This window comes from Cannabis sativa, chromosome 1 (assembly GCF_029168945.1).
Source record: "Cannabis sativa cultivar Pink pepper isolate KNU-18-1 chromosome 1, ASM2916894v1, whole genome shotgun sequence".
Taxonomy (NCBI): Eukaryota; Viridiplantae; Streptophyta; class Magnoliopsida; order Rosales; family Cannabaceae; genus Cannabis; species Cannabis sativa.
In genome coordinates this window covers 30428232-30500320 of record NC_083601.1, presented here as the reverse complement: position 1 = coordinate 30500320, position 72089 = coordinate 30428232, and the positions used below count along the sequence as shown (strand labels likewise).

At 31.2% G+C, this 72089-nt stretch overlaps 6 protein-coding genes across 6 annotated transcripts; 2 read left to right on the top strand and 4 right to left on the bottom strand.

The window, feature by feature from the left end:
• Positions 1–2680: 2680 nt before the first annotated feature.
• LOC115704867 (uncharacterized) lies at positions 2681–5994 on the bottom strand. Its single transcript, XM_030632075.2, has 4 exons — positions 5624–5994; positions 4542–5229; positions 3068–3817; positions 2681–2962 (listed from the first exon to the last, which is right to left on the bottom strand). Exons 1-4 carry the CDS (start codon positions 5815–5817, stop codon positions 2849–2851), a joined length of 1746 nt encoding a protein of 581 aa, XP_030487935.2. The 5' UTR covers positions 5818–5994; the 3' UTR covers positions 2681–2848.
• Positions 5995–32303: 26309 nt separating this feature from the next.
• Positions 32304–34405, top strand: LOC115704444 (stemmadenine O-acetyltransferase). Its single transcript, XM_030631652.2, has one exon. It carries the CDS (start codon positions 32809–32811, stop codon positions 34198–34200), a length of 1392 nt encoding a protein of 463 aa, XP_030487512.2. The 5' UTR covers positions 32304–32808; the 3' UTR covers positions 34201–34405.
• Positions 34406–50426: 16021 nt separating this feature from the next.
• Positions 50427–52897, bottom strand: LOC115705085 (GDSL esterase/lipase At5g03610). The gene is made up of 5 exons (XM_061107730.1): positions 52610–52897; positions 52318–52488; positions 51899–52191; positions 51080–51419; positions 50427–51006 (listed from the first exon to the last, which is right to left on the bottom strand). The coding sequence occupies exons 1-5, from the start codon at positions 52692–52694 to the stop codon at positions 50783–50785; spliced, it is 1113 nt and encodes a 370-aa protein (XP_060963713.1). The 5' UTR covers positions 52695–52897; the 3' UTR covers positions 50427–50782.
• A 2031-nt stretch (positions 52898–54928) lies between these two features.
• Positions 54929–59184, top strand: LOC115706151 (protein SUPPRESSOR OF K(+) TRANSPORT GROWTH DEFECT 1). Its single transcript, XM_030633688.2, has 9 exons — positions 54929–55312; positions 55645–56110; positions 56353–56458; positions 57338–57536; positions 58017–58085; positions 58176–58250; positions 58359–58457; positions 58545–58700; positions 58840–59184. The coding sequence occupies exons 2-9, from the start codon at positions 55645–55647 to the stop codon at positions 58963–58965; spliced, it is 1296 nt and encodes a 431-aa protein (XP_030489548.2). The 5' UTR covers positions 54929–55312; the 3' UTR covers positions 58966–59184.
• Positions 59185–59646: 462 nt separating this feature from the next.
• LOC115704423 (organelle RRM domain-containing protein 1, chloroplastic) lies at positions 59647–62989 on the bottom strand. Its single transcript, XM_030631628.2, has 9 exons — positions 62391–62989; positions 62186–62283; positions 61814–62054; positions 61617–61714; positions 61460–61525; positions 60712–60795; positions 60469–60537; positions 60267–60373; positions 59647–60118 (listed from the first exon to the last, which is right to left on the bottom strand). Exons 1-9 carry the CDS (start codon positions 62765–62767, stop codon positions 60008–60010), a joined length of 1251 nt encoding a protein of 416 aa, XP_030487488.2. The 5' UTR covers positions 62768–62989; the 3' UTR covers positions 59647–60007.
• A 1002-nt stretch (positions 62990–63991) lies between these two features.
• LOC115707307 (uncharacterized) lies at positions 63992–69465 on the bottom strand. The gene is made up of 14 exons (XM_030635221.2): positions 68619–69465; positions 67555–67666; positions 67244–67356; positions 67039–67161; positions 66771–66943; positions 66603–66678; positions 66086–66172; positions 65651–65731; positions 65538–65570; positions 64839–64892; positions 64703–64744; positions 64517–64595; positions 64341–64411; positions 63992–64235 (listed from the first exon to the last, which is right to left on the bottom strand). The coding sequence occupies exons 1-14, from the start codon at positions 68799–68801 to the stop codon at positions 64143–64145; spliced, it is 1320 nt and encodes a 439-aa protein (XP_030491081.2). The 5' UTR covers positions 68802–69465; the 3' UTR covers positions 63992–64142.
• Positions 69466–72089: the final 2624 nt, after the last annotated feature.

The window sequence follows — 72089 nt, the reverse complement described above, 5'->3', positions numbered from 1 at the left end:
CAATGGAATTATTTGGATGAATTGGGACCATCTTTCTCGACCAAAAGATGAAGGTGGCTTAGGCTTTCGCCTTCTCCATGACTTTAACTTGGCTATGCTAGCTAAACAAGGCTGGAGGTTGCTGTGCTATCTGGACTCTCTTGTATCCAGGCTCTATAAAGCTCGTTATTTTCCCCATGATGACTATCTCTCTGCGGGGTTGGGTCGAAATCCTAGTTTTGTTTGGCGAAGTATCTGGAGTTCTATGGATCTTCTTCGCCAAGGGGTTAAAAGAACAATCGGTACTGGCTCTTCTACTAGTATCCTGCATCATCCTTGGCTCCCTGACCCTGGTAATCCTTACATCACTTCTTCTCATATTGGTCTTATTGGTCACAATGTTAGCTCACTGTTTTCTATTGATGAAAGAAGTTGGGACACCGATTTGGTTCGAGATATGTTCAATGACAGGGATGCTAATCTAATTTTAAGTATCCCTCTTAGCTTCTCAGCTTCTTCTGACTTCTGGTCCTGGTCTAATGAAAGCTCTGGTCAATTCTCTGTCAAAAGTGCTTATCGTATCCTCCAAGCTTCAAAAGACCCCAGAACTGGTAGTAACAATTCAGGTTTTTGGCAAAACCTATGGCAATTAAAAATCCCACCGAAGGTTCGTAATTTCCTTTGGCGTGCTGCATCTGGGAGTTTGCCGACTTGTGTAAATCTTAGAATTAAGCATGTTGATGTTCCACCTGTCTGCCCTGCCTGCCGAGCTGCTCCTGAAACAACCTCACATATCCTGCTTTCTTGCACTTTTGCTTCTTCTTGTTGGCACCATATGGGTCTACCAGCTGGGGTCTCTCTTGATCTCTCCTTTGCTAGCTGGTTGGATAGCCTCTTTCAGTCTCTTGCTTCTGATCGTGTCTGTTCATTGGTTATGGTTGCGTGGTCCTTATGGAAAGCAAGAAACTCAATTGTGTGGAAAGATAAGGTTCTTACTGTTGCAAATGTTCTATCTTCAGCCTGCATTGCTCTTGATCACTGGCGTAAAGCTTAGGATAACACCTCTCTATCTCATATCTATTATGGTAGTTCTGATGATGGAGCTGAGCTATGGACTAAACCAGAAACAAATACAATCAAGGTTAATGTTGATGCTGCGATCTTTGCTAGTGAAAACCAATATGGTTATGGAATGGTTGCCAGAAACGACTCAGGTTCTCTTATTGATGCTACAACTCACTGTTCTAATGGTGCCTTCACTCCAGAGGTTGTTGAGATCATGGGTATCAAAGAGGCTCTAAGTTGGATCAAACGAAACGGTTGGCAACATGTTGTTCTGGAATCTGACAGTCTAGTCTCTATCCAAGCTATTCGTAGCTGCTTGCCTCTTTGTTCCATTTTTGGAAATCTAGCTCAAGACTGTCGTTCTCTCATGCTTTCTATGCCTTCAATAAAAGTCTGTTTTGTTAAACGATCAACAAATCGTCTAGCACATGTTGTTGCTAGGATGTCACGGTACTTATCTGGTTGTAATATTTCTGTGTCTAATGCTCCAGTTGCTATTCTGGATGTTTTGTACTCAGAATGTTAATTTAATGAAGTTGATATTTCATCAAAAAAAAAAAGGTTAGCTTAGTGATAAGGGAGGGATGGGAAAAAGTGAGAGGTTAGCTTAGTGGACTTTAAGCTATTAACTGCATTAAAAAAAAAAAAGCTTTTATATATAGCTTCTTAAAAAAAAAATTCTTTTTCAAAAATCCAAAACTCAAAGTTAAACTGTTTCAGGAAAGAAAAATCAAGGTTAAAGTTAAAGTTTAGCCAATCAAATTCTATGTCAAGCGACAACCACAGAATTTGGTTGGATTATGATGTTTATGCTCTGTTCTGATCGAAGGTTGGTCACTTTGTATGGTATTAGAAATATAGTGGCCCTACAAAATAGTATTTAAACTTATTTGTTGTTTAATGATACACACATGAAGCTGCTAGCAAAATAAAAGAGGAATGATATTACCGAATGAAAATTTTTTGAGTTGAATCGCGGATTAAGTTGCTCTCTTTAAGACGTTCGCGGTATTGTCCAAGAGTGTGTAAGCAGTCGAAATTTGCCGGTCGTCCTCAGGATAAAACAGCCCAGTCGTCGCACTGTATCGGAACCCCACTGCACTGTAGAGCACCGTCGAATACACTAAAATAATTTTGATGCCGCAGATGGAGTTTTAGTATTTATGAAAACTATTTTTTTTCTGATAAGAAAAGATGTTTTCTTCCCATCAGTTATAATATAGCATTATATAAGCGAATGGATTGAATAATCGTTAAGTCTCGTTAACTGATACGACTAAGTAATTAAATACGTTTTTTAATTAAATTAATAAATAAAAATAATATAGTGCCACACCACACCAACCAACCCAATGGGCGTGTGGTGGGTCAAGTGTGTGTCCTTACCCATTCGCACAAAACTAGATACCCCTTGGGACTCAAATCCAAATGCCAAAATTACACTCTTTATACCTTTGTAAAATGAGAGTTCATATCCCCATGGGAGACTCTTTCCACCCCACACACACTAGGACACTTACATATTTTTCTTAAAATATTCATAAACTTTCCAACACATAAATGGAAAAATTAATAGTATTGGCTATTGAAGATTAAAGTCAAGTATACATGGATGCGAAGCACTGTTATATATTGATTTTCAAATAAAAGATCATTATGAAGTTAGATTGATTTTCAAATAAAAGATGATGAAGTTAAAGATATATGCTGGAAATGCTCGATCACTTGTCAAGAAATTTTGAAAATTATTCTTTGTTACATTATTCATTACTCATATTTCTAACAGTCCAGATAATCACATTCCCTAATAATCATTTAAATACAAATTATTAAGCTTGTTCTTGTTCATCACCATTGAGCTAAAAACTTGACTCAGAACATTTCGAGTTGTCATAGCTGCTTTGAAAATAGCTAGAGCCTGCACAAAATATGAGAGGGTTAAATTCTAGCCTATTGGTGGTCAAAATGTGACTTTGAATTATGTAATTAATAACAAAGAATTATTATAGTGAACTATCTATACCTCTGCTTTTCCAACTGCTATTGGCATCTCCTCCAAATCAGTAAAGGGAATCTCAAGTCTGCCCAAGCCAGATGCTGGTGAAAGGAGTTCCACTACAAGATTATCAGTGATCAAAAAACACCCTTGTGATCTTACAAAACCACCACCCTTTTCAGTCATGCCTGGACATTTGGGGTTCATTAGTTTAAGTCTCTGATATTGAATGTGACAACAACAGCATGTAGTTTTGTTTTGCAAACAACAAGCATAGCATTTGTTGTAAGCAAACTCTGTTTGAGTCACCTCTTCATTCACTTCAAGCAACAATAGGCTTTCACAACCAAACATTCTTTCAACCTTAGGACTAAGAAGCATCTCCTTACATTTAGGGGATATATCACTACTTTCTTGTACACTTTTGTACAGGTTATCTATGCTTCCTAGCAATGAATTCTTTTCTTTTAATAGCTTGAGGACAGAGCCTAAAGGAATGGTGAGAAAGGAGAAGAGAAAATCTACAAAATCTTCTTCTGCTTCAATGCATATTACTCTCTTTGTTGACTTGCTAAACCATAGTTTTACATTCATCATCATCCCCTGATGATGAGAGCTGGAATATTGGTAAGGCTGCCAAGGCGAGTGTAAAGATGAGTAGTACTCCTTCGGCAAGAGAATGATATCCATATTCTGATCAGTAGCACCCAGCTTTGGTATAAAAGCATCTGTTAAGGGTGTCTTGGAGAGTAGTGAGTGATGGAGTAGCTGCAAAATCTGCACAAACAAAAATAGTTAGAGAATTATATATAGCTAGCCAACTGTTGTCTATAACTTAATTTAATAGTCATGTACAGATTGTGCGAAATTTTATGGTTTTGTTATATTTCTGAAATAATCAATTTTTAGGGTTGGGCCTGGGCTGCACGTAGAACCCACACAGCCAGTGATTAAAAGAACATTTCTTTCTAAAATATACATATTTTTAGTGATTTTTGAAAATAACCACATACTTTTTTAGTAAAAGTTTCATTATTTTTTTTCTTAAGGCGTACCCAGTCGGCCATGTTAGTTGTTATGTTAGAGAATTGCTAAAATAGGTGCTTAGCACTATTCACTCTTTTCCGTTTTCCTCCGTATTATATAGTTATTAGTGTAATAAGTATTAGATTTTATATAACATAATAAAATAATTTTTAAGAAGATAAATGCTAAAAGACATCGATAGTGCTTAAGACTCTTTTATGTGTCAATATCACTATTGGTCTAATTAAGTATCGGTTCCTATATGATTTAATATAATAACTTTTAAGAATATTACTAGCTAATCGCAAAGTGACATAACTAGAGGTGTTAAGGATTACTGGTGCTCAATAATAATACTCTTTTAAAAAATATGGCTAATTAATTGTAGGGGCACCTATAAAAAATGCTTTATTTTATATATTCTTCGCGTAATTTGACATTATTAATATATGTGTTAAGATTAACACTCTCTTACCTCTTGGAGACCAACATGAATATTCCGATGTTCAACACTGCTATTATCAACGAGTCCTTGTGTTAGAAGCAGAGCATTGGATATTGATGCTGGAAGAACTCGCAAATCATCACTTACAATAAACCTCTTCCTACTACTAATGAAACTCCAATAACCATTATTACATTTACTACCACCATTTCCATACCTCATTCTCAGTTTGTTGTCCATTGTTTTCCCACAAGCACATACTGAGTTCTTTAAAAAACTAACAAAACCCAATGACTCGTAGTTCAAGCAAGGAGTTTTTGAGCAAGTGTAGAACTTTGCATAATCTATTCCATCATTAATCTTTACAGCTAAATTACTCAACTCTAATCCGTAAGCGCTTCTTGGTTCCAGCAACATGTTCTTGCAAGCTTTGGTCCAAAAACACTTTGGATTCATAGCCTCTACACTCTTATACAATTCGTCCATACATCCAATTCCAGATTTCTTATTATCACTAATCCTTATGATTGTTCCCATTGGTAATGTCAGAAAGCTAAGCAACACATCCACAAATTCATTATCACACTCAACAAACAGAACTTGGTTTCTCTTCTTATCTATAACAAGCTTCACTATTATTTCTGTTGGAGCAGTTTTGTTTTGAGAAGCCCTGTTTTCAGGTTGGGATTTTGAGCCCAAGTCAATAGAGTCCCACACCCTGACAATGATCAAGTTAATTAAATATTATTATTATTATTGTTATTAAGCTCTAATGAACAAATTAGTTAATTGAATATTTCAATTTTGCATAATGAAATTATGAAAGTAGGTTGGCAATTTTCCTCAAACACGGCAACAACTTGAATTATTATTAATTAATTTTCATATAAATAAAATCAAGAATATGAATTTAATGAGCTAAGGTAATAATTTTTAAAACAAATAAATTTCTACATAAATATGGAAAAAAAGTAGTTAGGTGGGGGGAAGGAGTACTACTAGCTCAGGCAATGAAAGTAAGAACATCTAAAATAACAGAGCATATAAAAATAAAGATATGTTTACTTGTAAATTAAGTTGTGTTTCAAGACTTCAACGTTACATGTTCGTACCTTCGAAGTTGGTTGAGAAGTAAGATTAAGGGTAACAAAAAGCTTATAAGGATTGCTACTACCACAACACTGATTTTGTTCCACATAATCAATAAGGTGCAGAAAAAAAGGAAGCAATAAACCACACTGCCTTTATATTCCAAACCCAAATAACCCCAACCACAACTTCCTCCTGGTTCCCTTTTTATAGGCATTAATATTATATATATATATATAGAGAGAGAGAGAGAGAGAGGTTTTATAACTGTATGTACGAGGATATATATATAACAAACAAGTTGCGCCCAACAATTGCAGAATTTGGCGTCGTATTTCACCAAGGGATATATATGATTGTTGATGCAAATAGTATGTGTTAAGACTTTAGAGTTTTAAATAAGACTCGAATTGATTATAGCCAACGTATACAGACAAAACACGTAGAGCTAGCTACTAGATAAAATATTGTCTAAGTTTAATTATTAATTGTACCGTAAGAGCATAGACTAATCTTTCAACATACGTTTTCATATAAAAATACGTAGTTTGACCATACGCGTTAATAGACGAGTGACCCCAGGAAATTCCCTCGATTTTTCCAGGTTGACCAAAGTGAAAGAGAGACTATCTAATTTACTACAGCATGACATATTTCTGTGAACCACTTCAGGCTAGCTCAAGTGGCCACAGGGGTGTGTGTATTGGAGGTTCTGGGTTCGAGTTCCAAATTATGCTGATGTAATATATAAACGCTTAAATAAAAAAAAAAAAAAAAAAAAAAAACATATTTCTGTGGGTAAGTATTTTTTCCAACTAAATTTTTGAATTTTGAAATTTGGTAAGATCAATCCTTTAAATTGAAATAATTAGGGTTCAACTCTATAATTTACACTATCGTTTTGTTCTATACTCATTCCGTCTACTTTAGTCTATTAAATGTCGAAATAGACTGCCACTATATACACACATGTGTATATACTAGCAAAAACTACGTGCGAGGCACGTATACTAAATTTTATGCTAGTTTTTTTCTATGTTATTTGAAAGTGATACAACAAAAAATTTAAGAAAAAACATTATTAGTTATTAGGTGAGATTATTTGAATAAAGAACAATAAATAATCACGTAAAAATCAAAAATAATTATTTGAATAAAGAATTCAATATACACATTTATATATATGAATCTCATTAATCAAAAAGAATTATTAAATATATGAACAATAAGTTGTCACGCTATATGTTTCCCAATAAAGAAATCCACCTCCTCATAGTCAAAAATAAACAATACATGTAATACAGATCTTTGTAATGAAGTACCTAAAAGAAACAAAACTTCAGTTAGCATAATCGGAAAAGGTTTAAGTGAACTAAATAATAACTAAGAAGATCTAAATTACAAAATGAAAATAACATGTCTATATGAGTATGATTCTATTGCTATATGAGCATAATTGATCTAAGAGAAAATAGATAAACTTATAAACATATAAATATACTTAATATTAATTTTGACAAAGAAACAATTCAATTATAAACAATTCTAAATATTAGTTTGACAATTTCAACACACTAATTACTCATTAAATAACCATAATGTATACATCATGATAATTTTATTTTATTTGATATCAAATGATAGAGATTATTGAGGTTTTCAGCCATGGAAAACACACTATGATCAAAAAGTAATGCTCATTAATTGTATATTTCAAAGATTCCCTAATTTCCATGAATGTCCCTAATAATATATAAACAATAAAGTTGTAAATTAAAAAAAAAGTAGCAAAATTTCATTTAATATAAGAAATAGAACAAATTGAAGATTTATACAATACTGGAATTTGAACTCTTAGAAGCCATTAGCGAAGGGGCGAAACTCGTTAGATCTCCTAGTTGAACACTACCTTAAAAAAAATTAAATGATGTGGAGGTTTTTTTATGTGTTTCTGTTTCGATATGTTCTTTTAAAACACCATAAATTGTAAAACAATCCTAATAGTTGCTTAATGTTTCCTTAGCTTTAACGTGACACCCACTTCTTAGATTGGCTTTTTTATCTTGTATATTTATGTATCTTTGAGATTTAACGGAAAAGGCTCTATTGCCTTGAGATTTAAACCACGTTTGATTTTCTTATTATTTACAGGGCCGACATGCTTTGGTCTATGATATAAATACAGTAAATGAGACTTGGGAGTGGGTTGACCTTAAGGAGGTAACAATTGTGTTTTAAAATCTTGGTTCCTGAAGAATGTTTCAAGATACAAGTATGATGGGTTTTTTATATTATAGACGATTTGTTCCAAAACATAATAGAACTAACCAATTTAGGTTAATGATCTGGCTTCTAATACGTCCATATTAAAGATGATTGGGGGTGTGCGGTTCTGTAAATGCTATGAAATAATTTGGTAAGATCAATCCTTTAAATTGAAATAATTAGGGTTCAACTCTATAATTTACACTATCGTTTTGTTCTATACTCATTCCGTCTACTTTAGTCTATTAAATGTCGAAATAGACTGCCACTATATACACACATGTGTATATATATTAAAATTTTATTAATCCACCTAATATTAATAATTAAAAAATAATTTAAAATTTTAAAAAATTTCAAAATAAAAAATGTTTTTATTTTTTATTATTTTTTTCTTTTTCCTTTTTTTTTATTATTTTTTTTCTTTTTCCTTTTTTTTTTATTATACGTGTAATTAGTTGCTTTAACTATCATAAGAATTAGGTATTTGAAGTAACAAAAAGACATACATTATTCAGAAGTCATGACTGATGTAAAATATCAACTTTCATACACGAACTTATTGCCCAACAAACCCCAAACTTAAGAAAGCTCGTGCGATTCAAAGACACTCTTTCACACAAAACTTGAGCTATTTCTAAGGGATGCTAAAAGAAAATTACCCCTGGAAAAATGACGAGCCTTATATAATAAATCTACTCACCAAAGAGTTTGTTTTTGTCAGTAAACACCCCCTTGTTTTCCCAACATTGCCAAAATTAAAATCGCGAAGTTAATTACGAAAGCCCATTTCACTATAGTTATCTTTTTCCAAACTCATCTAATGAATACCACCACCATGAAGAATTTGAATGCCACTAAAACTTACTCATAATTCTCTCCAAATCTTTAGACACATCAATTGGGAACAAGAAAACACTCATAGCATGCGTAGGCAATGATTGGGCAATCGTTTAATTAGATCCTCTTTCTAAGCATGAGAAAGAAGCTTCCCATTCCAATCTTGAACTCTTTTCGAATTCTATCCTTCAAGAAACTCAGAATCATGGACTTAGACTGACTCAAGGTATTAGGTAACCAAAATAAGTACTCTGTTTAGAAGCTTCTGTCATTTGTAACACATTGTAAAGCTCCAACATGACACTACAAAAAACTGTTACTTTTAGTGATGACTTTTTAGTCACAACATAATTTTTTTGTGACTAAATGTGACTTTTAGTCACAACAAAATGTTACTTGTGACTAAAATATAGTCTTTAGTTACAAGTTGTCAATAATTTAATTTTAGTCACAACAAGTATTGTGACTAAAAATACATTTAGTCACAACAAATTATAATTTTTGTGACTAATTCCTTTAGTCACGGACTTTTTAGTCACAATATAAGAATAATAATTTATAATTAGTCATAATTTTTTTTACTTCTAGTCACAATTTTTATTGTGACTAAAAGTAAAACTTTTTGTAATATGACTTGATCATGTCACATTGGCACTAGAAAAGATATTGAATTTTGCCAAATTAACTTACTGGCATGATGCCTCCTCAAACTTATGAAGCAACTCTAAAACTCTCATAACATTCAAAAACTTTTTAAAAAATATAGTTATCATCAGCAAAAAAATATATGAGAGATAACAAGAGCTTTGCTTAGAAACTTTGATCCTCTAATTCATTTTCAAGATTCATAAACTCAAATCAATATAAAAAGAACCTCAATCAACACATATCTTTATATATTAAAAGTGCCTATCTAATGACAATTCTTGGTTTAACAGAATATACTTTACAAATAAAAGAATATTCTGTTAAATTTAACCCAAAAAAAATTATTATTATTTTTTTAAAACATTTTCTTTTAACACCGTTAACTTATTATTCTTATAAAAAAAATTAAAAAATTCTTTCTAAAAACCTACAATATATACTTAACCCTAAAATTAAATCTTCTTCTCCAAACACTACAGCCGCCTCCTTCCTCTTAAAAAAAATAAAAAACCAAAACAAAGCAGCTGCCTCCTTTCTAGGTTTTTTCATTTCATTAATTTTTCAAAGTATTGGGTGTTTCTCCCTTGTCCTCTCTAATATTGGCTGACGGCAGAAGCACTTCTCAGCCCCGGTGAACCTTGGCACGACTTCCCAACCAAGATTGCTAAACGTCTCTGATGCGTCACTAGACGATTTTTTGTTTTTGGGTCAAAGGTGGATCTCGCCATTTTTGGGTCGCACGGTGTCTCCGCGTTGCCCTAAGACACCACTGGCTGAAGATTCAAGTCTCAACCCCCAAACCTAAGGTCGATCTCTTTTCTCATTCATTTCTCAGTTTCTCTCTCTCTCTCTCCCTCTCTCTCATTTGTGCAGGATCTCGATGTTCATCGTTTGAGTTCGTGGTTGATGGAGTTTGATACTCGTTGTGGACCGCAAATTTTATGGTGTTTTGGTTCGTGGTTGATGACGTTTTGAGTTGAAAATCATGGCCGATGACGTTCTTGGTGCAAGAATTCATGTGTATCGGCATTCTTGTGTATCTGAATTTTTTAAAATATTTTTTGTTACTAGGTCTATATTATATTTATGTTCTTGATGTGTGTTATTCTTGTTATTAATTTGGGTTAAAATTTGAGTTCATGATACTCACTGTTATGACTAATTTTAATTTTTTTATTTCAAATGTTGTATTATATCCATGTATGAATATAGCATTTAAGCTATAAAACAAAGTATTATTTCAGATTTTGTTTTTTTGAATCAATAATATAGGTTTTTAGATATAGCTTAGAAAAAGTGTGTGATTAAAATATGATATTTGTAATAAATGGTATATTATTTTTGGTTTAGAATAATTAAAAGAATATAAGAATATTATATTGCTTTCCTAATTAAAAAAATTATTAATTTTTTTTCAAAATAAAATTATAAATATTATTTTGAGAAAATCAATATTATATTTTTAGAAAAATATTTACTATAGTGGCACTTTTTGTGTGTCACTATATCTTTAAAAATAATAATAAAGAATAAAATAAAAGAAAAAAAAGATATAGTGACACTTTCTGTGTGTTGCTATTATTTTTTCAGTCTGACAAAACCTAACTCTAAATGCCTATAGTGACGCGTAGTGATTGACTGTAAAAGGGTTAAGTGGCACGCGTGAAGTGTCACTAAAAACTATCTTTCCAGTCACCCTCATTAGTGACGCGCGGTGAAGTGTCACTAAACAGTTTTAGAGTTACTCAATGTGGGTCACTAAATAGCTGAGCTTATTCAAATATTCAGCAAAAAAAAAAAAAAATCTTATTCGCATTCAGGAAAAAAAACTCTGATTCAAATTTAATTTGTAATTGCGATTTTCTCTCTCAAACCCAAACATCTATTGCAATTGACATTGTATTCAAATTCTTTGAAAAAAAAAATGGTTTTCGATCAGGGGCGGAGGTACTCTTTGGGTTGGGGTGACCATGGCCCCCCCTCAATTTTTCAACAAATATTTATGTATTTTGATGATATTATTAATTTATTAAAAAAAATTTAAAGATACTCTTATTGTGATTCTTTTTTGGAGATATATGATTGAAAATTGTAATTTAGTAAATAGAAAACAGGTCACTAAAATTACATGTAATACTTTTGTATTCCATATCCAATAAATTTTTTTTCTTTTATGGAAATTATTATTTTGTAATCTCTATTATGGCTACACAAAATAATCTTTTTGATCTCTCCTTACCGAAATGAAAACAAAAAAAATAAAATCTTTTTATCTAGAAAAAGAAAATTAAATATAATATACCTCTAACACTTTGCATGAATATTTTTGGAAGGAAAAAGAGTTTTGACTAATTAATTACTAATGTACAATATATTAAAAAATATTTATAAAATTTATTATAATTACTAAAAAAAATTTTGTGTTAAATACTTTTTTTTTGAGAGATTATGCGTTAAATATTAATTATTATATAATATAATTTTTTATATATATAATTACTAATTATTTTACTAAACAATACAATAAAAATTGATATGTAATTATATTTTTACATATAAATATACAGTTTATTTTAAAATATAATATAATTATTAGACCGTTTATTTATGAAATTAATATCATAGTAATTATACAATTATATCCAAACATGTCCTTATTAATAATTTTTGTGATGTGCAATTCTATAAAAATATTTTCTTCAAAATATAAATTTTAAATAATTGGCCCCCCTAAGTATTTCGTTCTGGCTCCGCCCCTGTTTTCGATCATTGTTACAGAGGATATGAAAATGACTCTGTTGTTCTGTAAATAAGCCAGCTTACAACTTCTTTTTTTTTTTCCAATAATTTGAATTTTATTTTATTTAGTTTTTCAAATGTAACTTGCATTGTGTAACTTTAATTTGTATATATTTAAGTAGTCAGAAAATATTCGATTTTTTTTGTGTGATTGAAGATTGTTGATAATAAATAATATTGGTCATTAATGTTATATATATATATGATATTCATCTTGATCGATTCTCAAAATATATATACCAAATTAAAAGTCTCGAAATCTAATGAATATATGATTCTGTTCAACCACAGTCGCATCAACTCTATTCCGATTTCGGTGTACTGACATTGATTCTTCCAGTTGACGACCACAGAGCCCAAATCAGTCGATGAAAGCTATGGAATGTGCAGAAACAATTTTTTCAGCACCGAGTACGTGTCATCGAGTCGAGTCGCACCTTTCCAACCTTCTTGGTAGTCTCCCACTATTATCTTTGGTAGTCTTTGATTCCTTATTGCATCGCCATTAATTCTTATCAGATAAGTCTTTTGCTTTTTTTTTTTTTAACAAATATTTTTGTGATTTTTTTTATTTAAGTTTAGTAATATTTTTCTCTGTATGACTTGTTTATTATAGTTTTTATTAACATTTCTGGTATTCTTTTTTTTTTTTTTTTTCAATTGGTGTTCATTGACAGAAATTGATACCCAAGGCCTTTTGATCGCAAATTAGTAAGTCTTATTTCATAGTTTGTTTATGTCTAGAATATTAATTTAAAGCCAGTAGATATGAATCTTAATTTTTTAATTTTATATGATACCAAATTACCAATATTATAATGTTAAAAGATTTTTTAATTAGTTTTATTTTTTGGTGTCGAAAACCAGTTTTAGAGTACATTTTGTCAGAAATTTGATTAAGAAAGTTGTCGGAGTAGCACCATATGATAAGAGAATTATCCTGCTTCTAAAAATTAGATAGGATAAGAGTGCACTTAAAGTAGCAAAGAGGAAGCTCGGAACCCACAAGAGGGAGAAGAAGCGGAGTACTCTAATATTCTATGCAAGATGAGGTAATGTCAAAGGACCTTGATTAATAGAATAATGCTAAGATCTTCCCAACTTGTATTTTTTAAATTGAGTAGGTTTATGCTATTTTTTTTTTTTTTGGCTTTTTGAAATTAAATTTGTAATAGGGTTCAATTATGCATTATGTGTAAATATTGATTTATTCTGGTTCCAATTCAGAGTTTTAATTTTCCTTTGCAGATTTGGTGGAGCTACTAAGAAGAAATAATAATAATTCTTTTTCAATTTGTATTTGGGTTGCATTATAGTGCAAGTTTTTTTTGTTTGTTAAAGTGACATTAACTTTGGAAATTATGAAATGTGGCCTATAGTTTTGGTCTTATGATAGAGGATACACATTATTTTCTTCTCTTAAACAAGACTTTCCTGTCTTTTCTGTCTTTCCTTAATTTTAAAAACTTTAGAGCATATTTCCTTTTAAATTTTAGAATTGGAAACAATTTTTTTTTTTAAAAAAGAATCAAAATGTAATTGCTTTTTAACTCATTTTGTAAATATTTTGCATCTAATTTACTATTCTTAAAACTTTATATAATTTAATTAACTTTTCTAAACTAAGTATATAATTACGTATACGTGCACTTCTGCCTAGTTATAATTAAATACGGAGAGAACGGATTTTCTTGTTGGATGGCACGAATTGGCACATTGACATTAATTATACACTTAATCAAAACCTATATGTATGTCGATTAAAAAATACAACATTCCAATGCTAATTTATTTATATATTTATGTATATAATAATATTTTAATGAAAAAAAAAGGTTCGTTTTCACTTTTTGAAATAACTAGATATATAATAAACTTATTACATATATATATATATGGACTTAGATGATTTCCCTTACGTTATATTTTATTCACTTTCCTTCCTCCATGCTATAATGCTATTATATATTAGGCAAAGAATAATAGTGAGTTTGCAATAGTTTGAGCACTACATGAGGGTTAAAGAAGAAGAGTATATATGAATATATAATTATTTTAGAAGAAATATGTACAGCATATATAATTATAATCATGATCTGAGAGCATATTTTGAAAAGTCATGGAATAACCATTATACTACATAAAAAAAATTAATAATAAATGAGCAAGTTTCCACTAGTAGTTAACAGAATAATAATAAATCCACCAAAAGGGTATATATATATCTCCAATTTTGGCTCCTCCATATTGTGGAGACCCGCGCAAATGGTTAATTAATTACTTAATTTATATATGGAATTGTTTTGAAAAAAAGAATAAAAGTATATATTATTATTTTCCTAATTAAGTTACAGTACCTCACAATTACGAATGAAGTCGATTAATTGGAGAATCACACTAATGATCTACAACATAAAATCTTTTAAGTAGTAAAATGACGTACCCATTTCTCACATTATATAAAATTAATTAGGTGCAGAGAATTAATATATATATGTATATAATATAAAACATGCTGTTATAAATATTAATAATTATGTGGATGTCCAAATCTTTTATTTATTACCATGAATTGTAATCAACATTAATTCCTCTTTTCTTTAGTTTCCCTTTTTCTTAGTTTCTTAATATCTCACTCTTGTATTTGTATAAATAGGAGTTCACTCCATTGGAATAAACAACTCAGAAATTCTCATTCACTTTCTCTTTCTCTCTTCATCTTCTTCTTCTTTCTTCTCATCTACTTTATATTATTTTATATTATTTTATAACACGTTATCAGCACGAGTCTCTGCCCAAGCTTCAAGCATGAGTCTCTGCCTAAGACCCAATGTAAGTATTTTGTTAAAGTTCTTGAATTGTTTCAAAATCACGATACACTAAATATATATTTATATATATATACTCATCTGACTGAAACAATTTCAAGAATCATTTGGTTTCCTTTTTCTTTTAATCTATATATCTATATATTATATATGTATGTATATGTTTTTATATATTTATTATTAATTTCATATAAATATATTATGTTCTTATCATTCATAATATTTACAATATATGTGTGTCTATGATATGATAGAGAAAATCTATATAAATTATACATATATCCAGAAGATTATGTATCATCGATAAAATATTGCATATATCCTAAAGATTATGCATCATCGATAAAATATTGCATATATCCTGAAGATTATGCATCATCGATAAAAAAAAATTGCATATATCCTGAAGATTATGCATCCTCGATAAAATATTACATATATCCTGATGATTATGCGTCCTCAATAAAATCTTGCATATATCCTGAAGATTATGCAAACGTAATATTCATTATATAGTTGATGGATATATAATGAAAGAGATGAATACATATATATATATATGTTCTTGTATTCTTTGAGGACAATGAAAAATAATCTAATATCGATATAGATTTTGACAAACATTTTCTGAAGTAAATGTTTTATATTTATCGAAGGAAAAAAAATGATTGTATTTATGTGAATACAACTAAAGAATCATTAAAAATGATTATTATTGATGCAATTTTATAGTGGGTTTTGAATACCCAAAAAGAATGTTAAAAAAAATTGCATTGAAACATTAAAGTATAAGAATAACAATGAGCATGACTAATGTTATTTAAATACATGAGGCAGTATTTATTGTTCATCATTCCCTGCAGAGAATGATACGAATTGAAGTCAATCACTTTTAAAGATTCCTCGTATTAGTCATGTTATTATACATTGTTATTACTTGCAATGTTGGAAATTATTGAATCTGACATATGTTAAAGATTAAATTTTGCATACATCTTGGAGACTATGCAAAAATTGCATTCATATATTCTTTGAAATATCGTAAAAGAAATTGTTGAATAAATTCTTATATTTTTATGGATGAACAAGTAATAAATTTTTAAGAAATTTATAATAATGTTCTACTTGTTCAACGTCATTCCCCGAAGTGAATGTAATGATTTTAAATAATCAATGACATTATTTACTACTCAAATATTTCCAGAAGAAAGTGGAAACAACCAAAAGATGAGATACCACACACAATTAAAGTGTATAAAATCTATATATCATGTGTGGAATTGAATAATAGTAGTCGCGTACCTGTAGTACGGACACACTTATAATCAAGATAAAAGTATATTTGATTATTGAATAGAATGTGAATTGTACAAACTTATTGTACATTTGAAATATTTAAATATCATTCCCTAAAGAGAATGAATAGACATGAAATTCTATTTCAAAGAATATAGATTTCACATATATTGGCAATGCCAAAAGTAAATTAATATATACATATTTTATTATTTCTTGAAATCAATAGTTTCAAACTATTGTTGGTACATGATATGTATATATAGTTACTATATAATTCAGTTTGCATATTCCCAGAAGTGAATATATAACTTACTAATATTTGTTAGTAATCCAATATAATCAAAGTGATAAAGAATCACAAAATAATTATTTGAAAAGCTTCCTAAAGAAGTCTTACATACAATTGCTACTTAGAGTAGTAAAATATATTTGTATGTACCTAGATGTATAACTTTTATCTAGTTATGAAAGTATAATAAGAAATAACTTATTATATGTATTGGTTGTACATTTAAATATATAATATATCAAGTCATGATAATTAGACTGATGAATAGTCTATTAATAAATTAGACGACTTGTTAAAAAGATACCAGGAAACATGAATGATATATTATGGTTATATCTATTTGACCATTATAACAACATGATGAAGTTGTCATGTACATTTTATATTATACACATCATTGAATTGATGATAGTGATTCCTGAAGAAATATAAAGTTTGATAAACATAATAGTGACTCCTGAAGAGTGTATATGTTTTGGAGAATAATATAATTATATTATTCGTGTATATAAAATGAAACTTGTAATGATTATGTTGTAATGAATTTACATTACCTTTTAAAAGTTTCATTGAAATACAAATTATAGTGAACCTGAAGTTCATGAATTGAATTTTTTGACATGATCAATCATATGCAATAAATTGTCAAAGAATTTGACTAAATTTTGTTGAAGAACCAGAAGATTCTTCTCATTGTTAATTTATAAGGCTCAAAAGAAGAATGTGCATATATTTGCACATAGAAAATATTTAAATTATATTTCTTTAACAGTCTTGAGCCATTATTAGATTTTTATTGCATAGTTTCTTATCGATGTGATAAGATTATATAATCATGCATTTACAAAATGTGTAAATTTATGTATTTCTAATTATACACGTATGACTCATTCTTAGAAATGAATTAAGTTCATAAGTATTGAACTTGAAACTGAAGTTATTGAACCTGAAGTTCAATGTCATATAATATATATGAGTTTAAATAGATATTGATTCATTGTGATATATTGAAATCCCTACAGGTATATTAATATTATTAGATATCACAATTTTTAAAAATTCTCTCGATCAGGGGGAGAGAAGCAGTTGGGATCGATGATAATTTTTGAAAAATGATCCTTGCACAAAGTTATAAGAACGATATAGTTCAAAATGATATATACCAACTGCAAATCAATATTATTCAAAGTTGAGTTAGAATGAGTTGAAAACGCCTGAAGCGTAAATGAACAATATAGAAATTATTAGTAAATGTTCATTTGATTTGCCCTGAAATTGTTAAATCTAGAGGTACTCATGGAGATACCTTAATGTTATAAAGTATTAAAATGATAACCGTGATGAAAACGGTACTCGAAAAGACTCGCAAGAGAAGTTAGACATAACACATTTGATCATAATTGAATCCCTGAAGTGATTCTATATCGGTACCTATAAATGATAAACATATTTGAAAAATATGTAATTTAAAGAGATCTCTAAAAGTTATGTCAATATGGGAGGAAATTATCATTTATTGAAATTTTTGTCGACAATAAATATTGAATGTGTGCATATGCAATAAACTAACATGAGATAGCAAGGATCATTGTATTAGATTTGTCGAGAATCATCGACATACATTTTGTTTTTGGCCAAAATATTATGACGCAGTTCAGGCAAGTTTACTCACATAAAGTGAAGTAAGACCTGTAGGGTGTGCAAATAAATATTTCTAATGAGAAATTTGCATATATGTATTTGTACATAATGAATTGTTGTACGAAGTTTGCATAGACATGAGATTGATTGAAGTAAGGCTTAAATATTGAGAAAATATAATCATGATTTGATTATAGCCTGGAATATATTTTATGAGGATTTATAAGCGTCACATAAATGTTGCAACAAAAGATTATTCATTTGGAGCTCCTAATATAGTGAGAATTTGAAATAAGCCTTATCTAAAAATTCTAAAAGAATTTAATACATGTCTTAAGTGATATAAATTCTAAGTCGCGCGCACTATATGACAAAGATCTTTGTATGAAATAAAGACATGTAAGTAAATTATTGTTTGAAAAATATGTATGGTTGTCTATGCAGTATAAATACGTAAATTATACGTTGTGATAGACTCTTGAAGAGTTTTTGATTAATTGAAGAAAAAACTTTTATTTCTTTTGTATTTCGAGAAATATTAATGTATAAAGTTTGTTCATTAGTATTGAAGTCCTGAAGTACTTCATATGTATCAAGAATTATAGATATATGATCATTTATTAAGATCATAAAACAAGATGGAATAAATATATGGTCTTGGAGTACCATCATTGTCACAAATGAAAAATTTGTAGTACCATTAATGTGTTATGTTCATATCTACTTGAAATTTTAAATTTTCGTATGAACAAAGTTGTGTACACACATGAATGATACAATTAGTTGGATAAAGACTAATGTTCCACGAACCCCTCATCTATAATTTAGAAGTCCATGCTTACTCTGGAAGAGTTATAGAAAATATATGATCAAAGATTATATATGGTGATATTTTAAAAGTGATAACAATAATCTTATGAGATCTATTATCACCAAAAGAATTATGGATCATATGTGCATGAGGGGGAGACATATTCATGTTGTACTCTTTTTCCCTTAGTTCAGGTTTTGTCTCAATGGGTTTTCCTGGCAAGGTTTTTAACGAGGCAACTTGCAAATAATTATAAATATGAAATATATATTGTACTCTTTTCCCTAGCTCAGATTTTGTCCCACTGGTTTTTCTGGCAAGGTTTTTAACGAGGCAACTATAAATCATGTTAACATACTTGCATTTTATGAAGCAAGTAGAGAATGTGTGTGAGTGAGATCATTGACATAGCATATTCGGGAAACATATGGATTGCACTCAATAAAGAAGTATCAACCCAAGCAATTCTCTATGGATAATACTGCTTGCATCGTTCAACTAAAAGGAGGTACATTGAAGGAGATAGAGTTAGAACACATTTCACGAAATTCTTCTTTATACGCTTCAAGAAAATGCATATTGGTGTTCAACATATTCAATCAAGTGTCAATCTTGCAAACTTATTCACAAAGTTATTACCAACATCAACATTTGAGAAGACGGCAGACAAGATCGAAATTCGTCGATTAGAAGATCTCCACAAATGCCTAAATGAGGGGGAGTTAGTTTACACTATACTCTTTTTTTTTTATCAAGTTTTCAGCAAGATTTTTAATAAGGCAGTTATTATGGACATCCAAGGGGGAGTGTTATAAATATTAATAATTATGTGGATGTCCAAATCTTTTATTTATTACCATGAATTGTAATCAACATTAATTCCTCTTTTCCTTAGTTTCCATTTTTCTTAGTTTCTTAATATCTCACTCTTGTATTTGTATAAATAGGAGTTCACTCCATTGGAATAAACAACTCAGAAATTCTCATTCACTTTCTCTTTCTCTCTTCATCTTCTTCTTCTTTCTTCTCATCTACTTTATATTATTTTATATTATTTTATAACACATGCATCATATATATCCATAAATATCCAAGTGGGGCATCTCATGTATATATCACATAGGCATCTTTTTTATTTTTTTCAAATGGGCATCTTATATTAGTGTTTACGTGGCCATTAATTGATTTTAAATTTTACAACTATATCGATCCTATATAAATGTATGAGTTTATGGCAATGATAATCCTCAAACAAAAACTTACATATATTTATTGTAAGGGCAAATACACAGTATATATAATTATATTATGTCAAGAACACCTGGAGGCATCATTATTAAGAGTAATTATAATAATAATAATAATAATGCAACTTCATTACAAGTGAGGCTTGAAGCAGCACCACAAAACATGGTCTGCTCAGAAAGGAGGCCAAGTTTTCTCATCAGAAGATTGGATACCATTCAAGAAGAGAGCGCTACTACTACTACTCCTCCTCCTCATCAAAACCCCAATAATAATCGTGCTTTTAATTAATTAATCCTCCAACCTTATAGCTAAGAATAATATATATATATATATGTATATATATATATATGATGATCATGATGATGAAGTAGTGATCGTGTAATCATTATGAATAACAGAATATATTTATAATATATATGGTTGCTCTTTAAATAATTAGTTTTCTTGTACAATCATAAATATACATTTATATGTTTTGGTAACTCTTATATGTGCTATGCTACCCTACAAAATTTTTTATTTTTAGTCTTAATAAAATTTGTGATTAAAAGTAAAAAAAAAATTGTGACTAATTATAAATTATTATTCTTAAATTGTGACTAAAAGTATTAATTAGTAACAAAAATCACAATTTTTTGTAAATAAATTTATTTTTAATTACAATACATACTTATTGTGACTAAAATTAAATTATTACTAATTTTATTTAAATATTATATTTAAATCAAAATAATTTTTTATTAAAAATAAAAGTCATATGTTAATATTATTACAAAATATTTATATTGTGACTCAAAAATTATCTTATAGGCGTTCGTAGTAAATACTAATCAAGTTGATAAAAAAGGTCATCTTCTTAACGTTGTGGAGTAAACAAGAAATTAAAATTATTTTAAGCTACATTATATATTGTCGATAATAAAAGTACTATTTATTAACATTTAATTATATAAATATATATTTCACTAATTAACATTTTAACATTATTGTAGCTTAGAGCATCTCTAACGGAGTGTTAAAAATGTGGTGTATAGTTATATTTAGCACACTTAATAAAAGTTATTGCTCCAATTTTTAAAAAGTGTGCTAAATTTGGCACATGCTAAAAGTTGTGCTAAATTTGGCACAAGATATAATATTAGAGAAACTTATAAAAATACTGAAATTTGGGTTAACTTTTACAAAAATACTGTCACACGAAAATCTTTTCAAAAATATTGTGTTTTTATAAAACACCAGTAGAACACAAAACATAACAACTCAAAACAACAGTAGAGCAACTAAAAAACACCAGTAGAACAACAATGAAAACTTTACACAGTATACTACAGTATGAAACTTATAAAAAAACACAGTAAAAAATATCGTCTGACAGTATTTCTGTAAAAAAATGGCAAAAGTTAATATAACATATAAATTTCCCTAACATTATTGTACTAAATTTGGCCCACAATAAATGTTACTTTTTTATTTACTATAATACCACTAATTATTATATTCATTGATTTTTACTAAATTTTACATTCTTTATTTACCATATTACCATTATTTAAACAATAAAAAATAATAATTTTTGTATATTCTCAATAAAATATCAAATAACTATTAATATAATTAATTATTTGACATTGGAACATAATTATAAATGGCGGGTTAAATATAGTACAAATTTATTTTTTTTTGTGTTAAATTTAACACAAATTTTACATTATTAGAGATGGTCTTAGGGTTCTACTTTGACTTTTCAATAAAAAACTTTAAAAAATGGTTCAACATCAACATGGCGGTGCTCATTTATTTGTTTAATTATTGAATACTTTTAATTAAATAAAATATTTAAAAAATTTGAGTCGACGTTAATTACATATACGGTGTTTCATTAGAGATGCCCTCATGTGCAAGCTGTTCAAAAGACAATGTTAGAAGAAACTTGAATTAGTGATTAAAACTATATGGTGACATTTTCAAATATGTGTGTGTACTGTTTCTGTCTAGAAATTAAAGGAAATAAATTTTGTGTAGTGAAGCTTACAAATTAAAAGAAAAAATGTGTGGTGATGAAACTCATAATAATTAAATTAGAAGCGAATTAATTGCATGCCCACCAACTTGAAAGGAATTAATATTATAGTATAGTTTATTCAAAAAAAATAAAATATTAAAGTATAGCCAGAGCATATATTCTATATAGACTATAGCACATATATATGGAATCAGATTTCATTCCGCCAGGTGATATGACTCTCTTAGTAAAAAAAATAAGTTAGCTAGGCTAACATTTTTTTTCTTCGGTATAAATAGATAAAGGACCGACAGGGTCAGTGTTGGAGTTATAGGAAAGGAGAGGTGAATAGTGACAGATATTAGAGAGAATTTTTGTTTTTTTAGAAAAATATTATGTTATGATCATAAATTAAATTAAAGAGGTAAAGTAAAATTCATTTAGCTTTAGAGTATATCTAATTAAAATATGAGTAATCATATTAATTGTACGCTTGATACGAACAACGATTATAACTCTAATAAAAAAAATATAAAAGACTAGAAATATATATATAATTAAATCATGAAGAAATTAGAGACAAACTATAGTTGGTGGCTTCCATGACACTTGCACAAAAATTAGGGATGAGTGACGGCGGGTGGGGCGACAATGTGTGCTTCGACCTCAAAGGAGAGAGCGAAACGAGAACGGGGTGGCTTAACTTGGTGGAATGGCTCGTTGAGAGAGAGAGAGAGAGGAATTTTTGAGGATTTTGGAGTGGGTGGAGGGAGATCAGGAAGTGCAAAAGGAGGTGAACGGGGTATGGATTTTTGAGAGTGAAAAGAAAGAAAATGAAGGAGCATTGATGAATCTCATTGTATTTTATTAGTGGCGGATTATTCTGCTGGTAATAATAACGTTCCGCCGATAATAAATTAATGAAAAAAATTTTGAAGACAAATGAGCGGGAAACTTCCTACATTTTTGCTATCAAGCAGACCTCCCGCTGCTAATAGTACATGGGTTTGCTACTAATACAATTTTATATATATAAAAAATAAATTACATTTAATAGTAGTTGTCTGTGAGTATTAATTCAGCGGTGAATTTGTTCCACTGGTAATAACTAAAATTCTTGTTGTGAATTGTGAAACAAACTTAAACTATTATAGAAACATGATTAAATTTGAGAGAGAAATTTTGAAATAATGAATTTCTTTCTAGAAAAATATTATTTTTTAGAGAAAACCAAAATGAATAGGCAATTTATTTGTTATATAAAAATATAATTTATAAAGTGTAAAAGTGCGAATTTTTTGCATAGAAATTCAAGACCAGGTTTTTATAAAAGTGACACGTGGACTTACATCCCTTGAGGATTGCTAAGCTGTCAAGAAGGGACTCCTCGAGAATAAATCTCGCATGAACCAAACTCGCGAGATGATGTGATCGGGCGGACTTAGGGGTATTGAGGGAGGCCTAAAGCCCACCCTGAGATTTGAAAATATATTAATATACAATTGTTGCTTTCATATATCCATAATAGTTAAATAGAACAATTAGTTAAGATGCTTTAAATTTATATGAGAGATCATGTTTTGAATCCCTTTGCTCTCTTTTTTTCTATGTGTATCTACATTTTATTTATTAAAAAAACAAATAGTATAAGGTTCAAACTAGATTCAAACTTATGACCACTAGAATAGGAGGATGTTTTCACTTAAATTTAGCTAGTTATTTATTATTTTAGATTATATTAAATGTATAACTAATCCCACTCTAAAATTCAATCCTAAGTCTACCACTGACCGTGACAGAGTCTTGTCGCATTATTACGCCTCACGTAATATAAAGTAAAAGCAGGACCAAGACAGAAGTATACAAGTCGCACATATATTGAGATATATGCAATGACTAAATAGTCTTCTCTTGCGACTTAGTATATTGATCATTTCTTTACATAAAGAATTGGTCCAAATGACCCATCGTACACGATGACTTGATGAGGACTCGCATATCCTATATTATCGGCGTTGATAAGGTATCTACATACGCGACTCGATTAGGACGCAGATGTTGGGATTTTACGCCCTAAATAAAACCCATTACAATCTAATCTGATTTGTTATCAATAAAAGATTGGAAGTTATTTATGTTTACATGTTGTTTTCATGTTTATGGTTTAATATATATATATATACAAAATCTGTTAAGTCCAGAACATATAAGTCATTTACAATTACAGTGATGTCAACACAGTGGAATGTGATTATGATTATATGCTTCGAAAGACAAAGTCCCTGTTTCATCAGTGCATTGGATTTACACTGATGTGATAATCAGCGATGAAGTGTACTTACACTTTGCATAAGTGTTATGTTCTTTCTAGAATATTGGCAAAGTATACTAGCTTCGAATGTATGGAGTATACATTGGACTGAACCGATATTGATCTTGGTTAAGATGTTATAATACTTACCGTTGTATCTTTCCAAGTCAATATCACTAATTGATCTTAGATCAAAATATCTTAATCTTGATATGCTTAGGCTTAATTTCAGGAGTGTTATTCATCTTCTTTGATTTGTTAGTTAAGCCTACTTTTGGGTCAGGGTGATACGTACATTTTGGGAACATGATAGTATGATTGAGTGGGAGCGCTAAACATAAATATGGAATCTATAGGTTCTATAGGTATTTAGAAGTTAAATGATGATTTCCTTCGAGCTTGGCTAAATAGATGTAAATGGAAGAGCTCTTGTTTCAGTGATTATATTTTAGTTCACTAAAACATCATTTACAGGTTGCTAAGTGTTTTAAGGATCAAAATATATTGAGGGGTGAAACGGTAAATTTATCTCACTCGGTGTAAATCATCTATGTAGAGGATCTTTGATTATTGAGATTATAACGATGGTTAAAAGTGATAGCGTATCTATATGGTGGAATATATAGAGCGTTCTATATGACTGATAGTGCAATTCCAACTTCTAAGAGTGGATGCAACAAGGAATTAATAAGTTAGAGAATTTACTTGGTAAATTCTGGTTCAGCTTATTAGAAGCTCAGTAATATAGGCTCATGGTCCCCATTCTAGTTGAGACTATACTGCTTGTAAGACTTAGATAATTGATTTTAATTAATCAATTATAATTCTAGAATTATACTATGTCTAGTTTATGAATTTAGAATTATACTATGTCTAGTTTATGAATTTTCACTAAGCAAGGGCTAAATTGTAAAGAAAGAGATTCTAGGTTTTATTTATTAATTGGAAGACTTTATTATGTATAATTAATAATTATATTAAATGACAATATTATTTAATAATTTATTTTAGTTATTAAATAATTAGTTTTGGCATTTAAATGGTTAGAATTGGAAAATTGGCGTTTTTGAAAAAATAGAATAAAAATTGCCAAAATTGTAAAATACCAAGTGGGGCCCATTAACTCTATGGACGACCACTTGTAAGGCTTTTTCCAATTATTATTTTCATTATTTTAATGCCAAGTAATTCCTAACCTAAACCTAGTGGTTACCTATAAATAGAGAGTGATGGCTCACACTTAATAAGAGATTGAAAATCAGAAATTTTTGCCTTCAGAAAAATTTGAGCCATCTGACTATCCTTCTATAGCCGAACCTCTCTCCCTCTTTTCTTCTTCAATTTTCAAAACCTTGAGTGATAGAGTGATTGCCCACACACATCAAGTGGTATCTCAATCATAGTTTGGAAGATTGTGAAGAATCCAAACTGAAGAGAAGGACATTCGGGCTCAGATCTTGGTGATACTCTGCAACAGAAAGGATACAAGGGTTAGAGATCTGAGGGGAAAGAGACATATTATTCCGCTGCACCCAATGTAAGGTTTCTTAAACTTCTTATGTGTTTATTTCATTGTTTTAGAAATTCATATTAGGATGTTAATGAAACATACTTGTTAGTAAATCTAGATCCTGGTAAAACATATTCCAACAGCAGATACCTCGATACGACGTTCATTAGCCTCCTTTATGATAAAACGCACCCTAAGTCTGGGAACTTGTGCGAGAAGATGAACAAGCAACTCTCGCTATGGAAGTCCCATACGTTGTTATATTTAGTAAAACGAATTTAAACTGTTTTTCATTTATTCATTTACGTTTTTTTATTTCAATTTAATGTTAATATTTAATGTAAAACGGTTTTATAACCAATTATAAGTTCTGTGTAACTAAAATGACACTTGCTTTGTATATAAAGGGGCGATCCAACATGAATAAGAGAAGACAGAAAATCCTTGCAACAGTGGACTAAGCAGACCGTGATCTGAGACTGAACCACTATACTTCTTGTGTTCATCGCTTTTATTATAATCCTATTTATCTGGGAGTTTCGTTTAAACACTCGTCATTCTAGGTTGAGTACTTGCTATTTTTTAATTAAGTATCAAATCTTTATTTTACATTAGATGGCGTTTGGTTGGATCTAATGAAATAGAATAGAAAAGAAAGGAAACAATCTCCATTTCATTTCTTTGTTTGGTTGAATATTAAAGTATTGGAATGACATTTCCACTATTTTGGTGGAAAGATAATTCCATTTTAAAATGGAAAGAAAGACCATTCTAATACATGATGAGAAAAAAATTAATAATTTTTGTATCAAATTTTTTTTATACATTTTAAATTTTATTCCATTCGTATTCTTATTCTCATTCTCATTATTATGTTTTCATTCTTTTCAACTAAACGTCAAACGTTGTCTAAATTCTTCCGACAACATAAAACAAAATGAACAACAAATATCTTTTACAATAACACATAAAAAAATCTTAACAACAACCTCATCTAAAATTTGAGCAAACTATATTTGGGATAAGATTTGTGAGAACGTGATCGGAATATCAAAATACCAAAACTGTAGATGAAAGCAACATTAAACAATTTTTGTTTTCCTTAAAAGCACCCAGTAATAAAGAATCACATTAATATTATATTTCTACAAATAAAAAATGGAGAAAAGCAGTATACAAATAAATGTACATGTTACACGTTCAATTAATTAAAAAAATTGAGGTACACATCACATGGGCTTTGATTTTAGTTTTATTGTGGTTCCAAATTAGTTGACTAATTTTGGTTGATTTCATTTTTGAGTTTTATTGTGGTTCCAATTAGTTGAGGAAGTAGCCATATTTGGATTGGTGATGATCTCTGATCTTGTTATTTTTGTTTCTGTTCAAAGGACATCCTTTTCCTAAAACAAAAAAGAAATTTTGAGTGATGAGCATTCGTACGTGTGTCACAGTAGAAGTAATGCATGCAGTGCAGGACCATTAATCAGTGATGACTGATGAGTTTGGGGGAGGGACCACCTAAGAGGTGACTCATCAATATCACATCTTCCAATTTCCAATTTATGGAAAATTACAGATCTCCATCCAACCCAAAATATCTTGTTTTTTTTTTTTTTTTTTTTTTAAGAAACTTGTGCTTTATTGAAAAACATAGAAACCGTACAAAGCAAATAAAGCTGCAAGTTATATGGAAGGTGAAGGACCATTCCAAACCACCTCATTATCTAATCTAAGACCAAATTTAGCTAAGTTATGAGCTAGAACATTATTTTCTCTAAGAACATAAGAAATAGCTAGCCTTAGACCGAAAGATAATAAGTTCTTGACATTAACCAATAGATCATCCAACACACTATTATTCCAATTACAAGAAGTAAGTTTATAAAATATCTTGTTTATTACATGAGATTAGAAATAGAATATAATTTTAAAAAACTATTTTATACATTGTTTTTAAATTTATAGTCTGGATTACTCTAATAATTTTGGGTGATTCTACAATGCACCCTCTTCAAAAGGATGTACTGATGCACCCTTAACTTGTTTCGGCATCCAGAAAAATGTTTTAGTCTAATTTTTTTTTCATATTTATATACGTTATAGCTATTTAAAATATCCTACAAAATTTTAAAAAATTTGGAATATTTTACAATATAGAAAATAATGTTCAAACAGTCTATTTTACACGGGTATAAAATAAAATAGTCACGCATGCAACACATTGTTTGAACATAATTTTTGGCGTGTTAAATTTTTCCAAATTTCTTAAAATTTTGCAGGATGTTTTAAATAATTATAACGTATATGACCATGAGAAAAAATTTGACTAAAAAATTATTTCGGATGCTAAAATAGATAGGGGTGCATTAATATATCCATTTTAAGGGGGTGCATTGTAGAATTTTCCAATAATTTTTATGTAAGTTATTATGTGAATTTTTATTGCAAATTAAATTGTTTTGTTAGCTGTATGAATTTTTGGGAAATTCTTTAATAGACCCCCTCATAATAGACACATCAACACTTTCCTTATAATCCAATTTAATTGGTGATGGTAGAAAATTTCTTAAAAAATATTTGGAAATTCTATAATGCACCTCCTGAAAAGGGGTATATCAATACATCTCTATCTGTTTTAGTATCCTAAATAATTTTTTAGTCAAAATTTTTTTTCATGGTCATGTAAATTATGGTTATTTAAGACATTTTGCAAAATTTTAAGAAATTCGGAAAAGTTAAACACGCTGAAAATTGTGTTCAAACGGTGTGTTGCACGCATGACTATTTTAATTTATACGAGTGTAAAATAGACTGTTTGAACATTGTTTTCTATATTGTAAATTATTCCGAAATTCTCAAAATTTTGTAGGATATCTTAAATTGCTATAACGTACATGGATATGAAAAAAAATTAGACTAAAAATTTTTTTTGGATGACGAAACAAGTAGAGGGTGCATTAATATATCTCTTTTAAGGGGGTTCATTGTAGAATCACCCAAAAATATTATTGGCATTAGTGTATTGAATCAAAATGTAGTTTGATTTGGTCAAAGTGTGTGTACTCATGCATACTTTAAATTACTATTTGATTGGTTCACCTAGATAAATACAAAAGAGAAAAAAAATTAATCATTTAAAAAAAAAAAAAAAACTAAGAATAGAAATCATTTTTTTCTAAGAAAAAAGAAACTGAATGAAATTGATGGCATTAATCTCGTACAAAGCATTTTTTTTTCTTTTTTTTCTTCAGGTTCTTCTTTATTTTGTTATAGAAGTTTTGTAAATCCAAATCCACATGAATGGAAAAAATATTAAAACAACATTATGCTTACGAACCAGATAAAAAGAAAAACTTGCAGATAAGAGATAACAAACAAAGTCTCCAGATGAAAGAGATTGAATCAAATCACTCAATCTCCTCTCTCACTTTGTTAACCCTATTTAAATTTAATTTTTTTTAAGTAAAATAAGATTAAAGATTCAATATGATGAAGCACACAAAATATATTGGACATACATATTACAACCAATTACCCTGAATTTTTATATACATTTTCGTTAATATATATATAAAAAAACTGTTTTAAAATTTAAAAATAAAAAACTTCCTTCAATTTTTATGTTATATTTATAATTAATTAAATTTGAAGAAAAATTTCTCAAGTAGCACATAGTTTTCGTTTCTAAGGGTGCTCTCATTAGTTATTCTCTTCTTTACGTCTTCACTAATTTTTTTATTATTATTATCAATTTCTTATATACACCTTACATACGTTTTTTTTCCTTATTAAATTATATATAATATTTTTTAATATATTTTTTTCATTCAAAAATTTTTCTCTATATTTTTAATACTTTATAATTTTATATAGTATTTAAAATATAATTACACTGTAATTGTTAGGAGAATCATTTTATATACTAATTTTTAACATTTTTTTTTTATTTTGCACGATTTGAGTTGCTCTGATAATTACCGCGTGATTTGCAATAATGTGAATTTGGACTGAAATTTAGATTACTCTATTTGTTGATCTATTGGTTGATCTGTATATTTTCGTGTAAATATAAAAAAATATATTTTAAAAAGTATAATAAAAAACTCTTTTAAATTAATATACATATAATATTTTAAAAAATATATATACATAACATTAATGATTAATTGTATATATATCATGGTATATTTTATTCTAAATTTTTTATATATATTAATTCATATATATATGTAAAAGAGAAGCTCATATAAGCTCTATACTTATTAGCTAATAAGCTACACTGATTGAGCTAAAACATATTTAGAGAAGCTCATGTAATGTGATGTGCATATGTAGATTTTTTTTTTTTTTTTAGAGATTTTAGCTAGATTTACGAAGATTGAGGAGCTGTAGGAGTGCTCTTATTACTCGATCTATCGACACTAAATACGTATAGAGCTTACATGATGAAGTTCAGAGCAAAAACAATTTAATCTAATTTAATCTAATCCAACTCGCAAAGTGTGAATATCCGCCCTTGTGTGAATTGAATATTAGAATAGAAAATCTAAAATATTTACACTTGAATATCGTAACTAATCTAATTCAATCTACACATTTATATATATACTAGATAGATGTTACGTGCCAAGTCACATATGTTAATTTTATTTTAGTTTTTAGTTTTTTTTAATATCATAATTTTAAAATTAATAATATTCAATGTAGTGATAATCATTAAAATTTGAAAGCATAATAGTGATTTAAATAAAAACAAAAATTACTATTATACTTTGTAATAGTAATTAAAAAATTATTATTATTCGTCCTAAATTTATCTTCGGAATTAATGAAAATACTTATCTGGTTAAACTATCCAAACATTCAAATTTAATTTAAAATAATATAAAATTTAACTAATTCTAAATATGAAATTTGAAAATAATTTTTAATAAGAAAATAAACCATATGAACAAATTTATTATTAATTACAAATTAATTATATTTAGGTATGGATGCTGACCCTTTACGTGGCAACATCTAATAATTTATTTTTTTTTTATTTTAAAAAAAAAGTCACCGAATAATTTCTCATAAACTACGAATTTTATTATATAGCCACATTTTATATAGAATGGATATTTAAAAATAATTATATGTACAATTAACATTTTTAAACGTAAAAAATATTAATTTAAACATTTTTTTATGCAATGGCCTTAGACACTTTAGAGTATCTCCAATACAAACAATGCTTAGAGTATCTCCAATAAGTGTATATTTTGGTTAAATTTGGCCTAAAATATACCATAAAGCATATATATTTTTTTTTGTATTTGTACTTTAATAAAAGGTGCAAATTAATTATAAAAATTAATATTATCATTAACGTTCATTAAAAATATACAAAATAATTAATTTTATTTATATTATTTTAATATCTTATAAATATATCTTATTCAAAGTCAATTGAGTAGTATTAATAAGTGGCAAAGAGGTAATTAAAAAATATAGTATTTATTGTGGGTTAAAATTTGGCTATGCTATCTTTTGTGCTAAATTTAGCACAATTTTTAGCTTAGGCCAAATTTAGCACACATTTTTTATCACCATTGGAGTTAAATTTTAACAAAATATTTTAAAAAAAAATGACAATTTTAACAAAATATTCTAAAAAATAACAATACTCTATATTATAATATTTTATTTTCTCTTTCCTCCACATTACTTCTAGTATCTTCCTACTAAAAAATACTCTAATGCTAAGCGACTCTAAAAATTATGTCTCATACACTATTATTTAATATATCATTCATTTTAATTATAATAGTCCATTTTATTATTTTTTGAGTAATTTGCGGCATAAATACTTAAGTTAAATTCTCCTAAGTTTAATTTTTGGCAGTAATAATACTTAAGTTATATTTTTAGAACTCTATAGGTACCTAATTTAAGTCATTATCCATGTGTCATTTTTTTATTGGTACATTTAAATTAACTTTTTTAAAAAAATAAAAATTTAATGACTTGGACCAATCAGGAATTGCCATGTGGCAATTCACTTAAAACTTAACAAGCAAGTAACTACAAAAGTTCCAAAATTATAACTTAGGTATTATTACCGCCAAAAATTAAACTTAGGTATTTATTTGTAACTGAGAGTTAAACTTAGGTATTTATACCGCAAATTACTCTTATTTTTTAAAAAAAACAAAACAAATAACTTTTATTTTTATTTGAAATTAAAAAAAAAAGTCAGATATCACCATTGCTTTTGTAGTTCAACCATTTTTCTCCAATATATATAGCCACAGTTAAATGTACCCCACATCTAAAAGAATTAAAATCTCCCGTTAAAAAGTAGTGTCCTATATTGTGTTAAACTAATTAAAATTTGACACGTTAATTAATTATTTATTTAAGAAAAAATTAAACCTCTAATTGAGTAAATAAAAATAGTTAACATAATAAATATAAATTAAATTAGTTGGTGTGTCAAATTTTGATTGGTTGGGTACTAATTTTTAATAGGGGATGTTGATTCCCTCCAACAAGCTCGGATGAGCAACGTTAATAAATAGTATAGAACATTGGAGTTGCTTATATATAGTGTTGCTATAAATGTCATTACACACAATTTATTCACACACTTCTCTCCAAAAAAGAAAGCAAAACAAAAAAAGAAAAAAATAACAAATTGGTGTAAAAGAAAAAGAAAAAGGTGATAATTAAACTATGGAGCTAAGGATTACCTCAAGAGAAACTGTCAAACCATCTTCCCTTTCGAAGTACCATCTTCAACCCTACAAACTATGCCTCTTCGATCAGTTTACTCCCATGACATACGTCTCACTCGTCATCTTCTACCGCACCCCTCTTCTTCACAACTCCAATTCCAACCTAACCTACCTAAAAAACTCTCTCTCGGAAACCTTAAATCTCTTCTACCCACTTTCAGGGAAGACCAAAGACAACCTCTACGTCGATGACTTCGACACCGGCGTCGCTTACATGGAGGCCGAAGTCAGTTGCAGCATGGCCGAGTTTTTCAAGCTCGGCCAAACCAACTTGCTCAACGAGCTCGTCCCCTTTCCTCCACTACGCAATGAAGTAGTGGAAGCTTCACCCAAAAAAGAAGTACTAAATATTCCTCATGTTGTTGGGTTTCAAGTTAACGTTTTCGAATGTGGCGGAATAGCTTTGGGTACTTCTTTCAGCCACAAGGTAGCCGATGCAGGAACCATGAGCCATTTTCTCAAGGCTTGGGCTACAATATCTTCTCGCCACCATTCTGCTTCTTCTGATCAGGATGGTATAATAACCGGCCCTAACTGCTCCCACGCGTCCTTGGTTTTCCCACCTTTAAACTCGGTGCCTCAAAAATACAAAACCACGACGGAAAAGATGTGGTTCAACAAGAAAAGCTTAGTGACAAAAAGAGTTGTGTTTGACGAGAACAGCATCGCAGTTCTTAAGGACTTGGCCAAGAGCGACCAAGTCCTTAGGCCGTCGCGCAACGATGTGCTGACGTGTTTCATCTGGAAACACGCCTCTATTGCTGCAGCGACGGCCAAAGGAGGAAAAGCTAGGCCTTCTGTTGCAGGCCTAGCTGTGAACCTGAGGCCAAGAATGAAATCCAAATTAGCTTTGGACAACTCTATTGGGAATCTCTTCTGGTGGACCAGATCAGCAACTGTCCCAGACGTCCGTACAGTGGGGATAAGTGAACTTGTGAGAGTGATGAGGGAATCGCTGGTGAGTTTTAATGAGAGTGTGAAGAGATCTGAGGAGAGCGATGATGTTGGTTTGGCCATGGTTTCGGAGTACTACGATGCAATGGAAACTTGGTTTGAGTCGAGGGAAACGGACTATTATATATTCACGAACTGGAGTGGGTTCTACAGCGAGGTGGATTTCGGGTGGGGTAAGCCGGTATGGATCGGGGCCCATGGGGGAATTGGAGGTGAGAGATTTATGAAAGTTCAGGTGTTGGTGGAGATACCAGGTGGGAAGGGAGTGGAGGCGTTTTTGACATTGGAAGAAGATGAAATGGTAGTTCTGGAAAAAGATCCCAAATTTCTGGAGTTTGCTTCTTTCAATCCTCAATATGTTCCTGGCGGGGATTAATTATATATTTATCATCATTTGATGACTGATTTAAGAAGAAAGTATTTTGTTAGTCATATATAATTAACTAAATAGCCTCCAACTACTGTTTGAGAGTGGTATCATGTGTTTTTTTAGTGGAAAAGTGTGGTGTCATATGTTTAATAATAATTCCATGCCTATGTATGAATATTTTCCGTATTAATAACGTTTTCCTATTGTAAAACGGAGGAGTACACATGGAAATTGAAATATTTGCCAAACATGTGCAATTTTTCAAAGAAAATAATAATATTAATAATAATAATTTAATTTGTATGGGCTGTGACTATCAAAAAAGCAAAACAATTTAGGGGTGAAAAGGGTTCATCATGTGCATTTAAAGGAAAGAATGGCGAAACTATGAGGCTACTGATCAAGGGAGTTGATATTAGAGACAAATAGTAATATGGTGAAGCAAAAAATGAAGAGTTTCATAACACAGCAGCAGCAACTGCTAAATTGCAAATATTCTATCAGCTATGATTATGAGTTGTTAAAGACCATGGTTGAAAAAGTGAATAGGCATGAATAGTAGGGCCGGACATAGGTATAGGCGGGTTAATCTCGTGTTTAGAGCCCATACTTTTTAGGAACTAAAATAAAAAATGAAAGGTCTTATATTTAAGTAAAATTAAGTCTATTGTAAACAATAGATATTCTATTAACTACATTACAATAGTGTTAGTTCGAGCTCACTGTGACAATCAGTAGTCCCGTGATCCGTAAGGGGAAACACCGGGTAAGTTGTGCAATCCCACACCGCCTGGGGAAGGTCAAGTGGGATGATTCTGAGACTGTGTAGGTATGGGACTACACAGTTGAAGAGAGCTTAAATAGATTGATTGGTACTACCTATATCAACAAGGTGCATCTTGTTTTTCGGTAGCCCATCTCGAAAGAACTCCATAGTTAAGCGTGCTTGGCCTGGAGCAATTTCAAGGATGGGTGACCTCCTGGGAAGTTTTCCCAGGAAGCGTGCGAGTGAGGACAAAGCACACTGGAAACACTTGAAATTCCGTATTTTAATATTCCCAGTTTGATTATTTAATTAAATGATTAATTAAATGCGGAATAATAAAACTGGTACTGAAAACAGTTTTCTGTAGTTACAGAATGCAACTCTGTAACTCCAGAGAAACCCAGAAAAACAAACAGTGCATAAAAGTAAAAACACACAAGATTTTTGTACGTGGTTTCAACAATCCTTTCAGATTGTTACTAGTCCACGGGGCCACGCCCAGAGATAAGATTCATTAGATCGGTATCAAAAATACAAAGTAATTGACTTATGCATAAATAGACTCCCTCTTATTGTATGCCGCAAGCTTGATGTATTCCACCTACTAACCGAATCTTGATAAAACTCCAAGATCTCGAACTCCCTTCGATCACCTTGAAGAGTGCTTGAATCCTCCCGATTCAAGGCTTAAAGGCTATCTCCCGAAAGCCTATACAACCATCTCCCGAAGGTTGTGTGCTTGTATCCTCCCGATGCAAGACTTCAAAAGCAATCTCCCGAAAGCTTGTAAATACCCTTCTCCCGAAGGTGCACTGATGTTCTTCTTCGTTGTAGACTTGAATACAGACTCAAGACAATACAAACAACAAATAAACAGAGTAAGAGTAGAACAACTCTTCTCTACAAATCAAAGACTCTCTTTTCTAAAGATATGAATGAAATTCAAAGATACAAGAGAGGTACCAAGAGAGGTACTAAACAAAGACACTCTTTCCTTAAGATATGAAAGCAATTCTAAGTGTATGAAAGAGATACAAAACCTAGCAAATGCCTAATGGGATGTATTTATAATGAATATACATCTCATAGACAGCTTACATTCGGTCTGAACAAGACCTCAACCCACTAGAAACTTCCCTAAAAAAATTCTTCAATCAGTCCAGGAATTTCCGTTTCTGTACATACAGAATCGTGGGCAGTAACTACAACTTTCCTTTTATAGAAAAGGAAAGTCTAGCTCCGGTTTTCTCTTCAAGAAACCTGATCTAAGAAAATGGGAAACTCAACACAAGATCAGAATAACAGCTGGTTAGATAAAAAACGAAATGGGTAACCAAACTTACCATTTTTACCTTTTTTTTTCCAAAAATAGGAAAGCTAGACAACTTTCCTTTCAAGTTTGATTTACACAAATATGGAAACCATATCAATATATGCCAGCCGAAATATACAATAAATAATAAAATATTTTTGTCAATTAAATATGCCAAAAATGGAATTAACAATCTCCCCCTTTGGCACTTTGATTGACAAAACATTTTATTATGAGAAAACCTGCATCAAGTGTTAGAAACCAAAGCAAATAGCTTTTTAAAGATACAAGAGTATAGAAAATACTCCCCCTGCATGAAAGCTCTCTAACACATAAAACATAGAACTTTTTTTGGACGGAAAAGCTTGCAAACCGAAGAACACAACTTTTTAAATGGAAAAGTGTTAAACCACAAACAACTTTTTAAACGGAAAAGTGTTAAACCACAAACAAGCAACTCCCCCTAAAACCAAGGGTCCAGAGTTGTAACAAAGAGTTCAATGAATCCAAAAAAATATGACTACTCCCCCTTTTTGTCTATCAAGGAGCCAAAGATAACAAAAACAAACAAGAACAAAGTCATAAATTCAAATAAACATTAATAAAAAGCAAAAGATAAAAGATTGAACCACTTATTCATCATCATTGGGTCGGAAGTATTTCATGATGTTGTCCATCTTCCTAAGAAGCAAGGCCTGACTTGTCTCCATTCTTCCCAAACGCAAGTTGAATTCTGCCATTTCTGTAGGAGCAGAAGTGGAAGCAGATCCAGCAGCAGGATCATTTGTAAGACCAGGGGAAGCAGACCGAGCCTTTCTTTGAGCAGCTTTTCCTTGAGGAGGCTTCTCAGGAATTTTGAAAGTGGTTCCAACAACAGGCATCTCAATTGATTCATTCTCAAGAATCAATTCCTCTTGATCAGATAAAATTTTATAGATTAAGTGAGGAAAAATGAGATTGAGCCTAGGTTTCTTACCCTTTCGAAGAGAGACAATTTGCTCCCAAATCATGTCAGCCAAATCAATTTTAGCACCAATTGAAACTTTATACAAAAAGAAAGCAAGTTCATTTGAAACATTTACCGGATTGGAGCAAGGAAACCAATTGGATAGGGCAAACCTCATGAGAGCAAAGATGTTGATAGGTGAGTTGAGACATATGCATGGTGTCGGAGAGTTCAATTTCATTATCACCGGAGAGATAACCGAACACCTTTTGACGATCAAACTCCACATCGCCTGGCTCAATTCCCATAGGCAAATTGAGAGCCTCGGCAACATCCTTCACAAGAAGGAATACCGGTGTCCTCTCGACAAAAACTTTGCCAAACATGAAAGAGTCCTCATCGAGAAACTCATCGGTTGATGTTAGCATAAAATTCCTTCACAATTCTATCCACATACCCATCAAAACCGATCAAGGTATCTACCCATTGTCTTTCTTTCAACATGTTATACACTCCAAAAGGCTTATGAGCAATAACATTAAAATTTTTCTCCACAGTAAAATTCCTATTCTCATAGAATTTCATATCTCTAGCATGATCATTATAACAAAAATAATGAGAGTGAGGCTTGAAGTTATCAAGAGAAATACCAGAGGGCCTCTTTCTTTTCTGTGGAAGAACAGGATTAGAGACAATGGGCCTTTTTCCTTTGTCCTTCTTTGGAACAACAGGAGGCACTGGAGCGCATTCTCAGAAGTGACAGGCTCAGTTTCTGGTTCTTCACTCTCGGATCCAGAATCATCAACAACTGGAAGATCTTTGGGCACAAATTCTTCACTTGAATCGGACAAGCCCTCTGAATCATGATCCTCCTCACTTTCTTCTGGTTCAGAATCCGAGGAAGAGACCGAAGGGGGATTCTCCTTGAGATTTTTGGCCTTTGAAGATGAAGAAACCACCTTTTTCCCTTTGGATGCAATTTTAGGTTTAACCACTTCAGGTTTAGAAGGAGTGGAAACCTTGGACCTTGTTCGAGAACTCACCGTGGGCAAAGTCACCAAAGCTTGGTCGACATTAGGAGCACCATTCGAAGAAGAGGACTTCGACAATGTGTGATCGGATGAATGGGATTCATCATGATCACCCAACCCAGGTGTTGGAGAAGCAATAGGAGAGGCACCAACAAGAGGAGATGAAAATTTTGCCACTGATTTTCGAGCTTGGGTCTTCGATTTCTTGGCAGACTTCGTCGGAGCAGAAGACGAACCAGAAGCTCCGGTTGCTGGAGCAGGCGGCGCAGGCGGTGACACCGGTGAAGCAGATGCAGATCCACGAGTGGGCTTCTTGGATGGTTGGGCATTCTTAGTTTTGGCCATTTTTCTTTGAAACCCTAGAACACAAACCCTCTTACTTTGAACAATGTTAGACCTTTGAGAGAAAACAATAAAAAGAGAAGAGAGAGATGTGATCGTGGGATAATGGGAAGTTGAGAATATATAACTTCCAATTTTAAATGCCCAAATTTAAAAAGGAAAACTGAAAAGGAAGGTAACTTCCTTACCTTTGACCCACGTGTGGAAAGAAAAAAAAGAAACCAAAGAAAGTTTTTTCAAATGTGGTCAATGTTTCCTTAAATGAAAAAAGGAAACCATATCTTCCCACAAAATCCAAGAAATAATAACCCCACCAAATCCGAAAATGCCACCAACAAGGAAACCAAAAATAAAATTAATTATTTAAGAACAAGTTTCCTATATACACCAAAAAGACCAAATCTCCACAAATAAAGGAAACATTCTAAATAAATAAACACAATTAAAACATGTTTCCATAAAAAATAAAAGAAAAAATACATACAAGGATTCGAAAATGAATTCGAAGAAAAAAAATATGCCCCCCTTTTTCTTTTATTTTTTCAAAAAATGCCCCCAAAAAAAAATTGCAAATAAGGAACAAGAGAACACACCAAGACACAAAAGCACTAATCACCACTTAAGAGCAAAAATTGTGTCGAAGAATATAATGAAACATAACAAAAAAAAATAACAAAATTTTTAACAAAGCTCACTTGACAACTCGATCACGAACCTTTTATTTATTTTTTTTATTTTTTGATTAAAAGACAGAAAAATAAAATAACCTTGATATTTTTGCAACTAGAATTCACAATGTCCATTTGTCTTTGTCCCTGATGAAAAAATCAAACTCATAAGAATAATCAGAAACTATTTTATCAAACTAATGAAGTAATAGAATGAGGTCATACCGGTTCACAGGAAAAATTGACTCCATCACCAAGAATATTAAAGCACATCAAACAGTATGTAATAGCTTTATAACACCATTTTCGAGAATAAACAAATTTTACCACAAACTGTGTCAAGCATTAGTGTGTGAAAGTGTAAGCAGGGAACATTGCCCAATTTGTCAAAAAGACTTTTTCTGATAAATTGTACCCATAGGAGACGCTGTCACACTACCTCAATGGTAGCCCTTTTCAATGGTAGCGTATCTTCTACATAACTCCCAATTACATAGTTCCAACTTACTCAGAGATGGCTTTCACACATTGAGATAGGTAGCTCTATTCATCCAATGGAGCTTGAAAACACAGTTTTTTGAACAACAAAAATCGAAAATGGTAGCTTACATAACACTGTTTGATGAACCTGAATATTCCTGTGAGGAGTGGACAATTTTCCTGACAAACCTGTATGACATCATAATATTACAACATTAGCAATAAAATAGTGACTGAATTTCTTATAAGGTTGAAATTTTCTTCTAGGACAAAGACAAGACATTATGAACTCTAAGACAACTCAAATATCAAGGATTATGGAAAAATAAAAGCATTAAACAGTACAAACCCCTAAGGATTTCCTTAGAGAAATAAATCGGACCGAGTCAAGAGCTTTAGTAAAAATATCTGCAATTTGTTTGCTAGTTTCAACATATTCTAAGACAAGAATTTTATTTTCCACAAGCTCTCTAATAAAGTGATGACGAATGTCTATGTGCTTAGTGCGAGAGTGTTGAACAGGATTCTTAGAAATGTTTATAGCACTAGTGTTATCACAAAAAATGGTTAAAGTTTTCAAATCAAACCCATAATCTGCCATCATTTGTTTCATCCATAACAATTGGGTACAACAACTACCCGCAGCAATGTACTCAGCCTCTGCTGTGGACAGAGAGATTGAGTTTTGCTTCTTGCTATGCCATGAAACCAAATTGTTTCCAAGATAGAAACATCCACCACTAGTACTTTTTCTATCGTCAGCATTACCTGCCCAATCAGCATCACTAAAGCAAACAAGGTTAGAATTAGTGTCTTTTGAAAACCAAATCCCAAAATCAGTAGTGCTATTTACATAGCGAATGATTCTTTTCACAGCAGAAAGATGGGATTCCATGGTATTAGCCTGATAACGTGCACAAACACCAACACTATAGCAAATATCAGGACGACTAGCAGTAAGATAAAGCAAACTTCCTATCATACTTCGATACAAAGTTTGATCTACCTTTACTCCTTGTTCATCTTTGCTTAATTTCAAAGTTGTGCTCATGGGAGTGTTGGTATGTTTGGCTTTTTCAAGGCCAAATTTTTTCACCAAATTCTTCGCATACTTACTTTGAGTGACAAAAGTTCCCTCATCTGATTGCTTCACTTGAAGACCGAGAAAATAAGTGAGTTCACCTACCATACTCATTTCGAACTCCTTTTGCATTTGGGAAACAAAAACCTGCACTTCAGAGTTAGAAGTAGAGCCAAACACAATATCATCAACATATATTTGAGCAACAATCACATCAGAATTAATGTTTTTGATGAAAAGTGTTTTATCAACATTTCCTCTCTTGTAATCATGAGAAAGCAAGAATTCAGTTAGACGCTCATACCAAGCACGTGGTGCTTGTTTTAGACCATACAAAGCCTTGTCTAACTTATAAACATGATCAGGAAAATGTGGATCCTTAAACCCTTTAGGTTGTTCCACATACACTTCTTCGTTTAACAGCCCATTCAAAAAAGCGGATTTGACATCCATTTGATACAATTTAATACCAAGAATGCAAGCTATGGAAAGAAGTAACCTGATCGATTCCAGTCTAGCTACTGGAGCAAATGTTTCATCAAAGTCAACACCCTCAACTTGAGTGTATCCTTGGGCAACCAACCTTGCCTTGTTTCGAATGATAGTGCCAAACTCATCACTCTTATTTTTGAAGATCCACTTGGTTCCAATGATGTTCACAAACGGTGGTCTTGGAATCATTTTCCAGACTTTGTTTCGAACAAACTGATGAAGCTCATCCTGCATAGCTAAAAACCAATCTTCATCCATTAAAGCTTCTTTTACAGATTTAGGTTCTAAAGAAGAAATAAAACATAAAAATTGAATTATATTGGCATATTTTCTTCTTGTAACCATGCTCTCATCCAAGTTTCCAAGGATGAGATCTGAAGGATGATTCTTTTTAACCCTGGAGGATGGTTCCCTCTGTATTGGATCAGTGATTGAATTTAAAGGATACTCGGATTCTTTTGTTGTTGGATTTTCTGTAGCAACAGATTCCTGCACAGTAACCTCGACGACTGCTTCTGAAGCTTCGTCAGGTTCCTTTTCCTCAGCAGCAGGTTTTTCAAGCAAATCTTCAATCTGTTCTTCTGTGGAAAACTCAGAAAAATCTTTTAGATCATCAACAACAACATTAGCAGATTCCATAACAGTTTGGGTTCTCATGTTATACACACGATATGCCCTACTATTTGTGGAATATCCTAAGAAAACACCTTCATCACTTTTAGAATCAAATTTACCAATGTAATCACGATCTCGTAAAATATAACACTTACATCCGAACACATGAAAGTGACTTACATTTGGTTTCTTACCTTTCCAGATTTCATATGGTGTTTTGTGAGTACCTGGGCGCAAGAATACTCTGTTGATGGTATAGCAAGCAGTGTTAATGGCTTCGGCCCAAAGGCGCTTTGTGAGCTTCTTGCTATTCAACATTACTCTAGCCATTTCTGCTAGAGTACGATTCTTTCTTTCAACCACTCCATTTTGTGGAGGAGTTTTAGGAGCAGAAAATTCATGAGAAATACCGTTAGCTTTACAAAATTCATCATATACGGTATTTTCAAATTCCTTACCATGATCACTCCTAATCCTAACAATTTTGCCAATGTTACAATCTTTTTCAACTCGTAATTTCAAACACAGAGTTTGGAAAGCTTCAGAAGTATCAGATTTTTCTCTCAAAAAATCCACCCATGAGAATCGTGAAAAATCATCAACACAAACAAAAATATACCTTTTACCATTTAAGCTTTCTACCTGGATTGGACCCATTAAGTCCATGTGCAAGAGTTCGAGAACTCTAGAAGTATTCACATCTGGGACACTCTTGTGAGAAATTTTCAGTTGCTTACCTAACTGGCATGGACCACATTTTCCCAATGACTCTTTACCTAATTTAGGCAATCCTCGAACAATCCCTGAAACAGATAATTTTTTCAGATTTTTAAAGTGAATGTGACCAAGTTTTTCATGCCATAGGTCAGTAACATTTTCAATGACAGAATGACAAGTGGCATGCGTAGTGAGAGTATAACAATTATCACTAGATCGCAGCCCTTGTAACACAATTTCATCAAGAATATTATATACATAGCAATGATTGCTATCAAAGCTCACAAGATAACCCCACGATCACAAATCTGACTAATGCTAAGTAGATTAGCTTTTAGTCCTTCAACCAACATGACATTTTTTAGTTTAGGAAGCCCTTCGAACTTGAGAGTTCCCATTCCTATGACTTTACCAGTAAGACCGTTACCAAATGTAACTTCTCCACAGTGCATTGGTCTTATGTTCACAAGAAATTCTTTTTCACCTGTCATGTGTTTGGAACAACCACTATCAAAATACCACATGTTAGAAGCAACAGTTTTAAAACAAGTAGAACCTACCAAGCATTTGTTTTTGACAACCCATTTTTGTTTTTGTAAAACATGTTTATTTCCAATGTAATTAGATTTAAACATGTTATGCATGGTTATGCATTTAGGTCGAATGTGACCTTTTACTCCACAAAAATGGCAAATAGGAATGAAACGTCTTCCTTTCCTTTTGAAATTGTCAAACTTACCGTGCCAGCTTCTTTTCGTAACACAGAGTGCTTTCTTTGGCGAGACGAAACCTCGCGAGGTAGAAACAGCTTCTTCCGTAAACAAAACTATTAGTGGTATTAGACACGAGTTGATTTGGAACATAACCCAAATGTATCAAAGATGATTGGTTTGGCCAGATTTTTGAATTTTTTCAAAGATGGTGGAACCTGGATTTAGCATTTTAACATTCTTTTTAATGTTATCAATTTCCTTGGTTAAAGAAATAATTTTTGACTCTTTTAAAGACAATTCAGATTCACAACATTTGAGTTTATCTTCCAACTCATTAATGTTGTTACACAAAATTTTATTATCTTTAACCAGGGAGCGATTTTCAGCACTAGTTTCCAACCACTTACCAAACATTACCTTGTAGGATTCAATCATGGAATCCTCATCAATTTCTGACTCATCTGATTCGGATCTGGATTCTTCCTTGTTGTCATTGATCGGTGATATTGTTCAAGCAAATGCTTTTTCCTTTTTCCTGCAAATTTCTTGACAAAACACTTGTTAGGACAACTTTTTCTTTTTCATCCTCACTACTCTCAGAATCATCACTCCAAGTAACATTCAATCCCTTTTTATTTTTCTTTAAGGTATTAGCACATTCAGATTGAGTGTGACCAAAACCTTCACATTCTCTGCATTTAATACCTTTTTTATTGTTAGATGGAAAAGGTTTAGAGGGATTGTTACCAGAAATGTTACCTTTTGGGTTCTTTGAAAAGAACTTTTTATTTCCACCAGATTTCATGAATTTTTGGAAATTTTTTGCCAATAGAACCATTTCATCATCATTTTCATCATCAGAAACAATATTTTCAGAAGCATTAAAGGCAATACCTTTGCTTTTCTCATTCGAGAGATTTTGCTTACTCTTTTTCTTGATTTGTTGATTCAACTCAAAGGTTCTTAAAGATCCCATGAGTTCCTCAACCTTCATTTTGCCAAAATCTTTTGCCTCTTCCATTGCAAGCAATTTTGTATCAAACCTGTCAGGAAGAACTCGAACAATTTTTCGAACCAACAAAGATTCATCTAGTTTTTCTCCCAAGGCAAAAAACTCATTAGAAATATCAGATAATCTTTCATAGAAATCATTTAAAGTTTCAGTATCTGACATTCTCAATTCATCAAATCTAGTTTGAAGCATGGTAAATCGTGATCTCTTTACATCAGCAGTTCCTTCAAATTGAATTTGAAGGATTTCCCATGCTTCTTTTGCAGATTCACAAGATGAGATTAATTTAATAAAACCTTCACCAACACCATTAAAAATAGCATGTAAAGCCTTATTATTATAACCAGACGCTTTTTCATCTTCGGTGGTCCAACTGAGTTCAGATTTTACCTGAGTATTACCTTTTTCATCATTTTCAGTAGGTTGAGACCACCCTGTAAGAATAGCTCTCCATGCTTTCTCATCTTGCGATTTGATGAAAGCTCTCATCCTAACCTTCCAATAAGGATAATTCGACTCATTCAATAGAGGAGGTCTAGAGATGGAACTTCCTTCTGCAAACAAAGACATCTCACACAAAACAAGTTAAACTAATAACCTCAAGATCTCACTAAGAATTTAGTGACTTGCTCGATACCAATTGAAATTCCGTATTTTAATATTCCCAGTTTGATTATTTAATTAAATGATTAATTAAATGCGGAATAATAAAACCGGTATCGAAAATGTTTTCCAGTAGTTACGTAATGCAACTCGTAACTCCAGAGAAACCTTAAAAACAAACAAGGCATAAAAGTAAAAACACACAAGATTTTTGTACGTGGTTTCAACAATCCTTTCGCATTGTTACTAGTCCACGGGCCACGCCCAGAGATAAGATTCATTAGATCGGTATCAAAAATACAAAGTAATTGACTTATGCATAAATAGACTCCCTCTTATTGTATGCCGCAAGCTTGATGTATTCCACCTACTAACCGAATCTTGATAAAACTCCAAGATCTCGAACTCCCTTCGATCACCTTGAAGAGTGCTTGAATCCTCCCGATTCAAGGCTTAAAGGCTATCTCCCGAAAGCCTATACAACCATCTCCCGAAGGTTGTGTGCTTGTATCCTCCCGATGCAAGACTTCAAAAGCAATCTCCCGAAAGCTTGTAAATACCCTTCTCCCGAAGGTGCACTGATGTTCTTCTTCGTTGTAGACTTGAATACAGACTCAAGACAATACAAACAACAAATAAACAGAGTAAGAGTAGAACAACTCTTCTCTACAAATCAAAGACTCTCTTTTCTAAAGATATGAATGAAATTCAAAGATACAAGAGAGGTACCAAGAGAGGTACTAAACAAAGACACTCTTTCCTTAAGATATGAAAGCAATTCTAAGTGTATGAAAGAGATACAAAACCTAGCAGCTATGGGATGTATTTATAATGAATATACATCTCATAGACAGCTTACATTCGGTCTGAACAAGACCTCAACCCACTAGAAACTTCCCTAAAAAAATTCTTCAATCAGTCCAGGAATTTCCGTTTCTGTACATACAGAATCGTGGGCAGTAACTACAACTTTCCTTTTATAGAAAAGGAAAGTCTAGCTCCGGTTTTCTCTTCAAGAAACCTGATCTAAGAAAATGGGAAACTCAACACAAGATCAGAATAACAGCTGGTTAGATAAAAAACGAAATGGGTAACCAAACTTACCATTTTTACCTTTTTTTTCCAAAAATAGGAAAGCTAGACAACTTTCCTTTCAAGTTTGATTTACACAAATATGGAAACCATATCAATATATGCCAGCCGAAATATACAATAAATAATAAAATATTTTTGTCAATTAAATATGCCAAAAATGGAATTAACAACACTCGTGTTGGTCTGTAGGGTCAGTCATCAGTCCATGAAGCAGCCAGAGTGACGTACTCGTGTATAAGAGCCATTCATTCCGTGGGTGTAAGGACCCAATGGAGGCTTGAAGCGGGGACGTTACACCCACAGAATAATATTATGGCTAGCAATGCTTGAAAGACTTCAGAGAAAATAAAGGCTTTTCCGATTTTAGTTATGTTAAGATCAGAGTTGTTTGGTTTGTGGTCTCGGTAGTACTGTGGAGCATCTTTCTTTGAGTGTCATTATAGTCAAAGATGTCTACATTAAAGAATGGCTGGGATGGAAATTTTCAAATGTAACTACTTGTTGAGGTGGATAGATAAATTTGTTTTGTCTTCTTTTCGAAAGCAAGTGTTTTTGCCATGACCATCGCTGCAGTGGTCTATTAAACATGGAAGGTTAGAAATTTATTATTGTGGGAATCAAAGGTGACTAATATACCTACAGTTATATACTATATAAAGCAAAACATAAAAAAATAGATTATTAATGATTTTATTAAAGAAACTCAAATAACAGGATAGATTATCAATGATTTTAGTCTGAACAATTATAAATAGGAATTTTTGTTTGTATTTAGTGGTGTTCAGGCCTTTATTTATGAGGGCGCTGCTGTTAGTTTTGTAAATGAGTTTTGATGCAATACAATTTCTACTGCTGATTTAGAAAATAATAATAATAATAATAATAATTATAATGCTTCATTTTCTATTCTAAAAATATTAACAACAAGAAAAAATAATAGGTAGCAGTCATCGATCCACTCATTACACTTTGCCCGGATTGCCTCAAATATGTATGGCCAATAATTTTCCCTTTTTTTTTTTTTGGCTATATTAATAAATATAGATATAATTGAGCATGTTTAATTGAGTAGAATCAAGAATGTAATAGAATCAAAGGGACCATTATAATGTTTAGTTTGGGTTTTTAACTTTTATAATAGAACTACTAAACAATTCGCGGAGAAAGCGGATGTTTAAAATTTTTTAAATTACATATATAGAATAAATTATATTTTTATTTAATAACAACTAAGTAATAAATTGTATCAAATTTTAATCTAATTATTCATGTAATTTTGTATAAAAAATTAAGCGTGTACAAACGGACCGGTCCAACTAATTCTATTATAACATATGCATTACACTAATTCTATGAATTTTAGAATGACATGTTATCGCCTCATATCTCTCTTTTAAATATCTATTGTATATAAAATGTAGCTATTTAACAGAATTTTTGGTTTAACCATACTTAATTTTAACAAAATATCCTATTACTTAACAGAATATTCTTTATTAATTTTATAATATTATTATATATATTTAAAAATAAAAATTATATAGATATTTTATATAAATAAATTTTTATTTTAATTTAAAATATCTAAAATATTATTGATATTTTTAATCTTATTTTTAATTTATTAGTTTAACTTTATATTAAAATGAAATAAAATATTATATAAATATTTTATATAAAGAAATTTAAATTTAAAATATTATAAATATTTTTAACTTTAAATTATTTATTTTATATTTTAAATTGAATTCTCACACCATATTTTTCGTAAAGTTTAGAAATAAAAAAACCTTTATATTAAATTTAGGAATCCAACTCATATATATATATATAGACACACTAAAATTTGGTTATGTGAGTTTTAGTTAAGAATAAGTAAATTACAATATATGCATTATCAGATACGTTACCTAATTAAAAAAATTTAATTTTTTTTTAAAAATACATATATATAATAACATTTAAATGACACACCAATGTAGCAATAGCTAAAAAAAAAATCTTAAAGATCAAAATCTCAAACACCATTTCAAAATTTTTTAAAAACAAATATTACCTAATTAAAAAAATTAAGCATGCATGTATTGCACTTAACATCAACTTCTTGAACCTAATTAAAAATAATAATAATAATTATACGTGCATATTGCACGTAACATCAATCTAGTTTTTATATAGATTTTATTGTAACATGCATTACACCAATTCTATGAATTTTCATTACACTGTTACACCTTATGAATAAGAATTATAATAACGACTAAATAATAAAAAGACAATTTTATCCTTTCTCTTTTCACTTTGGAAATATAAATAAAAGTAAGAATTTTTTGTCAATTCAATTCTAATATTACAATGTTCATGACAAAATAAATCAAACATATGAAAAGTATTCTCACTACTACAAGAATTATGGTTAATATCAACGTCACACTATTACCAATGCCAAAAAGTCTTCATTAAAAATGAGAGTATCAATAACGACACTTACTTGTCGTTGGGAAAGTTATTCAATTTTTTTTTTAAAAAAAAAAATAGTTAATCAATAACGACATTTTTTTCAATAACGACAATGTCGTTATTGAAAAAAGTTTCAATAACGACATTGTCGTTGGGAATGTATTTATTGTTTTTAAAAAATATCCATTGCATTGGGCGGCAAATTTCCCCCCTTTTTATAGTAATATTAGTGACTCTAAATATTTATGACTCACTTTTTATAGTAATATTAGTGACTCTAAATATTTACTTTTAGTTAAATGATTTCATATTTTAATTAATTAAATATAAAATAATTATTTAATTTTTATATAATTAAAAAAATATAAAATATAAAATAATTATTTAATTTAATAATTTTAATATAATATTATATATTAATAATTAATTAGAAATAATTTTAATATAATTATTTAATATTTTTTTTCGAAACACTTTTTAATAACGACATTGTCGTCATTGATAATAATATCAATGACGACAATGTCGTTGTTGATGCACTCAGATGTAAAAAATAAAAATAAATAAAATATTATTCCCAACGACAATGTCGTTGTTGATAATTTTCATTCCCAACGACTTCAAAAGTCGTTGTTGATAATCGTTTTTACCGTCGACGAACTATTCCCAATGACTTTTTACCAACGAAATGTCCTCATTAATGAGGAATACTCATTACGATTACGTCTTATTATTATTATTTCTATTACCATTATAAATACATTTGGATAAACCAAACACCACCTTAGTTTAATGTTGTATTGGTATATGCTATAGAGTAAAGTATTATTATTTGGCAGCAGTTTGCCAATGTTTGGTAAATATTTTATAAAATTATTATATTATATAAGTCTCCAAATATTTCTTTAAGCATAGGAAAAAAATTTATTCAAATTAACAACCACCAAACTACAACAAAATGCTGCCCAAAAGACAGCAAGCAGAAAAACAATCACATGGTGTTAATCAAGGCAATGTCCTCTTCCCTTTTACTAAGATTAGAAAAAAGAGAACCCTTAACTCTAGCTTTAACAACAAGCTTAATCTCTCTAACAACTGAACTACAAAATAGCATAAAAAATACAACGATTCTTGTTACCAAACATGCTAAATTATGGCAGCAGCAGTGGTATTCAAGATGGAAGCCACGAGACCTTTCCAAGGTTGCACACTCCAGCTTTTCCAATCCTCCATGTTGTTTGCCCAAGAGAATTGACCAAAACCAACTTGCACATTATGATGAATTACTACTTTTTGTAAAAACACAGTAAAAAAAATGGTGTTCAGGCATATCATCACAAACAGGAGAGTAAATAGAGCTCAGATTCATAAACTTTCGAAGATGATTTCGATACCTAATTACACCAATAGCGATACATTTTTTTACATATAATTTTAAAAATATTTTTTCTTTTTTTAAAAAAAAGATGATTGGGGGCCACATGGCACGTACACTTTCAGCCCCCCTAGCTCCGTCATTGTTAAAAAGTATTAGGATTGTAAGGGTCTGATTGATGGTGTTAGATCTGGCAAGGCTCCCAATTAGCAGTTTGCTCAGTCGTTTTGGAAATTGATATGGAGATTTCGGATATGCCGTTACTGGTGTAGAGCTGGTCGATGTGGGTTCCCCGTGCTCTCAATGGAGCTCCACATAGCCTGGCAGCTTGGGCCATCTAAGAACTCTTTGTGTTGTTTTGCCCTTTTTGGCTTGGTGTAATGAAAGTTGAAGTTAAAAAAGAATTTAAATTAAAGAAGAAAAAACAAATATATATAAATATATATACACATTCATTTCCGGGTAATTGATCTTCACGTCTAGTTAGGTAATAATTATTCATATCCAAATTAACTCTCATCAACTGGTACTATCAATAATAATGTAATAATTCATCAATTATTGCTTAGAGCTAAACAAAAATAATAATATTTTTCTTACATATATTCTCTTCGTAGATATTCATAGTTTGTTTAAGCAGCTAGCTATAGTGTACAGTAAAAACAATAATAGTGTTCGGGAAGACTGAGTATATAGGATTTTGACTTAGTAAAGTTATTACAATTTGAAACATTAATCAGGTCCTTAATTTGAAGCTCTTTTCTTTTCATAACATCATACTAGAATTAGTTTTCTAGAAATAGGGTGCAGTACACTGTACACGTGTCGTCTGCATCAAGACTACTTCTTGCATTTATATATATAATGATGATGATTTTGACTAATTAATTATTAAATTATGAAGAGAAGATCTGAGTCCAGAAAAAACTGCAGACCAACCATTTTGAGAAGGGTGAATCATGTCCCAAAAAAAAGATAGCTCAGGATTCTTGCATACACTATACTTCTTTGCCCCATTTTCATCCAAACTCCCACACGAATACTCTTTGCTTATTCCCACACAACAAGGCTTCATTATTAATGGAGACTCCACTCTCAAATTTCCTACCACAAATAAAAGTCAATATACAATAATACTAATTATAATTACTAGTACTAATTTGGACACATTTATTACCTGCAGTAGTAGCAGTAGCAGTGATATTCTTCTTCAAATTCTCAAATGCAGACATGAACGTGGTATGGAGATCAAGAACTAAGATTGGCAAAGAGTTTGATAATGAGCTGGTCTGATTGTTTAGAGCTTGCAATTTTTGATGCAATATTTGGTTGTGAAAATCAGAGACAGAGTTGAAAATTTGAGAACAATTTTGGAATGAAGAAGAGGCTGTGAATGGGGGAAGACATCCAAGAGGTTCTAGTGCTGTAACTGCTATTTTTCTCACTCCCAACTTTTGTATCCGCCTCACATTCGCAACAAGTTGGTCAATTATTGATGTCGTCAAATTCGCCAAACCCTAGAAAAAATGTCATAATGCAATTAAATATTAAAGGCTAATTAGTAATTTTTCCCCCTGAATTTTGACATGTACCAAATCGTGCCCCTAAACTTTTTTGGCCGTTAAAAATTCCCCCCGAACTATTGAGATTGTTAAATTTAAGGACTTTTGTCTAATTTCACTTAATTTTACTGTTTCAGTGATTGTTTAAGTACTAAACCATGCTCCCTAGACTTTGATATCTACCAAATCATTTCCCTCAAACTTTGATATGTACTAAATCATGCCCCCTGAACTTTCATCCATGTCAGATATTTTTTGAGGGAAAATTACTAATTAGCCAATATTAAATATTGAAGCTAGTTGTGATATTATTTCTCTATTTAAAATGCACCATGGTAAGAATATTACATATAGAAATGTTAACAAATTAAACCATATATAAGAAAAAGTATAAATTATAAACATATAAGATTAAGTATAGGCTAACTACTGACCTCCATGCTGTTAATGTTATTGGTACCTTTAGAAAGGTAAGCACCATAGTCATTGCCAGCAATAGAGACTAAAGCCAGGGAAGAGTTAAGGTCTTGTTTGGAATAGAAATCATTTTCACGTAATACATCTTCAAAGAAATTGATTTGGGTGGACATGTTTGGTTCCTTTTCCATTGTATCAAACACTCCTGTCCCTCCAAATGCAAAGTTCATTCCATACTTACTCACTTTCCATTTCTCTACCCCCTTTATCTCTCTGTACGCCACCGGAGATTTTATGCCCAGAAACGAAGCTTAATGATTTATTTAAGCAACAAAAACACAATTAATACTACACATATATAAAGGCTTATATATATATATATACACTTATATATATACACTTATATATATATAATATGTAATGTGTACATATATACCTATATAGTCTGTGAGGACACGGCCGTCAGAGAACCTGCCGGCCGGTTTGCCTGGAAAAGTAATCCCATACGGCGGTTTCCATGATACCGTGTGTTTCTTACTGTTTCCAGTATCAGCATACGAGTCTCCAAATACAAAAAGCTTAACACCATGTTTTTCCAACTTATTATCTGCCATATATATCATGCACACCAAGAATAATATGTCAATATATAATAAAATTGACAAAGCTTTAATTACAGAAAGAAAGGGATGAGCATCAAATTAATAAGACTGATTTATATATTATACCAGTAGATGCATTAACAACGATGATAAACAGAAAGATCACAAGATAAAATAATGATTGAAAAGTTATTATCTGATATTTCTCCATGAATGACTGATCAGCTTAAAGGCCGGGATTGAAAATATATTTATAAATATGTGTGTGTGTGTGACTGTGTATGTAAGTTTAGAATATTATATATTTTAAACCATGGTCGATTTGGTTAGTTCAACAATTATTAACTGAAATAAATATTTCGTAAACCAGTCAAGCTTAGGTGGCGAACTAAGAAAATGAGAGTGAATTTCATCATGTAAATTTATATAATATATGGGATATGATTTTGTCCCGTCATTGTATTTCACGGAATGCATTCCGTGATGTACGGCAGCCGTCAGATGAGGGACTTATTTGATCTGACGGTTGAGATTGATCTAGGAGTAATTAGAGTTAAAAAGTAGAAACGTACCCTGACACTCATTTAATGTACCCCGAAACCCATTTAATGTACCACGAAATACATTCCGTGAAAGTACATCACGGGACAAAATCATATCCCTATATTAAATATTAGATATATGTACACATTACAACTTACAAGTGTCCCAATAAATAGCAGCATATATATGCACGTGAACAATACTAGCCTCACTACTCAATGTGGCAAGTAATAATTTCACAATTAATTAATGAAACTACAGTATCTTAATAATTCTCACATGCATGAGCATCACCTTTCAATCATTTAAAAGATAATAATTATGTAATAATAAAATTTTGATCACAATTTGTTAGTGAAGTTGGTTGGTTCTAATTTCACAATTAAGTTAGCTTCTCTAATTTTTTTTTTTACCAAACATGGCCCCAAAAGTGTTAGGTGTAGGATTATACATAATATGCTTAATGATCCGGGTCAGCGCTCTCTCTCTCTCTTCATTCTTACAAAAAATGCTAAAAGCCAATTAGTAGTGTTTTTTTTTTTTGATTCAAGCCAATTAGTAGTGTTTAGTACTACATAATGTATCATATCTTTGTGAAATTATTAACTTTAAGTATTGTGTACATGATTTAATGTAAAAACTATTATAAAATATCCCTAAAGCATCACTTAGTGATGGTGTACTGGAGCTAGCCTAATAATACTCCTTTCTTTTTCTTTTTGTAACTACATTTGTTTGGGTTTAGAATCCAGAACTCTCACTCCACGTACGGTCCACCTTAAGCTCCCTTGGCCTAGGACTTAGCCTCTTTGTGCGGTATCATTTGGTAGTAAATGTGATGGTTTTTCGTAGAGAAATGCTAAAAGGCACCAGTGGTGTCAAGCACCATCCTACGTGTCAATATCGCTATTGGTCTAATTTAGTATCGAGTCCCATATAATTTAATATAATAACTTTTAAAGAGTATCGTTAGCCAATCGTAAAGCGACACGCCTTAAAGGTGCTAAGCACCACTGATACCCAATAGCAATGCTCTTTCTCTTACTCTGAATACATAAATGTGCCCCTCAACATGTAAGCAAGTGTTGAAATAATATTTATTATTTGGACTGCTACACTATATAATATTTGTTTGAATGTAAACTATATATAGTGTATCTATCATGCCATGATCAATAACTCCTCAAAAATGCTAAGGGCAAGTTAAATTGTCAAGTAGTAATAGCAATAACATATTGATATTGGTATAATTTAATATTTAATTTTAAAAATATTAATTATTTACAATGTGTCACTTTAATATAGTGTTAAACACTTTAAATTATCCAATAATAATACTCAATCTTTCCATCTAGAAACTATGTTGAAATTACATTTTCTTCATCTTTGCTAATATTTTTACAAGAAATGAGTGTTACTTAGCATCCTCTAATTTGTCTAGTCTCCAATAGCAATGGTATTTTTTTAAAATGCATTAATCCCTAATTAATAAATGTGTGGAATATTAACCTATCCACCGCCACATGACACACAATAAATAAATAAATAAATAACTTTAGTTTTCTTATATTAGAACTTTTGCCACTCAATTTTCCGAGTCTTATTTATTTGAATGAGCCGATATTCTTCGCTGATATTATTCCACGGGAAGAATTTTAATTAGACACAAACTTTCCTGTGTGTATTTTTTTTTTTTTTAAAAAAAAAAAAAAAAAAAAGAAAAAAACTTTACAGTGTGAATCCATGGATAGTATATCTGCTTTTGTCTATATAAATTTTCTTTTTATTAGGATCTATAAACTAAACAAAATTTAAACCCAAAAATTTAATAAAGCTAATTAAAAAGATGTCTTTTGTCATAGATACACTACTTATTAATTCAATGTGTGAATCAAATCATTTAATACAAGTAGTTAATTTGTTAATCTTAAGTCCCTATTCTTCCAAATTACAATTTGTATTTTATTTTATAAAGTCTGTGTTGTTGTCATGTCATATAGCAAATAAAAAGAAAAATAGAAGACTAAATTAGCATGCTTACAACCTAAGCTTGAAAATAGCCATTAAGGCGGCTAATATAATCTTAATTATCTTATTACCTATAAATACACTTTTAACTCGTTCGGCTAAAAAAAAAGTCTAATTGTGATACAGACCCGACTAAAATTCATTGGTAGATTACTCTCTCTGACAAAAAATCTTATGTCACAAAACACATACACGCTCCTTTTATGCCTTTCACAATTTTGGTGCTGACGATCTCTCTTCATCGATCTCCAACTCAAGGTCTGTTCTTTATTAATTTTAGTTTTAAATTGTATTTTGATTGAATTCGTTTGTAATTTGATACGTACGCATGCTTAATTTTGTAATATTTATTTGTTTTGGAATAGTATACTAGTGGGTGGTTTCAGTATTGGGTTGGGGGTATGTATAATTGTTGAGTTTTGATGTTTTTAAACTTCATGATCATTTTTATCATTTTATTGATTTCTGAAAGAAATTCGTTTGGGTGGTTGTGGTGACAAATTATATTAGAGAAACTGTATAGTTGTACCCAAGATCGAATTATTTTTGTGGGTTTTTGATTTTTGTGTTGTTTGTTGTTATAAATAAAGATGTATTGCAACTTTAAGGACCACGCAGTTGAGTATGTGAAGAAGGCAGTTGAGGAGGATGATGCTGGAAATTATAGTAAGGCATTTCCCTTGTATATGAGTGCTTTAGAGTACTTCAGGACCCATTTGAAGTATGAGAAGAATCCTCAGATTAAGGAGGCGATAACTCGAAAATTTGTTGAGTACTTGAGAAGGGCAGAGGAGATTAGGGCCATTCTTGATAGTGGAGGAAAGAACAGAGCGAATTCGAACGGTAACGCTGCTGTCAATTCTGATCGAAAGGCGAAGCCTAAGGGTGGAGATGGTGAAGATCCAGAACAAGCAAAGCTCAGGGCTGGCCTTGACTCTGTGATAATTAGGGAGAAACCTGATGTGAAGTGGAATGATGTGGCTGGGCTTGAAAGTGCTAAACAGGCTTTGCAAGAGGCTGTCATATTGCCTGTTAAGTTCCCACAATTTTTTACTGGTTAGTTTTGTTGATTTTTGTATATTTCAGTTGGATTAAGATTAACATGAAAAAGTCTTGTTTATGGACTGTTTTAATACATGAGGCAGAGGAGTTTGTACTAACGAACTTTGCTTATATTCATAGACTTTGGACATGGTACTTGAAACATTATTTTATTAAGAGAAAATATAACTAATGAATACTTTATTAGATGTTCAATTTCGGCATTAACACATGTGTTTGATCTATTATTCTTTTAGGAAAGAGACGGCCATGGAGGGCTTTTCTATTATATGGTCCACCTGGAACAGGGAAATCCTACTTGGCAAAGGCTGTTGCAACCGAAGCAGATTCAACTTTCTTCAGGTAGGATAATTTCCATCAGTGCTTTATATGCGTAGATGTAAATTGATTTTGATAATTAATGGAGTGTGGGAGAAGAAATATTGACTTTTATTGAAAAAACTGCAGCTGATTTTTTGAGATCAAAACCCAGAAATGTCGCAGCATTAGTTCAAGAGATTCCCATATTCTTCTAAATTTTACCTTCTTCTTCCTTTTTGTGACTTCACTATATTCTTCAAACTCTGCTCACATGGCAAAAATGATAAAACCAGCACTAAAACAGAACAATACAGCACATAGCTACTCTGTTCACTTAGACTTTTAACGCTAAAAGTATTAAGATTTCATCACTCTACGACAACACACAATCACTTCTTAGACCCAATTCTTCTTTCTCACATTATTGTATAGAGTGGAAAGTTTATCAGATAGCAAATATAGGTGTAATGTAATGTACATTGAAGTACAAACCTCATCTTTCTTATCTTCCCTTTTATTGTTAAACATATCATTTTAATTTTCATTGTGGAAATATTTCATGGTGTCAGCATTCTAGTGAATATTACTGAAAAGCGAAAACTGAAGGCAGTTGTTATTTGAATTAGTAACTGAAACAAATGCTCAAACTTTCAATTGGTAGACAGTTAAAGTGGCCATTGCATATCAATTATATATGTTTATTGTTTATGATATATTATGTCTGTACTGTACTACACATAACACACTCAAAATGTCCAGACTACTAAGGCCATAAGATTTTGATTTGTTTGCAATACAGATTTCTTGCAAACCCAAAACTATATTTTAGTTTTTTTTTTTTTTTGTCATTTTTTTCAAGTTTTTATGCACAAGGTTAACTGATCCATTCAGTCACTGACAAGCACCGCGATGTTCCTGCAGTGTATCTTCATCAGACCTTGTCTCAAAATGGATGGGGGAAAGTGAAAAGCTAGTTTCAAATCTTTTCCAAATGGCTCGTGATAGTGCTCCTTCAATAATTTTCATAGATGAAATAGATTCTTTATGTGGTCAACGAGGTCAAGGCAATGAGAGTGAAGCATCCCGACGAGTCAAGACAGAACTTCTGGTTCAGATGCAGGTACTGTGTTGTACATTTTAGAAATTGTCTCATATCTACATGGCTCGTATCAGTTGTTATAGGCCTTGGAAATAATGTACATTCACCTTATAGGAACTAGGAAGACTGAGGGAAAAATTATGGAATTGAAAGGTTGGAAACTTCTTCCAACGCTTACTTTTAAAACCCTGAAAGCCAACCGGATGGAGATTATGCTTATTCTTAACAATATATGATTCACCAAGACCATGTCCTAAAGTCATCCATTATGAATTTTACTTATAATCTCTGTTTTTTTTATTGGTTGTCACTTGTCACTCCAAGCCCCAAATCATCATGTTTAAGCTTATAATATAAATAAAATTCAATATGTCATGCGAATAGTGATTCTCAAATTCTACTAGAATCCTTTTTCACAGCCAGCTCTTTGTCATTGGATTGATGATATATTAAAGCTGAACCTCAAATGTATTTTCTGTCATTTTGAACATTTATATTCAGGGCATGGGGACTGATGATCAGAAAGTTCTTATTCTTGCAGCCACAAATACTCCTTATGCTCTAGATCAGGTGACAATATCACCATTTTGATCAGTTAGTTTGAAAAAATAAAAAAATGATTTTCCTTCAGAGTGGAAGAATAATGAAATTAAACTGCAGGCTGTCCGTCGACGTTTTGATAAGAGAATATATATCCCTCTGCCTGATTTGAAGGCAAGACAACATATGTTCAAGGTACCATCTTACCCGAGATCAAATAGATATTAAAGAAGCATTCTGCTCTGCATACATCATGTACATATTTTATTAGTTTGTGAGTATTTTGATGTTCTCATAGTGCAGGTGCATCTTGGAGATACGCCTCACAACTTAACTGAAAGTGACTTTGAGCATTTGGCCCGAAAAACAGAAGGATTTTCTGGTTCAGATATATCTGTCTGTGTAAGTTCTAACAAAATAAAGAGCCAGATTGATGTCTTGGTTTAAATGACATAAACTATCTTTACTAGGTGAACTTTCCTTTTTCAGGTTAAGGATGTGTTGTTCGAACCTGTTCGCAAAACCAGGGATGCTAAATTCTTTAGGAAGACCTCTAAAGGTATGTGGGTTCCTTGTGAACCAACTAAACGAGGTGCAATTGAGATCACATTGCAGGAACTTGATGCAGAAGGACTTGGCTCAAAGGTATGTAGGAACTCAAAGAAAAAGGGTTTTGTTATTTCTTACTAACATTTGAGTCCACTTTTCATAACATTAGCTCTACTACATTTAAATGAATATAGAATGTATTGTGATTATCAATGGGGGGTTTCATTGACTGCAGATCCTACCACCGCCCATTACAAGAGCAGATTTTGATAAGGTGCTTACAAGACAAAAGCCAACTGTAAGCAAGGCTGACCTTGAAGTGCATGAGAGATTCACAAAGGAGTTTGGGGAGGAAGGCTGATTGTTTTTGTGACTTGGGAAACAAGCTTCAACCAAAGGGTGCAAACATAATAGCAATAACATTACTATGTAATTTAGAACACAATCCTAAAATGTGGAGTAATTTGTTGTATTAGCCTACAAGTGCGAGATATAGGTGCTACTTTCTTTTTATTTTTGGCTCCCTGTATGTTGTACAGTTTTGCACAATGATGTTTATAGATTTGATAGTTTTTCACAAGTTTCCTTAGGCAACTCATATATTATATACATACATGAATTTTGTAGAATTAAAGTCACGTTTGGAGAATAGAATAAAATAGTTATAATCCAACAATTTAAATAATTCTAGTATTAACTCCATTGGAGAGAAAAAAAAAATATCAACCAACTCTCATCTTCATGTCTTTTGCTCATTTTAAAGGGTATTCATGTTTATGCTCAATTTAATTTCTCCTGGTAAATAATCAACTCATTCATTCTATATTTTCTTTTTCCTTATATTGCTAATCCAATCTAATCTAATTTTTCAAACGTGATCAAAGATAATTGTTTGGTTAGTCACAAAAGTTCAATAATTCATGTTCTCTATCATGATGTTCAATTATCATTAACTTTTCCGGTAGAAATTGGTCACTTTATCATCAGTAAATTGGAGCAGCTTTTATCCAATTAAAGAAACATAATCCACATGGACAAATAATTTATAGTGTAATGAATCAACCTTTTACTACACTTATACACATATAGTTGATAAAAGTTTGGCACTGTCTGATACACACATGTAATCAGGACTGAAAAATATCAAAACATATTTGTGGAATGAAAGTGCAATATGTTGTTCTTGTATGGTCAAATTTACTTGAACCAGAAACAAACTGACTGATTCAATATGAATGGTAGCAGTTGGCTTGAATGTCCCTAAACCTAAACCTATAATGCCTCAACTAGAATCAATATGTATACATTTGACATTAATAATAATTTAACAAACACAAAGGTTCAAAATTCTGGAGGACATCAACATGGGAGATAAATGACTATAACTTAGCCTCAACCTGGCATTACCTCTCTCCATTTCCCTTGCCTGAATATCTGCTTCGGCCTCGGTCATATCTTGGAATGCTACTCTTTGGCTTTGCAGCATCGACAACTATCATCCAGCCATTGATGATCTGCAAGCACCACCAGCAATTAAAATGTCACCTTAGCTTCACTCTTGTTGAAAGCACTGAATTACTTTTGTTGTAGTTTAATATCACAGCAATGAGGAATAGTCCAAAATTTGTTAAGAGAAATAAAATTAGTGTCTACCGAACTTGCCTTGCCATTCATTTCTTTGAGCGCTGCACTAGCAGCTTCCTCTGTTGTGTACTCTATAAATGCATAACCTTTTGACCTTTTAGAAATCTTGTCCATGATTATTCTAACTGTTGAAGAAAGCAGTTAATCAACTGAAGATACTAACAAAAATGTGACAGGAATACTTATAAGCCAAAAAGAAATTCGAGGAGAAAAGGAATACCTTCCACTAGCTCACCAAAGCCTTCAAATGCTGCCCGTAAGGTTTTCTCAGATGTGTAAAAGGACAGGCCTGTTTCAACATAAAGATCATCCAGCAATTCTCAATGTTCAGCAAATCAATAAGGAAAAAATGTTGCAGGAGCTTGTGAACTAGTGCTCCAATTGGAGAAAAGCAAGGCCGGGATTCCTTTTTTTCATTCAAATGAATCTTAAAGTAAAAAGAAACTACAACTTAAAATATTACCAGTCACAAATAGTTTCTTTGTTTTTACAGGTATTGTTTGATTTTCTTCAGAAGAATACGATGAACTTGTAGAGCTCTGTAGGCCTGAAAGAAGAGGAAAGAGTTTACTACACAAAGGAAATAACTGGTAAGTGTTAAATAGTAAGTGTGAAATAAGATACGAATGAAAGTGACTGAACTAATTTCTAAAAGAAAATGCAAGGGAAACTAAAACAGGGTCAATTTTTCCATGTTCACTATTTTCTTTGTGAACCAAAAATGCTTGGCCTTACAAAACGACTCATTGTGAAATGTAATGTCTATCTCATACTACCAAGAAAATCTGGTGAAAAGTTAATACATTATAGAACACTATAAAATCAATTTCTGTTTATTTCAAACATAATTTCTGTTCAGAAGGCTGTCAAATACTCGCAAATGACTTCCCATCTTTTAAATAACTTTCCTGCAAGAAGGAATAACCAAACTATAATGGCATATTTATAATTCTTGTACAAGTTTTAAGAGCACCAAATCATCATATTATAGCATATTTCACTCGAGAAAATATAAAATGCTATTGACAAATGACAATAAACCCCGAAAGACATACAGGAGTAAGCTAGTTATTCATGACAACATCCGTATCCCAATAACTCCAAAGATGCAAGTGGTATCAGAATCAAACATCGGGTTGAAACCACAAAGATTCCACAAGGAAAAAATTTATAACTTACAAACCACATAGAATCATTAATGAGAGAAATACCTCCATAATCTTTATTATCTGATCCAAAATTTTGATCTAGCAGGACAGATTGAACACCAGGAACACCTGCACCATGAAGGGTATTTTGCCCCCAAGTTATAAGTATGCCATTATCCCAATGTGGACGATAAAATTAACAAGGAAAAACAAGACTCACTAGCTAGTTCCCGAGCACACTGCTCGTCAAGTTCACAGCAAAATCCAAAGTTGGACTGCCAGGAAATGTGATAAATACACATTTGTGCATCCTTTTCACTAAATACATAACAAACATGTGATTCCACTATCAGAGCAAGAGGAACAAATTGATGAAAATAAGCAAAATACATCAACATCAAAACATTTAACACTCACTTTCCCAGAACCTTTGTTAGTATCTGTGCATAATAATCAACCATCTGAGCTTTTGTAACGACCCCAATCCCAGGCTTGTCCAAACTAACAACCCAATGTTTAGTATTCCCCATAGGAAACAAAGGGGTCTCTACAATTTCTGAGTTGTTAAAATTTTCTGGTTGAACATTTGAAGAATCATAATTCTTTTTCACAGAATGTAAATCTGGGTCTGGCCTAACGGATAAGACCCCTGGCAAACCTACAATAGATACACATTTTTTTATTAAAAACAAAAACTTGATCACTCAACACTAATTATTTAAGCCACACCTCATCAACTTCCAATGTCCACTCAGTAATCTAAAGAAAAATTAAGGATTAGAAACATACTAGCGAGCTGAAGAGAAATGTCTTCATCAATGTCACAGCAAAACCCAAAGTGGGTGTCCCAAGAAGCATCATAAATACACATTTGAGCATCTTCTTCACTGTAATATATCAGAATTTAGTCCAAACCTACTTTAAAAACAAAGTAATTAAAAAACTGGAGTGAACTAAGCTACTCAAGGGGGACACAAACAGGAGAAGAACCCACCTGCCCAAAACTCGTTCGAGGGTCTTGACGTAGTAATCTAGAACCTCTGTTCTCGAACTGACTTCCTCTGGAGGAGCTTCCATGAGCACCATCCAATGTCGTTTGTCTGAAGTGGCAGAAGTGGAAGGTGTCGTTGATGTTGATGTTGATGTTGTAGTTGCAGCTGTTCTGGAAGAGAAACTAATGCAAGAAGTGAACGAAGAAAAGGAGCAAGAAGAAGAAGAAGACGAAAGATTAAAAGAGTTGTTCTTATTGAGTGAGTTGGGGAATTTAAGGTTTTTAGAGGGGTTTAGGAGTGGAGTATGGATTTTAAGAGGTTTGACCAATAAATGTTTGGGTAAAAGGAGAGAGGTAGAAGAGTTAGGCAGGACTTCCATGGCTGTCTTGTCTTGAGTTTTCTATGGTTTCATTTCATGGAGAGCTTTAACAGAACAGAAATGAACTCCAAAGCCAATCGGCTTACTTTGTTATCATTCAAAGCAGAGAAACGACAATACATTCAACAAACGACATATATTAGAAACGACAATAAACAACAGCTCACGACTCACGAGATAGAAAAAATAATTATTAAGACAATATACTGTCATATATTGATTGTTGCAATTGAATAACTGATTTTATATATGTATTTAAAACATGTAAGATCCCATACTTAAATTCTATCAATAGTAAATATTATTCATAGTAAGATTATACATATTTTAATAGGCATATCATAGTTCACTGCCAAGTTTTACTTAAAAAAGTTGACATTTTATACTTATAATATACAAATAAGCACATTTAAAAAAAAAGTATATACAAATAAGCATAGTAATGCAAAAATGATTCATTTTATTTTTGGTGGAGGTGATCATGTAGGAATTGAAAAAATGTGGTCATTGTCGTTGACAGTGTTTGAAAGAAACAATTTAGTCTTAGATCAGACAAGTTAATATAATTGCATTGCATGTGGTTGTAGCTCCACATAGATTAGAGGTGCATGCTCTTTTAGACAGTTGAGATTAAACAACTTTTCTTATTGTCTTTGATGCTTAATTTTTTGATTTTTAGGTTGTATATATTCATTGTTTTAAAAAAAAAAATCTAATTGCATGTGGCTTGGTTGATTTGGAATTTTTTTTTTCATTCACATTACATTTGTTATAAGATAAACTATTTATTAATTAAGAGATTTATATTTTCCATCCAAAAAAAATATATAACATCCCATTTTCTATTGAGATAAAGAAATCGACTGTTCTCGGTTGTTCAAGCTATGCGAAGCTCTATGTCCATGGTTTCAATGTGTTGGCAAAGTGATTAGTGAATGTAAAATTTTATTTCATGATTTGCGTAATATTTCCTTTTATTTTGTAAAGCGATCAGCAAAATATAGTTGCTCACTCTTTTGCGAGAGCAGCTATATCCCACCTTGATTCTCGTTTCAACTTGAACAATGTTCCTGTTGAGTTGTTGCCTTGTTTGGTAACTGATTTAATCGTTTAATAAAATGATGATTTTATTTTTTTAAAAAAAAAAATGCTTCTAAAAAAATGATATATATATTTTTTTTCTCTATCGATATAAAAATTACACTTTCGAAGGAGAAAAAGAAAAGAGAAGAAGAGCCAAAACTCATTTGCGCTAATATACAACACATATCATTACAAAATTCTGAGGTATGTCATTATATTCACAAACATCCCTCTAAGAACATTATATTTTTCTTTTTCTTTTTCTTTTTCTTTATTTTTACTCGACCCTCACTCAAGTTAGAAGGGGTCTTTCAATGTCATCCTCTGATTCATGGCTTGACATTTTTTCAGTTTCTATCAGACAAGCATAACAGAATGATATTACCTGAAAAAAAAATAGCATAAAAAAAATAAGAATTAACATTAGAAAAGCAAAAGAAAATGAGAGAGCATTAACTTATGAGGAGAAAGAAGAGTTTAGTATTATTACCATGCAAATGGATGCAACTACTATGCTGAAGCCTTTGCAGTTGAAAGGTGCATCTTCAGATAAGAACCACGCTGATATTTGATTAATTTACCACAAGTCAATAAAAGAACTAAAATCCAAATTTTTGAAAGTGAAACATTAATAATGAAAAGAGAAAAAAGATTAAACAATCTCACAAGTCAGTGGACTCATAGCGAGTGGCGATAGCAAGCTCGCTATGGATTGTACACCAGCAACAAATCCCTGTGCTTTCCCCTGAAAAAGAGAAGAATAGAGTATATTTAGAGAATGGAAGTAAAAGACTTGCATCTCTTCTATAATCAGTGTCAGTTCATGATTTTTCATGCACTTTGGGAACAAACCTGATTGCTTGAGCTCGATGCTTTTGAAATAATTGCGTAAGTCTGCATATTGAGAATTTGACAGCAAAATTATTGAACAAACATATTTTCATAGTCGAACCAACATTAATATAAGAAAAAACAAAAAACCACTTACAGCAGGTTTCACAAGAACATAGATAACTCCAAATGAAGCACTTAAGTAAGGCACCTGCAATATGATAATTACTTTCATTATTCCCAGACAATTAGGGTCTGATTGGTTTAGGATTTGAAAACCATTTTATGTTTTTGAAAATTAAAATGGTGGGGGTCCACCTAAGAATTCTTGATTGGTTAAGTGTTTTCAAAAACAAAATTTGAATACTATTTTGAGTTTTAGGCTAAAAAATGAAAACACTATTTTTATGTTTTTTGTGTTTTCAAATCATTGAATCCAAAAGCTCTCCAATTATTCTCTTACTTTTTTATTTTGAGATTCCCAACCAATCACACATTCAATTTTTTAAAACTCAAAAACATTAAAATCACACTACAACCAATCACATATTTAAAAACAAATTTTCACTTACAAAATTTAAATTTTTGTTTCCAAAACACATTTTTAAAAAACACAATTTTTGAATCACAAACCAATCAAACCCTTATTTTATTAACAGAAATTTTTTATCAACTATGTTATAAGGCTGCAAATTTCCAAGGATCTTTTCATGGAAGAATTTAAGTCAAGCATGATTTGTTGAAGAAAATAAACTGTTCCTTTTGACTAGGCCTCTTTGTTGATTGGTCTTTTAAATCTCTACTTTTCAAAATAGATCTTGTTTAATATTTTTATCAAGTTGTTCACAGTGCTTACCCAAGTTGCCCAAGCCAAACCATAGAGTAATGCCTGCATGTTAAAAAGCATCATTAGATTATTTCTTTTTCCTTTTAGTGGAGAAATGAGAATAATTTAATAGGGTGGCTTACATAAGCTATTGAAGAAAGTAAGGCCATGCACAATATTACTTTCTCTCCAACCAATGGATTCATTAGTGGAAGCAGCACCATCTGGGAGGCACATCAAAAACCCAAATCTTTCATTCAAAAAATGCATAATAATTGGACTAAGCATGATCTTGAAAGGTTATATAGATGAGTTTAAATGCTTATGACACATTAATAATTCACCTAAGAGATTAGAAGACCGTTAAAAAAATGATATTGTGAATACTACTTTCTTAGTCAAGGGTAAGACTATGAGAACTGGTTTTTCAACTTTTGCATAGATTTTTATATGACCATCTTGTGAGAAAAAATATTAAATGCAGTGAGGTGAGAGAAATATCAATCCAAACCATGACATATGTATGAACTTTTGTAGAATAAACAATTTGAGATAATAAGCTCCATAAGGAAACATACCTGAGAAGCAATAGAACCTATACCAACCATCATCAAAATTTCTGAGAACTGATTTTTGTCGAAGCCAAAAGCTGCCTTTAGATAGTACTGCACAAATTGTAGTAATAGGATTTCAATTCATTGAAATAAACAGGACACAAAATATGTTTCAAAATCATTAGTTATAATAGCATTTGCAAAGGACGAATTACTCTAATCTAATTACTGCAAAGACTAAACTTATGCAAATGTGTAATTTTGAAAAGGGAAAAGTAAAAATAGTACAAAGTTGTAACAATCCCATGTTTGGCAGGTATCATAAACCCTCATTCAACTCGCATTTTACTTGTTGAACCCATATTCCAATAATGTTGAAGTTCTATCCTTTAAAAATGGAGTAAAGCTCTTTTTAGCTACAAGGGTGGATCAAATTAATGAACTTGTCCTCCAAAAGTGGATCAATTCCTTTCGTTTGGAATAATTAATGTAGATAATGTTTGGTTATCCTTAGTCTTTTATTGTAATTGAAAAAACATACCAGCAGAACACTGCTGATTCCTGACATTCCCAACTCATAGAAGAAAGAAACCAGAGAAATGCTCCTAAGTGTTGGACTGCAATGTAAGAAAAAGAAAAAGTGAAGTTGTTAGCAAGGGAGTGAATGTACATAACTGAGAAAACTTCTGGTAAGGTCCACAAAATTTACCTGCTCACTACTAAGGTTGCAGAATCTCTCATTGTTACGAATCGTTTCTTGACAACCATAAGTGTCTTGGTCAGACAAGCTGAATCCTTGTCACTCTTAGGAGCTGGTTTCACCGTCTCAGTCAAAAACAGTTGCATATAAACCGGACAAAAGATCAACAGAGTTATTGAAACCTGAATCAAGAAAGCTTAAGTTAAGAGGTCTAAGATTAAAGAGGAGAGAAATAAGATAGAATTGGCTGAAACCAAAGCAAGTAATAGGTTCTTACCAAAAAAATGTATCCCTCTGGAAGGAAACGTGCCAGAAAATTTCCCAAAACATGCGCTGCAGAAAAGAGACCTGTGATCCAACTAAAGACTGCAGCTCTCTTACCATCACTAACAACGTCTGCCTAATGGGCGAAAAAAGGCAATGTCAAATTTCAACATTTGCTGTTATTAAAGTTTTTGCCAATCGATAAGGAAGTTACTTACTGTATAAGCAACAGCAATGCAGAAAATACTCCCTTGACTGATGATGTATGAAATCGTTCGAAGCACATAGTAAGCATACACAAATTCCTTAGATTGATTCCAAGCAAGCAATGCTGCAAGAGATATTTAACAAAACCATATTTAAAATATAATTAATCATAGAAAGAAGCAAAAAGAATAATGTAATTCGAATAAACAGCCTTTTGAAATAAGATGATGTCTATGGCTCGTGAACAAACAATCACAAATTACACTCATAGAAATTTCTTAATTTCTTCATAGTGTTATGTTATAATCCAGAATAAACATACCAAATGGAATTATGGTTGTTGACACTGTTAGAATGAGCAATGGTTTACGTCCATGCTCATCAGCAAGCTGACCAAGAAGTGGAAGCACCACCATCTTGAAAATTCCAACAATCTACAAACAACATAATTTTTCCATGAGCATCAATTTTGCTCTCTGAGGTAATAAATATGAATTAAAACATTTTTTTTATTCTAAAAATGAGTTATGCAAAAGCAAAACCTCAGCTTATCATTACAATTAAATTTCCTTTTATTTCTGGTAGAAGTTACGTACTGATCCCCATATGACTATCTAGAGCAACCATAGTTCAAAATTGTTTAAACCCAGAGTTCTTAGTATTTACTATTTACCTGGCTAATTTACTGGTCTTCATTTACTAGATTATTGCAGTAACATAATTAATAAATTATTATATTTACATTAGCCCAAACTAAATCTCACTGGGTCAATTCAATCCTTTCATAATTATTCTAACAGGAACAAATGTTGAACAAAATATTAATTATTCAGAAACTAACAAACTCAATTATTTGTTAATTTTGATATTTCCAGAAGGCTCCTAAAATACAAATATTATCAACAAACAACGGGCATCTCCGAAAATACAAATACATCAACAATAAGCTTTAAAAATTCAACCTTTGAATGATGAAATTAAATTCAGATTTTGCAAAAAGGACAAATGAAATAATATCACTCCAAAACAAAAGTTGTTTTTATTTTATCAACAACTAATGACTGTGATAGTTAATTATTAAAAAGAAGAAAAATATATATCTCTTTATCTTCTAGTTGGATTGAAAGTTATCAATACATATATTCAAATTCAACGGAGTAAAGAAACACCAATAATGTTTCCATAGATAAACAATTAAAGAAATGCATGATTGTCAGTGATTCACACGCAACATACAGCGTGTTTCGTGAGAAAATTCAAGAAAAAAACAAAAGCCCATGTGAAAATTTTCAAACATATTAATTTGGTATTGAAACTTTCATTACTTTCTTTCCCAAATTTTCCCACCATCCAAACAGAAAACAAATAAAATGATCAATTACATACCGTTTGTTGAATACCGTTGATGTAAATGGCTTGAGAACAAGTAGAATGGTCAGGACAAAGAGCCCCAGTAGTAACATCCACAAGTACTGACACAGTCATTTCCTCAGCAATCCAATGAACACAAAGTGGCAACAACAGATGAATCAGAGGCCGAAGCTCTCTGAAATCACTCTTCCAAGTCATATCTCTTGACTAACTGGATTTTTGGATCAAACGACAATACAAAATTACAAATCCTATCTACCTTATTGTCGTTTCTCAAATCAAAAGCCAAGATTTTGTGATCCACTACAAAGATGATGTGTAAGAAAGAAAAAGAAAACTAGAAGAGGTAAAATAGAGAAGGGAAGAAAGGAAAGATAGAAGTGTTTTGTAACATATATGTATGTATATATATGACAAATATGTGTAATTGAGTAATATATATTTATGGGGAAAGTAAAAAAGCGGGAGTCTCCTGTGGTGTTCGAGTTGTGGAAATGGGAATACACGTGGTGGCGCTTGGTAATCGTGTGGGATTGAGTTAAAGGCTTGTGTCTTTGTCCAACCTGTCAAAACCAAACTCACTGTGTTTCCCCATTTTGTTTCGAGTTTGAGACTTCGTTTGTTTATACATAAATGGCTTTTTTTTAAGCCCAGAATAAAATCAGGATAGCACAAACACTCACAGAGAACAAAGTCCTTAATAATAATGGTTAAAGTTATGGTTCTATAGTTTTATTTCTGGTTTCTTTTCTTCTTTATAAAAATCATGTTGTCTAACATTTGGTGTAACTAACAACGACTGAGCTAGGGGACTCATTCGGGTGCCATGTCCCCTAATTATATATTTTTGTAAAGAAAAATTTATACATTTGTTTTTTTTTTTAATGAATGTTTGTAATATTTTTGTTTTTAAATTTTTTAATCACAAAAATAAATGTAAAATTTTTAGTTTTAAAATTTTATTTTTCGTGTTCTATAACTATATTATTTTCAGTAAATTTTATTTTTATTTTTTTATTTTATTTAAATCGGGTTCGGAACTTGGATTCGGGTCTGGGTTCGGTTCCAAGGTCTTGGGCCAAGTTTGGGTCTGGGTTGGGATAAGGATCTGTGGTCCGAATTAAGGATGGGGTCAGGGTCAAGGTTTGAGTAGGGGTTTGGGTCTGGGACTGGGGTCCAGAGTCGGGATCAAGTCCAGTGTCTGGGCTCCAAGTTTGGGGCAGGGGGCGGGATCTGGGGTTGGAGCCCGAGTCCGGTCTGGGTCCAAGGTTCAGGTCCGGGGTCTAGGTCAGGTGTCCAAGTCTAGGTCCAGGGCCCAGGTTGGGGTCAAGGTTTGGGTCTGAGTCGGGGTCTGGGTTAGGGTCTAGGTCCGAGTTCTAAGATTTAAGTTGGGGTCGGAATTCAAAATATTGATAAAAAAAAAATTGTTTAAAAAAATTTTAATTTTTTTTTTCTAAAATTTTGATTATCAATTAAAAAATTGAAAAGTAAAAATCAATTTTATAGAACATGATTTTGGAAAATATTTTCACTTTTCTAATTTTAAAATAAAAAACTGATTAAAAAAGTATTACCAAATACACCCTATATTAATACAATTTTTATTATATGAAAAAATATATTGAGACAAATTATAACAACTATTTGATGTCCAACTCCACAATTAATTAATTATTGGTTTATTTAGTGATTGATTTTGGCTAATTATGATTTTATTTCGTAAACTTGTATTAAAAAAACAAATAATTAAGATTGTTGAATTTAAGGGTTTTCATCTAATTCCATTTAATTTTATTGGCAGACACCTAAATGACGATTGTCCATGTACCAAATCGAGCCACGATCTTCCGTCTGTGTTAGACGTCTTTTATCAAATTGAACGAATTTAAAATAAAATTCTTAAATCTAACAATTTCAATAGTTTTGAAAAAAATTTAATAGTCTGAAAATTTAGGAGTACAATTTACTACATGTCAAAATTAAAAAAAAAAAAAAATCGAGTTTGATTGGTTTGTGATTCAAAAACTATGTTTTTTAAAAATATGTTTTGGAAACAAAGATTTAAATTTTGTAAGTGAAAAATTGTTTCTAAATATGTGATTGGTGGTAGTGTGATTTAATATTTTTAAGTTTTAAAAAATTGAATATGTAATTGGTTAGGAATCTCAAATAAAAAAAGTAAGAGAATAATTAGAGAGTTTTTAGATTTTATGATTTGAAAACATAAAAAATATAAAAATTATATTTTTATTTTTTAGCCTAAAACTCAAAATAATATTTTTGAAAACACTCAACCAATCAAGAATTTTTAAGTGGACCCCACTATTTTAATTTTCAAAAACATAAAATAGTTTTCAAAAACATAATATTATTTGGATAATACAAAGAATGAACAACACATATTGTATGACGGTTACTTTTAGTATTATATTAAAAAAATTATCTAAAAATAAGGTAGATTTTTACCATATTTTATAATGATAATTTTTAATATGAGAAATTGTCTATATCGAAAAAAATATAGACATGCTATTCATTGATAGTAAATGTTGTCTTTAAAATCATTCGGGTGATAGGTGAGTGATAAAGGTACGAGGCTAGATATTTTATAGCACATTTATTAAGTCATTGACAATGGGGAAGGTAAGCCATTAATGGTATCAATAAAAGATAAAGTCATAAGGTTTAATGTGAATGGTGACTTGCAACATTTCCATAACTTGGTTTTAATTGCCTTTAAATGCTGTCATAATCTGTTTTTATGGTTGATTTTAGCTCTTATGACTTTTATTTTTAGGTTTTCTATCACTGTTTTCTGTTAAACCTTAAACATACATTTACATTTACATTTAATCCAATTGGCAAATCAGAGTAAAATAATCCAAAGCCACATGTCATTCGATTTCAAAATTCATCTATAACTTCCTTATGAATGGAGGAAAAAAAACTGACGTGTCAAAGGTAGGCGATGACTCACCAAAAGTTCAAATTTATCCTTAAAAAGGAAAAATATATAATTTTCTGATGTGTCAGCTGAGTGGTTGTTGTATACTAAAATATTATGGTTGGATTTTCAACCAATTATTATACCTGTTCTAAAGGAATTTTAGTAATGTGTACGATCTGAAAATTTTGCTTTTTTGTTATAATGCATCCCTTCTAACCTATTTAGACAGATTTTTCACATGCCTCCATAACACCATAAAATATGTCTGTGACTCTCGTGATTGTTTATTGTAGTACTAGTTAGTGGAGACCAGATCAGAGTCATCAGACCACATGAAATGTGAAAAACATTCTAATTAATAGCATTTGCTAAATTTTTGAGGAGATGAGCTATTTTTAATGTGGAACATGGGCCAGTTTAATTAAAAAAAATTAAAAGTATTAGTTATTGGTTATTTAAATAAGTTGTCTCAACGTTTTGAAAACGGCATTGTTCATAGCGTTATAAATATTAAAATGGTAAAGTACAAGTGAATATGT

Bases quoted from the DNA above. Each gene is read 5' to 3' on its own strand.
- LOC115707307 (XM_030635221.2), bottom strand. From the start codon at position 68,801: ATGACTTGGAAGAGTGATTTCAGAGAGCTTCGGCCTCTGATTCATCTG. The intron at 66,679-66,770 runs GTAAATTTTGTG...CTTACATTGCAG, and splicing joins GCAACCTTAGTAGTGAGCAG to TCCAACACTTAGGAGCATTT. The intron at 65,732-66,085 runs GTATGTTTCCTT...TGTGCCTCCCAG, and splicing joins TAGGTTCTATTGCTTCTCAG to ATGGTGCTGCTTCCACTAAT.
- LOC115704444 (XM_030631652.2), top strand. From the start codon at position 32,809: ATGGAGCTAAGGATTACCTCAAGAGAAACTGTCAAACCATCTTCCCTT.
- LOC115704867 (XM_030632075.2), bottom strand. From the start codon at position 5,817: ATGCCTATAAAAAGGGAACCAGGAGGAAGTTGTGGTTGGGGTTATTTG. The intron at 5,230-5,623 runs GTACGAACATGT...GATCATTGTCAG, and splicing joins CTTCTCAACCAACTTCGAAG to GGTGTGGGACTCTATTGACT. The intron at 3,818-4,541 runs GTAAGAGAGTGT...TTGTTTGTGCAG, and splicing joins TTCATGTTGGTCTCCAAGAG to ATTTTGCAGCTACTCCATCA.
- LOC115704423 (XM_030631628.2), bottom strand. From the start codon at position 62,767: ATGGAAGTCCTGCCTAACTCTTCTACCTCTCTCCTTTTACCCAAACAT. The intron at 60,796-61,459 runs GTATTTCTCTCA...CTCTTCTTTCAG, and splicing joins AGATAATAAAGATTATGGAG to GCCTACAGAGCTCTACAAGT. The intron at 60,538-60,711 runs GTAATATTTTAA...ATGTTGAAACAG, and splicing joins AAAGAAACTATTTGTGACTG to GCCTGTCCTTTTACACATCT.
- LOC115706151 (XM_030633688.2), top strand. From the start codon at position 55,645: ATGTATTGCAACTTTAAGGACCACGCAGTTGAGTATGTGAAGAAGGCA. The intron at 56,111-56,352 runs GTTAGTTTTGTT...TTATTCTTTTAG, and splicing joins GTTCCCACAATTTTTTACTG to GAAAGAGACGGCCATGGAGG. The intron at 58,701-58,839 runs GTATGTAGGAAC...CATTGACTGCAG, and splicing joins CAGAAGGACTTGGCTCAAAG to ATCCTACCACCGCCCATTAC.
- LOC115705085 (XM_061107730.1), bottom strand. From the start codon at position 52,694: ATGGAGAAATATCAGATAATAACTTTTCAATCATTATTTTATCTTGTG. The intron at 52,489-52,609 runs GTATAATATATA...TATATATGGCAG, and splicing joins CGTTGTTAATGCATCTACTG to ATAATAAGTTGGAAAAACAT. The intron at 51,007-51,079 runs GTAATAAATGTG...TATTTGTGGTAG, and splicing joins TGCTACTGCTACTACTGCAG to GAAATTTGAGAGTGGAGTCT.